Below are 59538 nucleotides of genomic sequence, written 5' to 3' on the forward strand. Positions count from 1 at the left end.
ACTGTTCGACCAAATTCTCAGTGAAGAATATATGTGCAGATCCCTAGGAGACCAGGCTGACTTTCTTTCTTTTTTAGTGTGGCACATAAGGATCTGCAAAATTTTCCGTAGACAAGGAAAAGGTCTTATGTATTTTTGTCCATATCCAATGTTATATGAACTAATTGTATTGTTTTATACTGTGACCACAAATATTATGCAATGCACCATTTGTTTTTTATTTCATTAAAGGAAGTTTAATTTAAATTGTAGTTGAGTGAGGAACTTAATATTGGCCTGTTTTCCTTCCATCTCTCCATTGTGAGGGATTGTGGATGAATCCCAGTTGCAACCTTAGTGCTTTCTGATCTCACTGAACTCTATAAAAGCGTTGTAGACTCTCACTAATGATAAAAGAAGAAATGGATTCCATGGGGTGCATGTTGAGGATCCCACTACACAGAAAGGTAAGGGCTAGGACCCTGTCATTATGGATGGTCTCTGGGCCTTTTGCTGAATTCCCATACTCTCACAGGCCTCCTTTCAGGAAAGACAGGTTAAATATCATTCCTATCTGCAGATGAGGAAACAAACACCAGTGTTTCATGACCATATTGTGATCGGGACAGAATGGTTTTTGTGATTCATGATGCAGCCTGGAGCCAGGCTGGACCAGAAGGTATCAGCCTCTGCACTGTGGAAACAGTCCTGTTCCCCACATTCCTGGCTTCAGCACACCTGGGCAGGAGTGAGGGCTGACAGCCCTCGCCATCGGCCCTTGGCTGGCCTCCCCAACTGACTGTCCCGTTGGCCTCATTTGTATTCTTGTGTCTTTTGTGTCCTGTTGAGGGACCAGCTCACATTATAAGTTATTCATGGCTGGGTGTGTGTCCTAGTCACTCACAGTGCCCAGTGATTGGCATTGTTCTAGGCATATAGGAGACACTTGGACTTCACAGCTAAATTGTCTGCTGTCAAAAATGGCCTGTCGTTACATGCTTCTCAATGACCTGGGAGGATCTGCTCATGTCAAAATACTGATGCAGTCAGAGCTGGTGTTTGGCAATCCCCTACCTATTATTGAACCCATTCCTCCCTCAAAAGCAAAACAAAAACGTACTTGCACACCTACCATGCACATATGAAAAGAGGCTTGGCATCACTAATCATGAAAAATGCAAATCAAAACCACAATGAGATGTTACCTGACACGGATCCCAGGAGAAGGAAGCGTGCCATGCTACAGAGGAGCACGTGGGGAAGAAGCACCAGAGCTAGGAGGAGAATGAGGAGAAACAGGTGAGAGCTTTTGTTGTGGTTTTCACAGGAAGGAACTGGCAAGGCAGAGTAAGCAGGTTTAGGATTGGCTAGCTTGACTAATTTCCACATGTTCTGGGGGACAGGGATTGTCCCTGGCTGTCTGGTGCCTGGCTATGGTACAACCAGCAATAACAATAATATAAAGTACAGCTTAGAAAATAACACTGTGGTAGTTATTAATCTATCACCTTTAACTGTGTGAATTAAATCAAAATCAAGGACCAGCACAAAATATGTTTATAGCGAATAGACTGTTCAGTATAGCAACTTTACCCTTCGGGATGGGGACTTAGAAGGAGTTGGGGAGGGAGGGGTGGATAGGTAGAAGGAAAAGGAAAGGTTAGAAGTGAGGCCACAAGACACAGGAAGATCACGCAAACTCTAGGGGACTGTTGAAGACAAGAGGAAAAGACAATGAAAGAACAAAGACAAGAACTGAACAACTAATCACCAATAGGGAGGCTAGAAACTATGTTCACTTTCCTTTGAAACTAATGACAATCGAGAGAAGGAAAAAACGAGAAGAAAAAAAGAAGAAATCCGAATTAGGGAAGGAACAGTAACAAGGGAGATGAAGAACAATGTGGGAGAGTGAGAGAGAGAGAGAGAAAGAACAGAAAAAAAAGAAAAAGAGGCCCAGGGATTTAGCTCAGTGGTGCCCCGCCTGCCTCGCAAGCACAAGGTCCCAAGTTCGATCCCCGGTACCAAAAAAAAAAAGCCTTTACCAAAAAGAACAAGAAGAGAGAGAAAAAATTTGAAAAGAGTAGAAAAAACAAATAAAAATTAAAAAGGAGAGAAAAAAATAAGTTTGAAAATAACAAGTAACAAATAAAAATGAAGGGCCTCCTTAAGGTGCGTCTCTGCTGTCACAATAGACAACATGGGCCACAGTGTGCAGGTCTAAGTCAATTAGACTGAGCAGGCCAGTAGGAGACCCCTGAGATTCAGGCTGATTTCTGGCTGCAAGGCCCAAGTTGAGCTCCCTGACCTCCTGCAGGGTTGAACTCTGCAAGGTTCTACTGCAGGTTCCAGCTGCCTTTCCCTGAAGATAGTGCAGGTTCCAGGTTCCGATGGGAGGTGCTGATCCCTCCAACTTAGCAAGCATGGTGGTCTGCTGTGCCTTTATTGCAGAGACTCTCCTCACTTTTCCAGTGGGCTTCAGTTTTCATCAGGGAGCCTGAGAGAGGCCCTCTCTCTGTTGTTCACTTCTGCCCTATCTTCTGGAGCTCTGGACAATGGCCTTTATGACTCCCTGTGCCTCTGACAGGTGTAGGTGCAACCAGGAGGCCAGAGGCGGGGGTGCCTGGGGGCTAGGGTGGTGCTACAGGTGCCCGAACTGCTCCACTCCTCACCTGTCCACCCCTGGCTGGGAGGCCCGAGACGGGGTGGTGTAGCTCCTGGTGCCTGGCTATGGGTGATTAAAGTGAAAGAACAGTGGTCCTGAATGTGACAGAGGAGGTAGTGGGGTGTGGGGTCTGGCCTGGTTGCTTTGCACAGGAAAAGCATGCTCCCCGTTGATCTTTTCTGTTTGAGGAATTGGCCAGCCCTGAAAGGCGCAGTGTCAGCAAAACATCAAATACGAAAGCATCAAAAACCAGAAAATAAAATGATACAATTAATAGGTACTCACTGTTTGGGGCATGCAGCCTGCTAGGGTATGGACCTGTGGAAGTGCTGCTCCCTGCATCTCTGTTCTGCGTATTCGCAAACCTGTTTGTGGCAACAGTACTTCTTTACTGTAATTATACAGGGTTCACCAAAAAAAAAAAAAAAAATGTATACACACTTCAGGAAAAGAAAAATAGTATGATATTTTTCAACAAATGATGTTACCCTCATGTGGGGGTCACAAGAAGATGTCATATATCACAGAAAACCCACTACACTGCTGGTCCTTAGAAGAGAAATTTTAAGTGCATGTGCAGCCATCTCAATGAACAAGCTTACCCAACCAGTAGTGCACCATACTAATAAACATCTGGAAGCTAATGGCTATCGCTTTGAGCACGCTTTGTAATTGTAGAGGCCAAAGGTAACTTGTATTAATCTCATGATGTCTCAATAAATTTAGTATTAAAATATTTATACAAGTTTCTGTTTTCCTGAAATGTGTATACATTTTTGGTGGATTCTGTATACATTCATCTAATAGCATGCAAACCAATGAAATGCCATCATCAAAGAAAGAGGTATCAAGAAATGCTATTGGGAGAGCTGGGACCATAGCTCAGTGGTAGAGCACTTGCCTAGCATATGTAAAGCCTTGAGTTCAATCCCTGATACTAGAGGAGAAAAAGAAAAAGCAAAGTAATGCTGTTGGTAAACTAGATGTTCATATATGAGTTAAGTAGGACCCACATACCACATACTAAAAATAAAACCTAAATTGGGTTAAAAACATAAATGTAAGAATAGAGCTATAAAAATCCTAGATGAAAACAGGGACTGCTTCAAAATACTGAATTTGGTGATGAGTTCTTCGCATATGACACCAAAAGCATGAGCAGCAAAACCAAAAATAAACAAATACAAAAACTTCTACTTGTCTGTCTTAGTCATTTTCTTCTTGCTAGAACAAAATACCCAACTCCCACAACTTAAAGCAAGAGAGGTTTATTTCGGATCATGGTTTTCAGTCTGCAGTTGGCTGGCTTCAAGGCAGGAAGGGCCTGGCAGAGGGAGGCTGCTCACATCAGGTAGCCAGGAAGCAGAGAGGGTAGAGAGGATCCAGGAGGGAGACAGTGACCCACATCCAAGCAGCTTCCTAACAGCAGGTTAGTTGTCGTGCTTATTTCCGGAAGCCCCACCTCTGAACATGTGAGGCTTTGGAGGACATTCTAGATCTAAACCATAACAATGTCAAAGGAAACAACATAGTGAAAAGGCAACTGATAGAATGGAAAACAATATTTACAAACCATATATCTGATAAGGGGTTATTTCCAGATTGTAGAAGAAACCCAATTAAAAACTGACCAAAGAACTTGAATAGGCAACTCTCCAAAGAATGTTTACAAATGATCAACAAGCATTTGAAGAGATGCTTTGCAACACTGCTCATAAGAGAAATGCAAATCAAAACCACAATGAAATATTACCCGATATCCGTTAGGATGGTCATTGACGAAAGAACAGAAAATAGCAAATGTTATTCTTGTGCAAGAATGCAGAGAAACTGCAATGTGTGCTGATGGTGAGAGTATAAAATGATGCAGCCATTATAGAACACAGTATTGAGGTTCTTCAAGAAATTAAAAATAGAACTAACTGGTGATTCCACAATCCCACCTCTGGGTCTTTACCATATCAAAAAAATTAGGGCCGGGGATTTAGCTCAGTGGTTCTGGCGCCTGCCTCGCAAGCCCAAGGTCCTAAGTTCAATCCCTGGTACCAAAAAATAAAATAAAATAAAATAAAGCAATATATAGATATCATGGAATATTACACAATCCTCAAAAATCTTGACATATGCTACAACATGGATGAATTTTGATGACATTATTCTAAGTGAAATAAACCAGTCACAAGAATAAATATATATGATTCCTCTCCTATGAAATCTTTAAAAGTAGTCCAAAAGTACGGCAACGGAAGGTGTGGAAGATAATTAGCAAGAACGAGGGAAGAGGAAATTACTATCTAGTGGGTATCAGGTTTTGGTGTTGTGAGATGAAAAAGCTCTAGAGATCTGTTGCACAACAGTGTGAATAGAGTGACTACTAAACTGTACAATTTTAAAATGGTTAAGATTTAATGTTGTGTTTTTCACTACAATAATTTAAAAAATGAATTTTCTGGAAAGATCCAGTAGAAACAGATTTCTTTTTAAACATCCTACCAACTTAGGTGTGGGTAAAACCCTAAAGAGATTGAAGGTGAGGGGAGGAGCAGAGGATCCGCAGCACATGGAAAGATTCTGTTCTCTATTGGATCCACTGATGTCTGTTTAGGTCCTTACTCCATTTTAAAGAAACCAAACACAAAATTTATAGAGAAGACGGCAGAGGTCTGGTTTGTGCAATAAAGTTGTAGGAGACTCCACATGGCAAGACTTGGGCCTTTGTCAGGAGAGGAGGAGTGAGTGTGAGTATGCATGGTTTAAATGGCAATAAATGTTTAACACACAGGTTGCTTTTTAAAAAATGGTTCCTGACTTTACCTGATACGTCTTCTTAATTGTCAAGCTAACAGCCCTGTGCTCCGGAGAGCAGGCAGCTAACTTTTAGAGAGCTTGCCTAGCATGCATACCACCCTGGGTTTGAAGCCAGAGCCACAAAACAAAAACCAACATCTTTAATAATGTCAGATAGTGAATTTCTACTATTCTGTCCACGTGTTTATAGAGAGGAAATTGATACTTTATCCAAACCCAAGTCTTTCTCTTTTTTTGACCTTGAGCTTTTTTTCTTTATTTTTTTTTATTAGTACATGTTTGCAGTACATGATGATTACACTTATTGTGGGGAGTTGGTACATGCACATAATACATCTTTATTCTCTTTTTGTCCCCTACCCCTCCCATCCCTTCCTGCTCCTTCCAACTCTTGGTCCCTTTCCGTTTGCAAAGCTTGTTTCTCTTGTACAAGAAACCAAAAGTGTAAATAAGGACTAGACAGTATAATAGACATTGGGAAATAGGAAGAAAATGCTCAAATGGGAAGGGGAACAAGTGAGGGGGGAGGGGGAAAGAAAGGAAGGGAAAAGAAAAAAGAATAGAAAGAAAGAAATGGAAACAATGCTTTTGTAGATAAAGAGGGGAAGAGAGGTTGAAGAGAAGGGAGGGCATTGGGGAAAAAAGCAGCAGCAAGATGTATCATGTACAGGTACAAATCCCCTATGATGAATGAGATTATTATGTACACCTAAAGTGTACCAATAAAATTTTTTAAACAGTACAAAACCTGCAAGTTGCAAAAAAAGTTCTATTTCCATTTTCCCTTCAGGTCTGTTTTCCCATCTCCTTTCCCTCCTCATCCTTCCATGTCTTGTTCTGCTTCCCATTTAAAAAAGATCTCTCCACTTCTTATTATCTCTTTTAATTCACTCTTTATTTATATTTTGGTATTCTCATAAAAGAGAAACCATGCAATATTCTAAATCACTACACTAGCCTCAGTACTTGAATATTCCAGGCATTCAGGAAGTATTTGTTGAAAAGCTAGAAAGATGAATAATAACTAGACTCTGCCCTTAGGAAATTCATAGTCTTATAGGAGAAAGAAGCATGTAAATAATGTATTACCATATAACAAGTAAAATTATAGAAGCTCACTGACAACTCAGAGGAAGGAGTGGTGAGCTCTATCCAAGGAGTCAGGAAAAGTTTCACATAGGAGATGCAAAGCCTGTAATTTAAAAAAAACTTTGTCAGGTGTGTTCCAGCACTCTGGAAGTCTGAGGCAGGAAGGTCATAAGTTCAAGCCCAACCTAGAGATGTAGCAAGATGGGCAATTTAGAGATGTAGCAAGACCCCATCTCAAAATAATTAAAAGAGGGCTGGGGTATCAGCAAAGTTCCTGGGTTCACTCCCCAGCAGTGGAAAAACAAACAAACAACGAATAGACATTTCCCAGATAGGGATGAGGCAACATCCTGAGCAGAAGGGATCACGCTTGCAGAGTTAAAGAGGGAAACAATGGGAGGACAGGCCCAGAGAAATACAAGTGGCTCTGTGCTGCTGAAGGACAAAAGTGAAGGGTAAGGTGCTGAGAGAGTTTCCAGGGGCCAGATTGTAAAGGAGTTTGAACGTGACAGTCTAGAAATACTCTGGAAGCCACCAGAAACTTTCATCTGGAAAATGCATAGCTGTGTTTGTGTTTTAGATCACTCACAGCGGAGTAAAGGGAAAGGGCAAAGCCAGAGACCAATTGAGTTGCATTAGTCCAGGTGAAAAGTGGAGGCTTTCAATTGTGACAGCAAGAGGTAGAATTAATTCATAAAAGATTTTACAGCCTGGCCTGGTGGTGTGTGCCTGTAATGCCAGCTACTCAGGAGGCTGAAGGAGGAGGAGCCTAGGAGTTGAAGAAAAAAGATTTTAGGGCAAACTAATAGGGCTTTATAATTGGATGTGAAGCCTGGTGGCATCTAGATGCATACTGCATACTGGTGCTTTGACCACTAGAGACAATATCAGCAAAAGGGCAATCGTGGATAAGTCAGCAGATGTGTTAAAGTGAATGAGCAGTCTTAGAATCCAGCCATTTTCTACCCACTTAATTTTGGATTAGTTAGTCTAAGACTCCAAGTCTCATTTTACCTGTCTATGAAATGGGATTAATAATGCCTACCACACAGTGATACGAATTATTGTATAAAATTGCATGTGAAGTGCTTTGCAATAAGCCTAATATGTAAACTGGACATGGTGGAACATGCCTGCACTTGGAAAGCTGAGGCAAGAGGGCTCACTGAGTTCAAGGCCAGCCTGGGTTACTTAGTGTGTTCAAGGCCTACATGAACTACATAGCAAGACCCTGTCTCAAAAACAAAACAAAACAAAACCTTATATGTGAAAGATCTTTGTTCCTGGGACCTGAATGCTTAAGATAGGAGACCACAATACCTGTAATTTCCATGAATTTGGGGACTAATATTGGAGTATGTGAACCTGTAAGAAAGATCTTCTCATTGGTATTGCAGGAGCTGGAACAGAATTTCCCTTTGATGTATTCCTAGTTGCTTTGTCCAGCAGTGGCCCTCTTCCTCTCCCCCTCTGGATCAGGAGCTACATTTTCACATTCCTTTCAACTGGTACAATTGCAATGCAGTGATTCCCAAGGCAATAGAATAACTGTCTCATTTGCCAACTCTATTTTTTTCCTTTCTTTCTTCTTTTTTTTTTCCTTAACAACAGAAAGCTTCTTTTTTCCTCTCCAGCAAAGAAGTGACATCACCCTGTCAATGTTAAATTCTGGCAGAAATGGAGCCACTAAAATAGAAAGAGAAGAAATATTTTGGCAACAGCCAGGAATAAGAAGTTGCATAGCATTAACTGGATTGTTTATATTTCAGGAATACAGGATACTCTGTATTATTGGCAACAATTGTCTCTGAGGTTAATGCTTATTTCTAAAATAATTCTCTTTGTGATGCACTTGGCAGATTGATTGCATTGATAACTCCATTTTTTTAAATCTCCCGTTGTGCAGTTCCACTCCTTAAAGAGGCAGAATCTATTAATCCATCTCTTGCCTTTGGACTTGGCTATGTGACTAGCTTTGGCCTGAGGTTGTTCCTGATGTAAATAGAAATTTTAAAAAGTGCTCATGGGTCCACTGGTGCTTTCGGACCCCTGACATTATGCTGCAAATGTGTAAGTCCAGCCTGCTAGGGAGACGGGAGACACATGGAGGACAGCGGAGCTATCCAAGCCAAAGCCATCTGGACCACGCCACTCCCACAAGCCAGCTACAGATACATAAGCAGAGCCACCCAGCTGACCCATAGCTGGTCAATAAAAATACTGCTAGAGGGCACCAAGGTCTTTTGGTTGTTTGTCACACAGTAGAAACTAATTGATACAGTACATTTGCCTAAAACGTTGGTGCCCATGACTTCTCTAGCGGAAATGGTGAACAAATTCCCATACTTCAAGCTCTGTTCATAGTAAGCAACAGCTTGGAGAGTTAGTTTGAAATCTCCATTCCAGGCAAGCTTCCCTTTAATATTTCCCTAAATACAACCTACACACCCCTGCCTCTTTCTTTGTGCAGTTAATTTCTTCTTACTGGAATGTCTTTTCTTCTCCTCCCTGCTTATTTAAATTGTATCTGATCTCCAAATACCTTCTTAAAATCAGCTTTCTCTGGATGCTCTTGTGTGGTTGCCCCCTGCTTCTCCAATCTATTAACTCTTGGGAGATTTCCTGTCTGAACCATGAATTGGATACTGACACATTCTCTCTTATATGACTACTCTTTCTTATCGACAGCAGTTTACTAAACTAAGATCCAAGTTCCTGGAGGGCAGGGCTCATCGGCTCATCGTACGATTCTTTTATCCTCCTCACTGCTTGCATAGAACCTTGAAAAGAAAAGTGCAGGGTCTTCACTAAAGACTAATATTCACTAATTTGTAGGTTAACTGGCATTCGGGGGCTAATTGTTAGGTGTCCTTACTAATGAAGGAAAACAAAACCAGAGGGAGGGATGACTTGGTGGATGGGTGCACAGACAGACAGATGAAGGAAGGAGTGCATGAGTGAAGTTGCAGGCGTCCAGACTCGAGTTTGTAGAATGTTGCACTTTTCTCCTCTAATTCCCCCTAGAAAAATAAATTTTACCTTTACATTCTGCTTTTACCCTGAGGTTTTCCTCGCCTCTCCCACTCTCTGCACATTAGACAGGCTCTCTCCCTTCTCCAAATGTCAGTATGTCTTTCCTTGCCCGCCTCCTAGGGGACCTCACCTTATTTCCTGTATGACAGTCAGGCCCGCTCTCCCTTCCTTCCTGTTCACCCCCACCAGGCCTCACCTTCACTCGTTGAGCTCAGAGGCTGTACTTTAACTACGGATGAATCTGTAGCACTCGTATAGGTGATAAGCATTTAATTATTTCATATCTCGGGGTTTTCTGGCTTTGTTTTTGTTTGTTTGCAGTTCTGGGCATTGAACCCAAGGCCTTCATACTGAGCTCCATCCCCAGCCCTTTTTTTATTTTTATTTTTTTTAAGACAGAATCTTGTTAAGTTCCCCAGGCTGGGCTCAAACTTTTGATCCTCCTGCCTCAGCCTCTCAGAGTTCTAGGATAACAGGCACGCACCACCACGCCTAGGTTGCTCTTCTACATTTTAGATGCCCTAATTCAGGCCCTCACAGTGCTTATACAAACTTCTGCAAAATCCCATCACTGGCCTTCTTGCTTATTGCCTCTTCACCCTTCCTCGTTTTTCAACCAGTTAGTGATACACAAGTATGGAATTCAAGTTTAAAATAAAGGCTATACTCTTGAAAAACAAAATAAAAAAGAAACAAATAAGTAAACAAGCAAACAAACCCTCTGTAATATCTTCCCTGTTCTTCAAGATAAAAGTCAGGCTCTTAGGCGGGGCACGAGTAGCCCATTATGATCCGCCCCAGCAAACCTACAGACCTTTCTCCTTTTACGCCAGCCTTAACCTTCACCTCCAGTAGGAGGGAACAACCTGTGCATCACTTATCCATGCTAAACTGTTTCTCCCCAATCATCCCTTGCCCCTTTTGCTCCCTTGTTGCCTCCTTCGGCCCAGTCCCATCCATCCTGATTATCTCTCCTGCCTACCACCTTCCCTCACCCCAGTTAGGTGCCCTATTGCATGGTGATTATCTGATTCAAGTGAGAGCTTCCTGAGCATAAAGGCAAGGTTGTGAACATCTTTGTATGTGCAAATCTAACCATAGCTCTCAGAACATTCAAGGACTAAATAGTTGCTGGCTGGCTGGCTGGATGGATGGATGGATGGATGCATGGATGGATGGATGGATGGATGCATGGATGGCTGGATGGCTGGATGGAGCAGTGATCTGCCTGTCACTGTGATCTAAAACAGATGCATTTATTATTGACTGATCTAGATCCAGGCTTAGAGACTAAAGCTAATGTCCTCTTCAAGTCCATCCCTCATATGATCTTGCCTTCAAGGACTAGAGAAGGATCAAATTGTCCTGAGTTCAGTACCACTGGTTATACATAGGTGCTCCTCTGCCGTCCTTGGTGCCCAGGCCAATACTGGGCAGACAGAGACTTAAATGTCCTACGATAGTGATGACGGTAGCTAATATTCATTGAGACTCACTATGTACTGGATATTGTTCTAAATGCTTAAAATTAATTAGCTTATTCAGCTTTCATGGCAATCTTATAGGGTACATAGTATGAGTATCCTCATTTTAGAGAAGAGATTAGAAAACGTTAATTAACTTTTCCAAGATCACACAGCTACCAAGTTTTATACTTTGCCTATGAGTAATGGGGGCATTAACTACTGCGTGCAAACCAGACAGGCTGATTCCACAGCCTGTCATCTTCACACATCATGTGACCCCAAGTTCATATTTTCTAGGGGCCCTTTGCTTGTTTCCTCTCTCAAGATGGGAAGAAAAGGAAGGGCCAAAAAGAGAACATTTCTCCTTGCTTTTTTACTTATTCAGTTTACTTAAATTCTCCCATTATTGCCAAGTGATATATATTTAGCCAGGATGAGTCCCATCTTATTTTTATCTGTGTATGCTTACTTAACCATAAAGGTAACTAATTTTTTTACAGCTCAATTTGAGAGATTAGCAGAGCACAATATAAAGTAACCAGCCTTGCTTTTTGCATGTCATCTGTGTTTCTCAGTGGGCTGAAAACCACACAATTGCTTCCTCTTTACCCTTGCAGTGAGAGCACATTTGTCACTCAGCTTCTGAACGGCTTCAGTGATGCTTCCTGGAAAGGTCTATACTGGTCCAAATGGCACACGCCCTGTATATGGCATCTTTCTCTCTCCTTCTGAGTAAGTTTCACAGTTCTGTGTTTCTATCATCACAAGAGCTAATCAATGGGAGGCTGCTGGGTGATTGAGCTGCACAATTTGGTCTTTCCAGAAACAACCATGCCACCTGCTTCTGTGGTTGTCAATAATTTTTGATTTATTGATGACAATTCTTGGCTTTCTTGGACAACCTTGAGTTCCTGGGAAGTGCAATGCTTGGTTGAGTCCCAAGCACCTGATTCCACTGTGTTTTACATTTGTCTGCATTGCCAAATCTTTCACTTTTGCAAACCTTTTACTTCTTCTTAGGCCACCTGTCTGGAGAGTATGTGAGATGCTCTGCTTCCCAGAGTGAGAGGAGACCTTAAGGTTTGCCTGAGAATAGGGTTTGACTGGGCACATATGCCTGGGGATCTGGCTGGGTAGAAGAAAAGGTTAAGAGAGCACTAAGCTAAAAGAAGTTTCTGTACTTTGCCTGTGAGTAATATGGGCATTAACTACTGAGAGCCCAAGAAAGAGCAGGATGATTATTTACTTGTCTTACCTGACTGAGGGACATTTATATATGTTAGAACAAGGTGCTGGAAGTGGAAATTTGGAGGTAGAGGGAAGAACCAGAGGAATTAGGCAGGAAATGAAATAGTTCCAGACTGGACAAAGCAGCTACCATGTTCTTTTTTATGTTATAGTTTCCTTTAGCATCTGGTGAGGCTTTATGGACCTATCTCAAATTTTTGTTTTGTTTTGTTTTGGAAGTGCTGGGGATGAAACTCAAGTTCTCATGCTGTGCATACTTAGGCAAGTATTCTACCACATCCCCAGCCCTCAGAATCTTTTTTTTTTTGCACCGGGGATCGAACTTGCGTCCTTAACGCTTGCGCAGCAGGCGGCAAAAACCACTGAGCTAAATCCCCGGCCCTCTCAAAATCATTTTTAAATGCATAAAATAAAATGCAGAGGATTGTAGAGGAGATTGGTCACACTGAAATAGTTATAAAAAATTTTAATAAATTATGATGTAGTGATTTATTTGATTATGTATTATATAGCAAGATCTAGTGGTGGATCTATTAGCCACCAAACATCAATGAAATGATGAGTATGAATAATATTTTAATACAGCTGCAACCATGGCAATATGATGTGAAAATATGTGATTCACTGTCTACATTCTCAACTGAAGAAAATACTAAATTTTCATTAGAGATTAATGAAAATAAAGCTGCATGGGTTTTTGTTCGCCACAGTTGATGGGCCCTTTAATTCTGTTTGTGGATCCAGATGATGAAAGTTGGCTTTCAAGAGATGAGTAGAGTTAATGCAGGAACCTGGATGGCTGGGATGATGGGGGAAGTGAATGAAGCTGTAATCAGTGTATCCAGGGCCATAGCTGAAAAATTGGAAGTATAGCACTCAGTACAAAGAAGCTGCTGAATAAGCACTGGTTAAGTTTACCTGGGCTCCTTTATCTCAAGGGATATGTTGGTAAGGATCAGATCTGGGCCTGATGGGGAGAAAAGTAGCCTGCAGGGAAATTCACCAGGATCCCTTGCTGGATAACGGGGACCTGCCAGACTGGCATGGCAAGTGTTAATGGGCAGGTGTCCTGGTGGGGTCCTCCAGGGGCTGATGGATTTTGCTTTTTTCTGTTCAGTTGTCCAACTAAGATTCTCAAGTGTATGTGCTTTGTGTATTTGAAAAATATGTTTGCCTTATGCGTAAGGGGGAACTGGGTAACTGCAAATTCTCTCTGTGGCTTCTGTTGTGGTTTTCATTTTCGTTTGTTTGTTTGCTTGTTGTTTTGGTAAGCAAGGCAGAAGGTCTGGGGGAAGAAAGGAGTAATCAAGACTTCATAGGAAAAACTGGAAGCTTTTCCTTAACACTCTTCAACAATTACCTAAATTATATAGTTATTTCTTCTAGCTTCTGACTCATTTCAAGCACTAATTTTGTATAGAGCCACAGTTTTTATGTGAAGAATAAATAAATCAGGAAGTAACTTGAAAAAGTTTTGGAAGCCTGCTACTTGTCATTACAAATATAGGAGAAAGGAAGGAAATTAATTAAATGATGGTAAATTTATCTGTTACATTGTTTAGCAAATATATATGTTGTCTGTTGTTATTGCTGGAGTTTACACTCTCAGGACCTAGCTCACACACTCTACCACTCCCAGCCCCCAATTTATTTATTTTTTTCCAGTAGGTATCAAGACTGAATAAGAGGTTAGAATATGGTGCTAGGTGAAGTTAATGGGTAAATGAGCACTAGGACTTAGCTGTTGTCTACTGGAAACCCCTAAAATGTTCCTGGAAACCTCTGCAGTAGCCTCCAGTCTCCTGCTCAGTGTACCACACAAGCCTGAGGAAAAAAACTAAAAGACAGAACTAAGAGAGACAGAAAGTGGGGTGACAGGAGAGCCAATGCTACATTAGCAAAAGGTGCTGGCCCGTCCAAGCCACTCATTTTTATTGGTAATCAATTGGGGTAAAGGCAATCTACGTGCAAAGGCAGGACTACATGAGAAAATGTTCAATCGTGTGGTTTCTGTGGAAATTAATATAAACAAGGCTCATAAACAATAAGACAAAGCATTCCTGAATTAGGAACAGAATAGACAAAATATATGGTTGTAATTAGAACATTGTCCCTCTAGTAAGAAGGTTTTAGTGTGGGAATAGAATTTGGGTGTGAGTTACTCTGACCTCAACACATAGGCTTCGGCTGGACTTGCTTCTATAAACAAGCCACTTGTGGGGTTAACTCTTCACAGCCTGCACTGCTTACAGCCTGCTTTGAGTATAATCAATATTGCAGTCTCCCACAGTTGTCGTTGCCTGCTTGATTTGCCACCCTTACCTTGAGTAACTGCTCTATGAATAAAGGCCAGTTAACATAGAGGGCCTTGGGCAGAGGGTGTTTTTCTTACTGAGATTGTGTTCATGTAAAAAACAAAGACCAAAAAAGAGTTCACTTAATTATAGATGGAAGCTATCTCAGCTCCAAGCTTATAGGGGTTTTTATATGTATAAAGAAAGAGATGTTGCTTGGTATATTGGCTATTCTCTAGGTAAGCTTTGTATGAAATACAATTATTTGAGATTACTATTTTTTTATATCAAAATGGTTGAATGTCAGCCATTTTGGTCCAACCTAATAATTTTCAGTCAGACAATACTGAAACTGTAATTTTGACAAGTCCAGTAATTTCTTTTTCAGTATTGAGGACTGAATCCAGGGTCTTTGCACTGAGCTACATCCCCAGCACCTTTTTATATATATTTTTTGAGACAGAGTCTCACTAAGTCGAGTCATTAAGTTGCCCGGGTTGGGCTCCAACTTTTGGTCCCAACCACATCCAGCTCCTTTAGTTTTGTTTTGTTTTGTTAAGAATGCTAATACCCTCCAGGAATTCTAATTGTTTCAAGAGCAAGGCTCCTATGCTAGTGTGGCAGTGCCAAGTTGTGTACTCATCAGACAAGAATTTGAACTTCTGTGCCAAAGGTCCTATTCCTTTATCCATTAAAAATGAAACAATGAGTCAGTCTTCTGAGGCATTTTGCTGTTTAGGAGGAAAGGAGACATCCCTGAAACAACCCACAGAGAGAATATTTATAAGATGCTTCACTGTATGACTCCAATGTGGAGCCACTTGAATTGATCACTGTTATTTATGTTCACCTCAAAAATACCTATGGTACCTTCACACTAGTTCTTTCACTTTCCTGAGAAGGTAGCATGTCTCAATGTGTCCTGATTGCAATAACAAAAATATCATAAACCAAGTGGGTCAGAATCAACAGGAATATATTCCTTACCGCTCTGGAGCCTTGGAAGTACAAGACTGAAACATTTGCAGACTTGGTGTCTGGTGAGGGCCCCTTCCTCGTAGATGGAACTTTCTAGCGGAGTCCTCACATGGTGGAAGGGACTAGCTAGCTCTCGAAGTCCCCTATAAGAATGCTAATCCCATTTTCAAGGTCAGAGGTCTCCTGACCTAATTACCTCTTAAAGGCCCACTTCCTAATACCATCAACCTGGAGTTTAAGTTCCAACATATGGATTTTGGGAGAACACAAGCACTCAGACCACAGTGAGGCCATGTTCTTGACCATATGCCTCTACCAGGCCCTCTCTGGCTTCTCATCTTCTCTGGCTTCACCCACCTCTACCTCTCTACCCACTGCTGCCTCTGCCTATAAACATGCAAGGGAGCTGACATGCATCCCCTCCCTCACTACTTCTCATCACCCAGATACCCTTGAAAACTTCTGCTTCTGTTCTATCAAAAATCTCTCTTACAGAGCTCTCCGGGGCCTGATCAGCATCCAACTAAAGTGCCCTCCTTGGCCTGAGAAGTCCCCTGCCCTCAAGCAGCCTTTGGCAGCGCTGACAAACCCTTTCCTCTGAAATATTCTGCTGCCCTTGATCCCTGTGCCTTCGTGCTCTGGCGACCCTCCACCTCCCTAACTCTTCCTTCTGTAGGTTTTAGTCCTCATCCCATTTCTAAATAGAGATACTCTCTCTAGTAATCTCCCTCTTATCCTCTTCCCTATATTCTTTAACATGTCCCAATGCTTATCTGTAACTGACCGAATCAGGAAGCAGTGAGAAACAATGGACACAGCCATGGGTTTGGAATGTGGAAGTCTAGGTTCAAATCTGACTCAGCCACTTATAAGATTTGACACTACTAAATATGGTAATATCACAGTTTTTGAAAGGGTTAGATTACAAATATTTTCAAAGGATTGAGCCAACTTTAAAGTAAAATATGCACACTTGAATATAATTTCCAAATGTTTGCTGGCTATCCTTCTTGTTTATGCCATGGCACTCAAATTTTGTATTTTCAGAATTAAATGCATCATCTTCTTCCTCACCCTTGAACATACAACAGCAACTTTTGCTGTTATTCTGATTTCTAGAGAGTACAATTATCTCTCAATCTTATAAAACCTTGGTATCTTTGATTTCTTCTTACCTGCAATTCCTCTATTCACCCCTATGACTCCCAAGCATCCAAAACACAAAACCGGATAGATTTCAGCTCCTACTCATAGTTCTTTTCATCCCTATGCCTTCCTTACCTTTGTCCCAGGCTACTATAATTACTGATGTCTGCTTCTGACTTCATCCTCCACAAAACCATCAGGCTAAATTCCTAACACCTTTCAGATACTTTCAGTGGATTGCTATTGCCTAATGAGTCAAGTCCAAACTTTTAAACATCATACTCAAGTCCTTCATGAACAAAATTTCCTAGCCAGTCTTATCCCTTCCTTTTAATCATGATGCAACTTTTCCCCCATCCAGTTTACTCCCCATTTTCTGAACAAGTCTTTTGATTCCTACTCGTAGTCTTGTCATTATGTCTCCCTCACCTAAAAAGCCTTGTCTCCCCATTTGTCAGTCTTTCCAGTTTTCCCAGGTCCACTGCAAATACCATCTCTCAAACAGTAATTTTTGCTTTTATCAAATCCCTTAAAGCATTTTATATTCTTTCTCATAGAGAGATGACTACCCCCCTACTTGACTAGATTATAAAATCTGGAAGGAGAGCCTATTCCAAACTCCTCTTCTTATCTTAGGCTCTGCAACATCTGAAATACAATTAAGTGGTTGAATAAATATTTGAGTTGGCAAATAAACAGTAGAAAATGAAGTGCTAATTTCCACAATAAAATGTTTTCAAATGTGGTACTTGTCTCACTGAAATGTGATAGAAAATGTTGGAGAAGTGTTGCCTAGCCACCAAAAATAACATTTATAGAAATGTGCCCTGATATAAACAGGTTAGTGGTGCCTCAAAAACCCTATTTAAAAAAAATTACAGTGAAATGTAACATACAAGAAAAGGCTAATAAAACATAAACATGCAGTTTAACAAATAAGAAAAAACTAAAACCTGTGCAATCACTACCCAGGTCAAAAAACAGAACATTGCCAGGATCCTAGAAGTATACACTCATTCTGATCACAGTCAGATGTGAGGCCCCATCAGAGTACAACGCAATCACTTTCCTGACTGATGACAACAACTTCCTAGCTTTTTAATGCATCACTAAACAGCACAATGTGTTTTTGCCTGTGTTTAAACTTTGTAAACCATAGAATCATTTCTGCATATCATCAAAAGGATTCAAAAGTGTCTCAAGCCAGGTGTGGTGGCTCACACTTGTAATCCCAGCACACAGGAGGCCGAGGCAGGGAGATTGCCATGAGTTTGAGGCTGGCCTGGGCCACATAGTGAGTTTGAGGCTAGCCTGGAATACATAGCAAAACCCTGTCTCAAAAAAACCTCCATAAATAAATAATAAATAAATATCTTGCATCTTTGGAAGGCAGCTATGCTCACCACTATACCACCAATGCTGACCTTGCATCTTTGATTGAACACAGTCATCCATGTTATAAATAGTTGTAATTCATTAATTTCCAATTTTGTGTAATATTCCATTCTATGACTATACCATTCTCCGGTATCCATTGTGCTTTTGACGGACATACGGGTTGCCTCTTGTTTGGGGTTATAATAAACAGCATGGTTATAAATGTAGCATAGCATTTCTCTAAGAGGGCATTGCTGAAAATGTTTTAAACTGCCTCTATAGCATAACTTTTTGGTAAGTAATAATTTACATTTTTCTAAGGTGATTTAACTCCCATATTTATTACAAAATATTAAGATATAAATATATTAATTGAGATTTGTTAATAAATCTGTATTTAATTTATTACTGGAAATGTATGTGGTTGGTTGACTGCCTGGGTATTGGTTAGTTCATTTACCAGTTTGAAATTGAACATACACAGATCCAGGTTCTAGTTGACTGCATCAGGAGAGCGCTTATTTTTCCTGTCCTTGCCTTTTGTTTTCTAAGCCCCCTTATATACTTTAGGATTGTTTTCATTTCATCTAAAATTCCCACACTCAGCCTTTTTGGGGTTTCTATAATGTCATTTTTTTCCCCTGACTTCTTTCCTTGTGTAGTTTCCTTTTCTCTTTGTCCCTGTGAAGCCACATAATTCAGCAGATACCCTGTTTCTTGCAACTTCTATTCTTCCTAAAAACTCTATTCTGTTAACTCCACAATAGCAGCCACCACTCCCCTTTGGGCCTTCTGATGTCTTTTAACCCTGTCTTCCCTGTCTACTGTGCCCCGGATGCTAGTGGAAGATCAGGCCTTTCTGAGACAAAAATGAACTTGCCCTTAATATCAATCAAAATAAATAAACATAAACCTTTTGATTTCTGAGAAATGCTGGGTTTAAATTTTTTCTAGTGAAATGTTATCATTTAATTATGTTTTTTTCTTTACACTTAGTAATTAAGATTTGTTTCAACAGAAAACATTCCATAGTGGTCCCAGCTGAAAACGTTTTAAAAAGAGAACTAAAATAAATTTTGATCCCAAAACTTGCTGGTCTTTATAGTCATCCAATATGAAGCTTTTCAGTAAAGCTACAGTTGCTCTCTAGAAATTAGAAAAAACAAAACAAAATTCTCCTCAGTATAGAAAGGAAGTGCTGCTGCCCCTTCAGATGCTAATTTTGGCTAATCTTGCATCAGATGGCTAAGAGCTATGAATATTTCCAACCAGCCTGAAAAATCAGGGCACTGGGGGCAGAGCTATAGACTTTGCCTCTCCAGCAACCACTTCTATAAGAATAGCTCTGGAAAGTGAGACTGGAGGAAGTATGTGCCGGATTTCCTCACAAAATAGTGTAAAAAATAAATTATCACACATTGCTTTAAAATAAGTGCACTTAGATAAGACCGTGTTTTATGGATGTAGCCATGTTACATGGATGAAGCTAAGCTTTTTTTTTAAAGAGACTAGAGATTACTATGGAAGTTAAAGTTATAAAAGGACAACTATGCATCAAGCCATTCTACTGCTGCTTAACCTAAAGAAAGTGGTGAACATTGGAGTTGATTATTGCTAATAACCTGTGATCTCATTTACCAGAACTGTAATATTGGGAACTACATAATGTGGTACATTGGGAACCAGAGCACTAATCTATTTTTATTCCCCTCTCTTTCTCCTATTTGCAAGCTAAGCTCAGCACTGGGCAGAGAGAAGTAACCGTTCAAAAAGGACCGTTGTATAGAGCTGAAGGTTACCCTGTCAGCATTGGCTGTAATGTAACTGGCCATCAGGGACCTTCTGAGCAGCATTTCCAGTGGTCTGTTTACCTGCCGACAGCCCCAGCCAGGGAAATACAGATCATTAGCACCAAGGATGCTGCCTTCTCTTATGCAGTGTATGCACAGCGGGTGCGAAGCAGGGACATCTACATAGACAGAGTGCAGGGCAACTCGGTTTTTTTGCACATCTCAAAGCTCCAGATGAAGGATGCTGGCGAGTATGAGTGTCACACCTTGAACACGGATGAGAAATACTATGGAAGTTACAGTGCGAAGACCAATCTAACTGGTAAGATGTTTGTCCCCCTCTGCTGTCCAGCCCTGGAGAAGCCAGTCTCCACCATCTTGGTGCATTTGCAGTGAGACAGGCTTTGTTCTATTTTCTTTGGGAAGAGTCCTCCTAGCCCGCTGGATGGTTTGGGAATTTGTTACAAGTTGGTATCTTACATTCTCTAAAATGACCAGTTCAGTTTTCCCAATCATGTACTGTAAAAATTTAAACAGTGATATTCATAGGTTGGTAATAGTACAGCTTTAGACCAATTTTAAAGGATTCCCACCATCGTTGAGTCCTTGCTTCGAGGCAGAACAGTAACTTGATGAGAAAACTGGTATTAGTATCATAGGTGACAAGTAACTAGCTTGGAAATTATTTTCAAACTACCGCTCTCTAGCACTTTTTCCTGTGAGCAGGGGCTCATTGTCCTGCACAATTGTCATTGTGTCCCTTGGCCTGGAATATTAGCACCCCCTCTTTAGCTTGGTGAATTCCTACATATCTTTCAAGAGCCAGTTTTGATATAACCTCTTCTGTGGAACCCATATCACCTTCCTTTTTCTTGATGCTCTATTGACAGCACTCACCCCGTTACGTGGTAATTTGCTATTGGTGCACACTGCTCCCATCACTCTCTGAGCTTCTTGAGAGAGAATGTTTATCTCAGCTCCTAGCACAGTGGCTACCACAGAGTAGATGCCCAATAATAGTCATTGATTCAAGCTACATGTTGCTTTCACTTAATCTTGAGCTGTGTTATTTCATTTGAAGGTGAGCAGAGGTAGCATAGTAGGATGGTTATAAAACTTTGACACAGATTGCATCTTAGCTCTGAATGATAAATTGTAACCAGTTATTTCAGAACTTTTTTCATAAGAAGCAGGTGGAGGCCCAGGAAAATGAAGCGATATGCCCAAGTTCACTGAGTCAGATTTAGGGACAGAGGGTCAGAATCTAGCTCTGGAAGCTCCCAGTGATTTTCCCCTATCAATACTCTGTCTGAGTAGCTAAATTAGTTACATCCTATGCTGATAAGGCAAAGTCAGAGACCATATTTCATTGAGCCATTTGCTTTGCCAGGTTCCATAGACAGTACACAAAGGCCAGTGGTTCCATTGCCAGTAGGGAAGCTTATGGTTGGTGAAAAACCAACTCAAAGGATGTGTTTTGCAGATGAGGGTTCAGGGCACCATCTTCCTTAATTGGATAAGAGTGGGCTGGGCATATTATCATCATTCCTTTGTTTTCAGTTATTCCAGATACTCTCTCTGCCACCAAGCATCCCCAGACTCTCAGTAAGGAGGAAGGTGAAGCATTAGAACTTACCTGCAAGGCATCCAAAGCCACAGCTCAGCATACCCACCTCTCTGTCACCTGGTACCTGATGCAGCAAGAAGAAAGTGGCCAGCCCACCAAGATTATTTCTCTCTCCAGAGATTTTATGCTGATTCCTGGGCCTTCATACACAGAGAGGTTTGCAGCTGGTGATGTGAGGCTCGACAAGCTTGGGGTCACTACCTTCAGGCTGTCCATAGGCAGGCTCCAGCCCTCAGACCAAGGTCAGCTGTTCTGTGAGGCAGCTGAATGGATTCAGGATCCAGATGAAACCTGGATTTCCATCACAAAAAAGCAGACAGATCAAACAACTCTGAGAGTCCAGCCAGCAGGTAACTACCTTCTCAGGAAATGTGTAGCTTCACTAGTAATGAGTATTTCAGGGATATCTTTTTAATTTTTTAAATCTTTTGCTGACCCCCCCAAAAAAAACTTAGCTAGAAATTTTGACTCAATTTTGTTTTTGTCGTCTGGGAAGCATAACAAAGAAGAAGTATGCTCCATTTTGGCTTTGTTCACAGGAGGATGTATATGGGATGAGAATGTCAAATAGTTAGATGGATTACACCGACAGCCATGGAAATAGTTTTGTAACCATTTTTTCCAGGCACTTTGTAAGCACATTATCTACATTATTTAATTTAGTCCTAACCATCTGTGAGGCAACTAGTCAACTCCTGACTTTGAAAATGAGGACCCTGAGCTCCAGGTGTGGTAAATGCTTCCCAAAGTTCATCCAGTGGAAGAAAGGTGGGACTAGCACTGAAAGGCAGGCCTGTCTCTCTCCAAAGCCCACTTACCACAGACAGTAGAGCCTCAGAGTAGCTCCAGTCTGCAACATGAGGATTACAAGTTTGAGTTCAGCCTGGGCAGCTTAGCAAGGCCCTGTCCCAAAAGTTAAAGGGGTGGGACTGGGAATGTCTCAGTGAGAAAGCTCTGGGTTCAATCTTGTCCTTGTCAGTAGTGGGATTTCCTTCTGCCTGACTTCTTTTTCCATTTTGGAAGAGTATCACTCGTCATGATTTATTGGCATTCTTGGCAAATTTCTGGTCTTTCCCATAGGCTTTGACCCAATAGGAGGGAATTCCCAATACCATATATATTCATTAGTGAAACTATGTTCCAGTGGTGGATCACTGAAGTTTTCTTTCTTTTTTTTTTAAGATACATGTTATTCTGTTCCTTTAAAAATTGTCCTGTTAGGGGCCTGGGATTTAGTTCAGTGGTTCCACTGCCTGCCTCGAGAGCAGAAGGACCCAAGTTTGATCCCTGGTACCAAAAAAAAAAAATTTGTCCTGTTAGCCTCAAGTATCCAAGTTACACTCAGTGAGTCCTACAAAGCCACATCACATGTAGTTTTAACTTAGGATAACTCCCCTGGCTATTAGCAGACAAAACAAGAGAGTAAGAAATAAGGACTGGGCATGTTTCTCTGGTAGAGCACATGCTTAACATGCATGAGGCCCTGGGTTCAATCGCCAACACAGAGGCAGGGGGGGAGAGGTCATAATTTATAGCAATTCAATGTTTTGTCTTAATATACAAAGCATATCTAATTATATACCTTATACATTTGTGCATAGTTTTTGTATTGTGCTGGGGATTTAACCCAGAGCTTTCTCGCTGAGACATTCCCAGCCTCCATCCTCCTTTTTTAAATTTTGGGACAGATCTCACTAAGTTGCCCAGGCTGGACACAAACTTCTAATCCTCCAGCCTCAGCTTACAAGAGTGTATTTGAAGCATACACAACCATGCCTGTCTTTATGGGCATTATTTATTCTAGAATTTTTTGAGGGGTGAAGCGGTGTCTGCCACTACAGAACTGAACTGTCACATCCAAAGCAATCTTCATGGTATGCTTTACTAGAATCTCAACTCTAGTACTGAAAGGATAGATGCAGTGGTCTTTCTTAATACTTGCCTGGTTTTTGTTACCAGTGAGAGATTTTCAAGTCAGCATTACTGCTGAGAGCACTTTCACCGAAGGGAAACCCTTGGAGCTGGTTTGCCTGGTGGTGGGCAGCGGCCGGGACCCACAGCTTCAGGTCGTTTGGTTACTCGGTGGGATTGAAATAGCCCACATTGATGCTGGTGGAGTCCTGGATCTGCAGAAGCATTACAAAGACAGAGTGAGCCAAGGACAGCTCCAGCTTTCAAAGTTAAGCCCCAAGGCTTTCTCCCTCAAGATCTTCTCAGCGGGCCCAGAGGATGAAGGTGCCTACAGTTGTGCAGTAACCGAGGTGGTGAAAACTCCAATGGGCTCCTGGCAGGTGCTGCAGAGAAAGCAGTCACCCGTCAGCCAAGTGCACCTGAAGGAGCCAGCAGGTAAGTGAAGTCAGGACCAGGCATGAATCAGCCCCTCCTTTGGCGGTACAGAGGCTTCATGCTTCATGGACGCTGGGAGGCACACCTTCCTGTGCCTGCTGGAGGAAAAGTGGAGTAAAGGAAGATACCTAGGCTAGCTGGGCCTCTTTGGAGTCCTCCACCTGACCCATTAAGTAGGCCGTTACTATGCACATACACCTCCAAATCTCAGCTTCTTCATTTGTAAAGTGATGGTACACAATTAGATGATCCGTAAGTTCCTTTGTGTTGTCTTCGATTCTTTGATTCTATTAATTTTTTGTTAGTTCTAATTTTTATACATTGGCTCTTTTTATGTAAGCAGAGAACAGCTATATTAATGAAGTCCTTAGAGAGAGAGAGAGAGAGAGAGAGAGAGAGAGACAGAGAGAGAGAGAGACAGAGACAGAGAGAGACAGAGAGAGGCAGTTAAGAATAAAGAGCTACACTTCTTCTTGTGGAATCAGCAGCCACATTAGCAAACCCTGAGACCAGTCATCTTCCAGTTACCTTCTGTTAATCCATTGTGAGATTAACCTGCTGTGAAGTGATACTTAAGTCACAATTCTGCCACACAGTGAGCAGGAGAGAGGTGAATGAAGCTGCCACCTCCATGCCCTGCACTTGGCTGTGCTGTGGTCAGATGCCTACTCTGAGTGTATGCACGAAACTAGGGATGCTGCTGCCATGGTTCGGATGTAGTCTGTCCTGGAAAGGTTCAGGTGGCAGAAGTTTGATGGCCCGGCGTGGTGTGGTGATATTCAGGTAATTTGATCCTGGAGCTCCACCCATATGCATACATGAATACCATGGGGAGAGCAGGTTATTCTAAAGTGAGGCCACTTTTGCTTCCCTTTCTGCTTCCTCATGTTCTGATGTAGCCAGGGATCCCTCGCCAGGATGCTGGTACCGGTGCTGTTTGGACGCTTCAGCTGCCAGAATTGTGAGCCCAATAAACCCCATTACTAAGTTACCCAGCCTCACAACTTTTGTTACTGCAACTCAAAACAGAACCTGATAGCTACTCAGCTCTCCTTTTCTTTGGGAAGGTTGTGACTTTAAATATGTTTGAGTAATCAGTGCCTTATGTGTAAAGTGAAGACAGACAAATCCACAGCTAATATTAGGATTCTTTGGGCTGAATGTTAAAGTCAAAATCCAGAAAGAATAATTGCCCAAAAGCAAAAAGAAAAAATGTTTAAATGTTAATTAAAAACTGAACTAAAATAAAGATATGCTTGTTGCACTGGCTCATTAGAGGCATCTCCAAAGACAGATGAATTTCCCTTTCATGTTCATCCCGTCTCCCTGTTGGCTAGGAAGGAAGATGAGCATGCTTCAGCCTCGAGGGGCGGGCCAGGAAGTGTGATGGTGACAGTTTTTGCACTAAACATTTGATCTGATTCTCTAGGATTCAGGAAAAACAGTGTAGGTAGGTTTATGCATTTGCACGGAGCTAAATTTCTGCTTTGTGTTTTTCAATCTCCCTGAAACATATCTGCAAACTTAAACCCAGGATGTGGGAATTTGTGCCAAAGAGACCTGAAGGTGTGCTTCATGGTATGCAGCTCATAATGCTATCAGCATGGTTATCTTCCAAAGCTAAAACTAATTCTTTGCATAGGCTGGTGTCCAAATGGGGACCATATGTAGAACTAGGAAAACTTATTAGCATATTTATTAAGTATCGTGTTTAACATTCTGTTTTGAAAGTCAAGCTATTATTTGAATGATAAGCAGACTTTTGTCATTCTATCAATATTTCAAACAGGAGGAGGCACCCACTATCACTCTGATGTGTAATTTAACCACACCTTGTTATTTAGTACTCCTTATCATGGGGCAGTAATGATCTCAATGAATTAAAGAAACATCATTTTTAAAAAAGTTAGTTGAAATTAATTATGATGGTTAAAGCAGTGAGACTTGAGTAATAGTTTCCCCCTCAAATTTCTAAACTTCATAGATAAGCCATTTTACCTTGAAAAAACTTAAGGCATAATTATGCTTCTAACACTCCAAATTTGCAAGTGGGTTTTTATTTTTAATACTATTTATGGACATTAACTTTCATTCTGCCTTTGTAACTTGTGTACATGTATACATAAAACATCCCAAGACTGAACTTCCTAGCCAGGAAGAGCAATTTGCAAATTCATTTAGATCCTCTTTAGATTTCTAATGTCAATTCTATTTTGTTTTTCTCTTTTGCTTTGAGCGACCTCTGCTTTTGCCTGTGGCATTTATTAAACACTAATGCTAATAACCAACGTTTTTGAGTATTTTTTCTAGCCAGCCAACCTCAGCTATTTGTGTATGCCCTTTGTTCAGTTCTCTCAACAATGCAATAGGAAGGTGGTGTTATTATCCTAGTTTTTACAGGAAAGAAAATAAGGCTCAGAGAGGTCAAGTGTGTTGCCCAGGGCAATTCTGACTCCAGGAATCGTGGCCTTAAATTTATTGCTGGCTTCATAAGATGCCCAAGCTCCTGATGTATCTCTTCATTGCCCACAAAGCAATCAGAACAAGACCCTACACAGTAAGCATTTGTTGAATGAATGTCTGCATTTTTACACATTTTGAATTTCCCATCTAGGAACTAGCTTAACATTTATAGTCTTGTACTGTAGTTTTGCCATTAAGAAGGCTCTCCCTTTACCAATAGCAGACAGATAGATGAAAGTAGATAGGTAGATTGATAGATATTATATGTACATAGTATATATATATATATATATATATATATATATATATTCCCCAAAGTAATTATTTTTATTGTGGTACGGTGAACAAAAATCTAATTAACACTGTTCTTTCCCTGCTCAAAACACATACTGAACTAATTAGGACTGATTAGGGGAGATCAGTAGGAACAGTTAGATTGTGTTGAACTCTGAAGCCCTGAATTCTAAAAGGCTAAAACTTTAAATTAGCATGGCTTCATCACCTTCAGGTTCATACACCCACCCTAATTAATCTAACAAAATACTACTGAATATTTATCCAACTAGAAATTCCTCACCATGAGCTAATTTCACAAACTGATAAATAAACAAGTGTAACTGATAAGCCGCTAAGTGTAAGTAGGTTCTCCTAGCCTACCTGCTGCTGCCTTCTTCCCACTATTTAAGTGTTTAGCAGATCTTTTTTCTGGGGGTGGTACAGGAGGAAACAGCCTGATATGACTTGTCGTGAACTTGTCAGATCCTCCTTAATGAGATTTCACTGCATTTTAGAAAAAATTTCATTTACTTGAAACACTTTTTTCTCCTAAAATCTGTAATCCATAGCAAGAAGTGTGGTTGTGTCCACCCAGCAGCAAGCTGTATGGGAAGGAGAGCCACTCACCCTTCTCTGCAAGGCAGGGGGAACGGAGAGCCCTCTGTCCGTGAGCTGGTGGTGGATCCCGCGGGACCAGACCACGCCCATGCTCATAGCTGACATGGAGCAGGATGGCACTGTGCAGCTGGGTGCCTCCCCGGGAGGCCACAGAAGCCACGGCAACACAAGGCTGGACAAAGTGGACCGGGTCACCTTCCAGCTGGAGATCACCTCCACCACCGTCACAGAGAGCGGTGTGTATGAGTGCAGAGTGTCTGAGAGAATCCGGAACCAGGCTAAAGAGCTGCACTGGACTCACAATATTTCAGTCACTGTGAAATCTCTAAGTAAGTGCCAAAGAAATCCTTTTGTGTACTTGCAATTCATTCTGCTGTGTAGCCTGTAAGTCATCCTGAGTCTCTCAGTAATGATACATGTATCCCAGGTCACAGAGCACGGTCTCTGGTACCGGGTCTGTCCATTCACCTCTAAAGTTTATTCCTTTTTATAAACACTGTCTTTAGAATGCAATGTGTAAATTGATATTCAGAGTTCAAAACAAAATCCTATGAATTGGGAATGGACGTTTTTCTCTTCCTTCCTCCCTTCCTTCCTTCCTTCCTTCCTTTTTGATACTGAGAATTGAAACCAGAGCTGTTACTCTAAGCTACATCCCCAGTTCTTTCTATTTATTTCATTTTAGGCAAGATCTCCCTAAGTCACTAAGTAGTCCAGGCTGATCTTGAACTTGCAATCCTCCTGCCTCGGTCTGCCTAGAGCTGCAATTACAAGCCTACAACAGCATGCCTGGGTTCAGAGTGGACTCACAGATGACTTAGCTGAGCCTTATACATTTTTCCTTTTGAGAGATCAGCCCCGGCATTGCAGAGTCCCTTCTAGCTTGGGCAAGAGAGCCCAATACTGAACCCAGAAGTGGTGGAAGCAAGGAGGCAGGACCACAGGGCCAAGAGCGCTCTACCCATTTGGCAGAGCTGTCCAAGCAGCAGACTGGAGAAAAACTTTTTGTTGTTGCTGCTGAGAACAGTTATAGAAAGGGTCAACTTTGGTCAGAAACTGAGGTCAGAATTCAGAACAGACTGTACTGTGAATCCACATCTACCAAAAAAAAATTTGATAGTCTAAATGTACAAATTCACATCCCAACCTGAAGAGTGGCACTAGGAAAACTTGAAGTTACTTTGTGTTGATTTGGTAGACATATCAGAAATTGGGTTTTACTTTTCTCTGCAGAGTCAAGCTTACAAGTTAGCCTGATGAGCCGTCAGCCAAAAGTAAAGTTAACGGACACCTTCGACCTGTCCTGTATGGTGGGGGCCACCTGCGCTGGCCTCGTGCTGCCTTTCACCGTGACCTGGCAGTTCCAGCCGGCCAAGTCTCCAGTCTTTCATCAGCTAATTCAAATCACTCATAATGGCACTGTTCAATGGGGGGATTTCCTCCCCCAGTTCCACAAGAAGACGAAGGTTTCCCAGTCTTCATATCGTTCTCAACTCCTAATCCATGATTCCAGTATGGAAGAGACAGGAATGTATCAGTGTAAAGTGGAAGTTTATGACAGAAATTCCCTACACACAAACAATCCAGCCAGGGCTTCTGCCACCTCTTACCCACTGAAAATATCTGTCACTTTGCCAGGTAAGCACTCCTCGAAATTAATTCCTGCTTTTAAAAACTCATTTTCATTTTGGGTAGGTTATGGAAATAAAGTCCCCTCTCCTCATGCTTGTACTGTATAAATAAAACGCCAGCCTATGTTAAGTTAGCATGTCTGGCATGGCCACAGTGGTTGTTAAAACACTGAAGTACTCCTACACTGGCTAGTAACCATGCTCAGCTGTCTGTAAGTTCTCAGCTGCTAAAGGGTCTATCCCAGAACAGCAGGAACCCCAACAGCTGTGGTCCAGTAGAGAGGCACCTTTTAGGTAGGTCACTGCCCATACCCTGGCAGTTATCAAATGTTGGGAATGTCCTCCCTAGTGGTAGGGATAATATAAATTCTACTAGAATATACTTGTCTACTTCTTTGTAATGTGCTAATGTGTAAGAGTCAGAGAATTTATGATTGTAGTCAAATATAATCTACCTTGTCAATCGGTAACAGAGCATGGAGGTTAAGAGTAAGACACAACCCCAGCAACATTTGGCTGTGTTGTGCATCTTCTCTCTCTTAACTTGCATTCTCTTAGAATAGAAAGCTTGAGAGACATTGAAGTCATTTAGATCTGAGGAGCGCTCGATAGCAGTATGACATTGGACAAGTCACCTCATCTGTCAAAACCATTGTTATCTCTTCTTTAAATTATTGATGTGCAACTTAAATGTGGTAACATGTATAATGTGCCTGGCAGTGTCTGATACAGCAAGCATTTGCTCAAACATGGTAGCTGTCATATTATCTCTGCTGGTGAGCAATATTTTTGGTAGTAGTAATTATCTCCTTGTTTATCGTATCATGCCTTAATTTACTTGTGTGTTTTGTGACATTTGAAATTGCTGCCCTACACCTTTCTTCTTGACATTTTTCCCTCCTTGACCCCACAACACAAGATTTTCTCCCTTTCTTTCCTAACACTGACTGCTTCTTCTAATTCTTTTATACACAGTTCCCTTCCACCAATTCATTCTTTGAAGACAATGGTTCCTTTGGATGCACCTCAGTTTGTTCTCTTCTCATTTTACATTTTCCTGAGGTAGACTCATCCCTACCCTATACGTTGACATGGATACAACCTGTATGTTGCCAACTCCCAAGTTCATTGTCCTAAAAAACTTCCTTTCTGATCTCCAGACTCACATCCAACCACTTCTCAGAGATGTCTACACTCACTGTGTCATAAAGGAAACTCACCATTACTATCTAGAGCTATTCGTCACCCATTGGTTCCTATGTTGCCACCACCTACCGGTGACCCAAGTTGGAAACCTGAGTCATCCGAAACTCCTCTATGTCCACCTCCAAAGCTTCACAGCATGGCATGCAAGGTCCCTTATAATCTAGCATATTTATGTCTTTTCAGCCATTTCCTTTTACTTTCCATCTTCATTTCGAACTCCAACCACACTGAATTACTTATAGTTTCTCAATAATCCAGGTTCTCTCAAAGTTTTTTCAAGTTGCCTTTTTTTTTTTTTTATTTTGGTACTGGAAAGTGAACTCAGGGCCTTTGCATTAAGCTACATCCCTAGCCCTTTTTTATTTTGAGACAGATTCTTGCTAAGTCACTAAGTTGCCTGGGCTGGACTTGAACCTGTGCTTCTCCTATCTCAGCCTCCTAGAGAGCTGGAATTACAGGGCTGCACTACTACACCTGGATAAATTGCTTCTTTGTGTGGAATTCCTTAGGCCTTTCTTCATCAAAATAATTCCTATAACCCTTAAGACTTAGTTTAATGTTCCCTCCTCCAGGAAATCTCCCCTCACTACTGTATTTGGGTTAGGTATTCCTTCTGGGTGCTCTGATACTTTTTGCCTCTCTCTCTCTTTCTCTCTCTCTTCTTCCTGACCCACTGAGAGCAGGTATCCACAGAGCCTAGAATAGTTTGGCATGTAATATGACATGTTATTAATCAATGTTTTTTGGAGGAAGAATAAAGGCACCTATTGGCAACATAAACAAACACTTATAAAATTAGATTTGGTGATGTCAGCAAGAAGTTAGAATAAGATTTGGAAGCACATCTTTCTGACAAAGCAGAAAAGTTGGGGTTAAAAGATCATTGGTTCCATATCCATATGATGTCCCCACAGTGGAGTGGCTACAAAGAGATGTATAATGTTAATAGTTCATGATTTCCTTTTGTTTACTCATGTTTGAAGGCAGCTATAACTAGACTTTGGCAAATGGTGAATCCAGAAGTATACTATGGATAGTGAACATACAGGGAATTAACAGTGCCACTTTTTTCTCAATTTGATGCGTGAAATGCTACAGAGTTTGTGTTTAAATACTGAGTGAAAAATAATTGTGTGAAAAAGAGATTGGGCTCTTCTTTGTGACACTTCCCCTCTTCACCTGACAAGTGATAACTAGGAACAGTGAATGGAAGTTATGGCGGGAGAAAACTTAATAGGACATCAGACAGAATTCACTAGGGCCAGAGCCATCCAAAGAGCGAATGGGCTGCTTCATCAGCCAGTGAGTAGTTTAAAGGCCGAGCAGTGAGGAAGGCTGCTACAGAGGGGATTCACACATGTGATGCATGTAGGAAGTCTTGTCCTAGTTGACCTCTAACATCCCTTCTGCCTTAAAATTTGATGTTAGCAAAGTAACTGTTTTCATTTTTTTCATGCAGAAAGCAAGCTAAGAGTGAATGCCAGCAGCCAAGTCCAAGAGATCTCCATCAACTCCAATACAGTTATAGAATGTAGCATCTTGTCCCAGCACACTAGAAACCTCCAGTTAGCCATTACTTGGTACTTTTCTCCCATTTCCACTCATACATCTTGGCTGAAGATCTTGGAAATGGACCAGACCAATGTTATAAAATATGGGGATGAATTTCACACCCCACGGAGAAAACAAAAATTTCACACTGCGAAAGTTTCCCAAAACTTGTTTCAGCTCCATATTCTGAGTGTGGATGACAGTGATCAGGGCGAATATTACTGTGCTGTGGAGGAATGGCTCCTGACTCCAAATGGCACTTGGCAAAAACTTGGAGGAGAGAAGTCTGGACTAACAAAATTGAAACTCAAGCCCACAGGTAAAATTTGTGAGTGCATGAGCTCACATCTTTCTGTAGAATATCACCTTCTCTTGGGTAGCTTCTATAGAGTGTTATGTGGAAACAAGTAAAAATATGACCTGGAGTTACAGGAATACTGCTCACCTACAGTGCAGTTACGAGAATGACTGCAAGAGCTGGTGGCACACCAGAGGATGGAGGTCATCTGAGGTGAATCAATCTGGGGTTTTGAGAAACTCAAGTAGGAGCAAGATCCTGTGCATAGGTTTGCTTATCAGTCTAGCCGCCTGGCCTGTGCAGCTACCCAGGGTATTGTATCTCCAGATCTCTATAATAACAAGCTGTGTCACTCCAGTGGGACTCTACTGTAATTTGGCAGAGAAAGGGTAATACGAAGCATATTTCTCCCACTGTGAACAGAAACTGTACAACTCTATGGGGATGTGTGGAGAAATTGCTTTTCAACATTTGGCTGCCTAAACATAAGGCAAATAAGAGTAGTTAACTGTTGGAATGGCTTACTGAGGGAATCTCCTCTTCCTCAGGAGATCTTTAAAAATGTAATGGAAGTTCCATCCATCCTCAGGGCTCTGAGTGCTGCGGCCTAAATGTCGGCAGGCTTGGTCAGGTCTCTCAGCACTGGTTAGGTCACCTCTACTGTTGATTAAAATTAAATGGATGTCACAGCTAAGACTAGGGGACTGGATCAGATCCAATAGCACAATGCAAATAAGTTGATCTAATTTGGCACTTACTTTATTATTTTCAAGGCAATGTCAAAAAATATGTTTATAATTGAACACTACTATTCATGAGGTAACAGGAAAGCAAAGATAAATCGGGCAGAGCTCTTGCCTGTAAGGGGCTCACAGTCTGTGGAAGCAGCAGGGGCATAATAGGATCTCTTCCTGCTGTTCTGGTTCCCCTTTTCTTCTTCAGGGCCCTCTTCCTGTCCCTGCTAAACATGAGTGTTCCTCAGGGATGCATCCTGGGCCCTTCTGCTTCTTATTCTCTGCTTTTCTCAGAAGATTTTAAACATTTCCCCAGCTTCAAGTACTACCTTTGAGATGACAACTCTGGGTCTTTATGCTCTGCCCTGATCTCCTGGGTCCTAGGCCTTTAAACCTAACTGCCAGCTGTTTATTTGTACACAGAAGCCCCAGAGACCCTCATCCTGAGCCTGCCCCAATTGCCTTTATCATCCCTGCCAACCCACTAGACTCATTTATAATATTTCTGCCCTCTGCATCTGTGTGACTACTGCTGAATTCTACAAGAAAGTTGGCCGAGGAGAGGCCAAAACAGCAGTTCAGAGGACCCAGCTAAAGCTGGGTGATTTTTAGTGGCAGGGTCCATTGGGCAAGAGGAGAAAGACAAGTGACTGGTTTGATTCATAACAGAGAACATTCAGGCAAATGTGAAAAAAAAAGGACAAGGATCAAAGAAAACTGTTAAAAATGAAGGTCTGATGTTTAAAGAATATCAGATGGGGTTTCCAGTCTGAACGTCAAACCCCTGTCTTTTTGTCTTCTAGGAAGTAAGGTGAGTGTCTCCAGAGTGTACCAGATAGAAAATGCTACTGAGCATGGAAATGTGGACATCCACTGCAGCCTTGAGGGCTCAGGGGGCTCGACGTCCTTGTACTCTGTGACATGGTTCTGGAGCAGAGAAGATGGCAGGCTTCACATGCTGGTGCACCTGCAGCACAATGGCTTGCTGGAGTATGGGGATGAGGGACACAGGAGACATCTGCACTGCTACCGTTCATCTCCTACAGACTTTGTCCTGCAGCTGCATCAGGTGGAGAAGGAGGATGCTGGGGTATACTGGTGCCGCGTGGCAGAGTGGCAGCTGCATGGCCACCAGAGCAAGTGGGTCAACCAAGCATCAGATGAGTCACAGTTGATGGTGCTCACAGTGCTGTCTGCAGGTAACTAGGGGTTACTCTGCCACAGGCTCATGGTCATGAAAATATTTGGCTCTCCTTGTATTCTTTCCCCTCAGCTCTGATTTGCTTTTCTTCAAGGTAAAGATGATTTCCAGATTTCCTAAAGAAGATGGCTTTACTACCTCTCTCAGAAGCAATTCATTTGAACAAACAAGGTCTACCTGAGGCTTAGGAAACAGATACTTAAATTACAGGTGCATCTGTCTGACCTCTTGTGCCCTTCCCTTCCCAAACAAAAAAGCCATCAACATCATGTCCTTTTAAATAAACAAATAATTTGTGAAGCAGACATCCTTACCTTGGTAGATCTTACAATTTCAGAAAGATGTTCAGCTCAGCAGTGGAATGAAAATGAGAGATAGTGAAATGATGATTTTACATTTTGACCTGACTGAATCAGAATCAATTCCATCTAAATATTTCCCTAGTCAAAAACAAAAACAGAACAACCTTTCTCAATCAATGACTAAGTACTACCCTCCTTGTCTTTCTCTATACTCAAAAAAACTACCAGGACTTTGATAGTAGTGTAGGTGTTAAATTTTTCCATTATTTTAAGAAATACCTGACATAAGCAACTTATTAAAGATGAAAGGTTTATTTGGCTCACAGCTTTAGAGATCGCAAACATAGTTAGTTGGCCCTGTTCTTTTGAGTCCATAGCAGCACATCATGGTGGGAGCCCTTAGCAGAGCAAAACCATTAACTTCATGACTAGGAAGCAAAAGAGAGAAAGAGAAAAGGCCTAGAGTCCCACTAACCCTTTTACGGACATGCCCCCAGTAACCTAAAGACCTTCCACTAGGCCGCGTCTCCTAAAATCTCCATTACCTCCCAATAGAACCAAGCTGGAGAGGAAGCTTAACCTTGTAAAACAGAAGTAAGGTTTTAAAAAGATGAACTCTGGAAAGGGAACATTAAAAATTGAGTGGTCTTTGTATTCTTCACAACTGAAAAAGCTCAAAAGCCTGTGCAATGACCCACCAAGGATTTTCTGTGAGACTAATATCAAGGAAATCCTTGTAACGTAGCATCTGGATTCTACAACTTCAGGGTGCTGCAAGGTCCCCAGAGGTTGGAGTCAGATAAGCCTAGGCTCTGATCACAGCTTTACCACCCACTGCCATGAACGCACATCGTGGTTACTTGACTTCTAAGAGCCTGAGCTTTCTCAGAAAATGAGGATCATAATACAAATGTTTTTAATATATCTAGGGCCATTTCTGAGATGTTATAAGGACTAAAAAAATGTGAACCCCACTTCCCCTTTACCTCCAAGCATGGTATAGGCATGTACACACCATGTATGTGTACACACATATCCATCTATGAGACAAAATATTTTAATTTGTTTGATAAATATATGAAGTTCTGAGAACATAAAAATGTGTGTGACAGAGCATGTTCCCACAGAGTTTGTTGTCTAGTGGGGGAGTCAAATCCAACATGATAGGTGCCATCAAATAAGTGTTCCCAGGATGCTGAGAAAGCTCAGGTGAAGGCTCAGGTTGGGAGGAGATCTGGGAAGGTGCCCTAGGGTATGGAACCTGCAAAAAGGGCAAAAGATAGTGCAGAGAAAGGAAAGGGTAGGCAATATGATAAAAAGACATGAAACTTTATGTTATGTTTAGGGAACTTCATAGTTGAGAATAGCAAAAACTGCAGCCATGTGGTACAATGGCCAGAGGTGAGACTAGTAAGGGGCAAAGGACACAGATCTCAAATGTGACTAATGTACAAGTCCAAGGAAGTGCACTTTAACATGACAGCTACGGGGCATTACTGAACAAGTCCAAGGAGAGCAGTGACATCATCTGACTTGGGTTTTAAAAGTTCCCACTGGGAGAAGTATAAAAGGACCTTCCTTGCCTTTTCTTCACTACCTTGCGTCCTCACCAGTGACTAACCCAGCACAGAACCATAGCTGTCTGAGTCTTTTTGCCTCATTCTCTGACCCTAAATATTAATGTCTTAATCTGAAGAATTATCTCTGATTAATTGATAGGCCAGGCTATAAGGCTTTTCTGGGAACTGGATTATTTGTAGTTATGCAGGTCTTGTTGCTATTTCCCAGCTTTTATTTGGATAAGGATTTATTTAGAAAGTCAATTCTTAAGGAAGGCACACATCCCCACCACACTGAAATTTCTGGAGAGGCCATGGCATTTATGTTTTTCCAGTTTCCTTGAATAAGTCTTGGCACGTAGCCATCAACAAATACTTGATGAAAGAGTGAGGGAGTCCTCAGTTAGACTGATCCAGGATGGGCTCGCTTATTAGGGGATGCACTTGCTATTAGGGAACCTTTATTTCTTGGAAGGAGCCAACTCTCACATGACTGCATATGGCCTAGTCAATTTTCCAAGTTTTGAGTTGGTGGGCGGGGAGAAGTTGGTAGCCCTTGTCATCCTATGCTCCTCATAAGTCAGCATTTCTGAGGTAGTGTCAGGAAGAAGGGCTCCTTATCCTGTGTCTGGCTGTGTGTGGAAACAAGTTATAAACTAACCTCATGATGAAGTGTTCTCATTACATTTTGGCTCTATTTTGCAGGCCTTATATTTGAGCATCGGGCACTTACTCAAATTGATTCTGAATGCCAAACCTTAATGGTTTTGAGTGTCACCAATTCTAATCCAAATATGGGTGAGAGGCAGATGGTGGGAAATGGTGACTGTGGGATCCAGAGCAAACCCTGCCCTCCCGGGAGAGGTAATTTAGAACCACCAGAGCTGACAGTTGTTAGCTGTCAGCCAATTTAGCACTGTGAAGAGTGCACTTTGCTGTCCTTTGATGGCAGATTGCTCTAAGCGGATCAACCTCCCCCCCATTAAGATAGTCAAGCCCTCTGGCAGTCCCTTCATGGCAAAGGTTAGAGTCTCACAGCAGAAATCCCATTACCAGATTTCTTCCTGCCTCTTCCATGCCAGCTCCATCTTACTCCTGCATCCTAGCAACTGTGACACTTGGTGCCACACTCTCATAAGTCTCTGCCTCCCATGACTAGAACAGGAAGCCAGGACTGCCTAAGTAACCATATGACTCTCAGATGGATGTCACCCAGGTCTGGGAACAGAACAATCAGCAATTCAAGAAAGTTAGCTTCCATCGCTGTGTCAAAATACCCGAGATAATCAACTAATAATGAAAAGTTTTATTTTGGCTCACAGTTTTGGAGGTTTCAGTCTATGGTGGTTGCTTGGCTTGTTGCTTTGGGCCTATGATGAGGCAGCACCTCATGGCTGCAGTGTGTGGCAGAGGAAGCTGCTCATTTCATAGCAGCCAGGAAATAGAAAAGACAAGGTGGGGGGTCCTCACAATCCCCTTCCCTTTCAAGGCCACCTCAGTGACCTAAGACCTCCCATGAGATCTCACCTCTTAAGGGTTCTAGGACCAAGCCTTTGACATATAGGCCTTTGACATATGGGCCTTTGGAGGACATTTTAGATCCAAACTATAGCACTTGTTGATCCTGTGAGAAGTCAGTAGGCTCTGACCCTGCTCTCTGCCTGGTCTCTTAAAAGAAAGTTACCTGTGATTTGCTCAGCTTTCCCAGTAGCATTCTAACTGATATTTATTGCTTACTGACTGAACACATGTTCTAGGCACTATGTTAAGTGCTGTATTATGCATGATCTCAACATAACCCTAGAAATTGTTGTTTCTGTTTGATTGATGAGGAAACTAATGATTAGAGAAGATAAGTAACTTATCCAATGTCAATAACAGTAAATTGAAGAGTGAGGATTTAAACCTAGCTCTCTCTGAAATACAGCAGGTGCTCATTTACTACTCTGGACAAATGTCCATGGCCAGTGCTCTTAACACCCAGACTCTGCTCTTATTCTCTTTCAGCGTTGCAGCTTGTGCCTTCTTTTAACCATACCTTCAAGTGTACTCTGATGAGAAGTGGCAGAATACTTGTAGTCAAGCCAGATCATTTTGGAGATGAGTCCAGTAGAATGTGGAAAGGGGACTTAAAGAACTAAAATCTAGCTCTGCCATTGCTTCACCTTTCAAAAAGAAAAACCAAACATAGAATGGAGAATACAAAGGAGACTAGACAAACTGTAAGCCGTAAGCCTCGGCAGCTCTTTTCCAGCCCCACTTAGAGCTGCAGGGAGGATATTTACTTTGCATCACATGAGGCAGCCATCTCCAGGTTCCTGTGTGGTCAGCACTCCTGCAATTGACTCATTCGCCAGGCTCCACTGAGGTCCTATGGGCAAAGTGCTGCACAAGATCACAGAAGCCGCAAGCCCTACGCTCCAAGAGCATACAATGCAGGACTTGAGCAAATGTTTGGACTCTATCTTGATTCCCAATAAAGAGGTGCTCTTCAACATGTAAAATGCATCAGCAATACAACAAAGGAATCCTTGCAGCAGGAGTTTGGTCAAAATGACCTCTAAACCTCTTTTCATCTCTGAGATCTACAATCCCATGAATCCTATACCTTAACCTTTGAGGAAGAGATTGCTTATGTCATTACAATTTTCCAAAAAAAGCACAGCTATTGTTGGCATCATATTTTTTTCAGAACAGTCCTGATTTCAAATATGATGTCATACATAAGTGACTAGGAAACTACAACTGATGGTTGGCATCTCTTTAAGCATATGACTTTCTGCTTCAAGAGTCTGTAAACCTGGTTATTTGGCCAGTGGCTTAGGGCACTGTTTCCTGGAACCTGTGGTAGTTGCAGTCTTCCGGCACTGCATGTCTGTCTGCCAATGGTGCTTCCCAGGGGGCTGCAGCTGCCAGGGGATCATAGGCTTCAGCAGGCCTTTATATAGTATCTTTGGCCCCTGTGGTTGCAGCCAATCTGATTAGCACAAGTTATTGAACACATGTGCTAGGCACTGTAGGGGAAGCAGAAACAAATGACACTATCAGATATACTCTAGTAACTCTAAAGAACCAAAGGAGGTAGCAAAAGGGAATGGAAGAGTCCTAAACAAAGGGCTGTGTGAGAGGGAACAAGAAAGGGTACTGTGCCCAAGGCAAGGTAGGACACACTGGCAGAGAAGGTGTGATCCCACTAAACCCAGAGGACCTGGAAGATTACATGCAGGGAGTGATCTTTGAGGAGCACAAGGAAGGAGCCAAGGGGGGGGTCCCTGGACTGAGGTGCTTGGGGTCCACACAGGGGTCAGGAGAAAAGGGCTTGCTGGGCAGATGCAGCTGTGTGAACGGACGGTGCAGTGGTGTGTTTATTTTCACAAGTAGCTGTGGGAATTCTTCAGTTAAAAATTCAGGACAAGCAACGCAGTTGAGATCGAGGGCTGAATTATAGATAACTTTTCTGAGGAAAGAAGATTAAAGGAGTGGTTTTTTTTTCCCTGTTTTCCTTTTTTTTGGTTTTGTTTTGTTTTTCATTTTGGCTGGTAGTTTTAAGTAGGTCATTGGAAATTGCTGGGCAAGCGGGAATTGCACAGCATGTGCCTGGGGGCCTCTCCTCGCCCCATCCTGTGCTCACACATGCAACTTAAGGGGTCTCTGCCACTTGGCCTGTTATTTTTATATATATTTGCTTATAACAATAAATGGAGAAATGCACACGATTGATTAGACCGTATAAGTTGGATACTGATTATTCTGTATTTTTTGCCTTTTTGTTTCAGAGCCCACATTTCAAGCAAGGATATGTTCCTCAGCACCTTTACTCTATTTTCTAGTTGTCTGCCCCATTGTCCTGTTCGGTCTTCTGCTGATTCTCCTCCTCTGCTTATATCAGAAGGCCAGGAAGTTGTCGAGGCAGAGTCTCCGCGCACAGAAAGAGAGGTCCCTCTGGGTGGGCATGAAACGGGCTGGAGGTGGGACCACAGACAGACGAGAAGATGCTGAGGAAGATGAATGCAGCTGAATCCTGAGAGGCACCTGGAGTTGGAGTGTGGTGGGACTTTCGAACTGGATTGGCTGGAGTATGAAAGAATTCTGATTCTGACCTTTACTATATCTGTGGCTTTGGGCGCATCACTTGAGGCTCATAGGAACATTTAGTGAGCACTTATGTGCTCCCTGGAACTGTTACGTGTTTCTTTGTGTTTTACCTTGCCTACCCAGTGTAGCCTTCAGAAGTGAACTTCGTCCTTGTTCTAGTGCCTTCCTCCCACAGCCTGGGTCCTCACACAGCATAGAGGAGCAAATGACCTCCTAAGGCAGAGCCCTGGATGGGCACTCTCCTCACTCCTCTCTTACATCATTGATCCTCCTGGAAACACTGATGGCCCAGTCACACTGGCTCCAGGTAATCTTTGTGCTCTAGATAAGAGACATAGGAAGGAGTCTGATGTCAGCAAGGCAAAAGGAATTGGGAACATGCTCTTGTTTACTTCAAATCTGCCTCCCCAACTGGAATGTGACTTCTTTCCAGGCACAAATCCAACTATCTTCCCCTAGCTCATCTACAAATGCCCACTCGACAGCTGAAGAGTAGGAGAATCAGTATTGATTCTTTGACAAAATGATAAAACATTTTATATATTGATGGGGGGGTGTTTGGTTTTGTGCTAAAAGACTTATTAAGTCATGATGAAGGAAAAATCTTTCTTCTGTCCTTTGGAATAGGGTGGTTGTGCAGCCATGATCAGTCAGTGCCAGGGCTTCATGTCTCCCTACCACCAAGAGGCCCATGGCCCCTGGTACTTACTTTCTGTGACCTGACAGTCTGGGCAGTAGGAAAGGACTGTGATAGTATCTGGAGGAGGAGGGGTCACAAGGCCACCACCCCTCCTATTCTTGCAGGGCTGGGGCTCAAGACAAGCAGCAAGTGAAATCTGATTCTTAAGGGCTCCCCACCTCACAGCCTGGAAGACTCCAAGGTGGGGCCATCATGCCATAAGACTTCAACAGGTGTCCCTGCTGACCCTGGGGCTCCCTCACCTTTATTGCAAAAGCTACTCAGACCCAGCTGTACCTAGAATTGCAAATCAATCAATGCCACCTAACAGACTTGAGAAAACACATCTATTTATCGTGTAGGTGACCAAATGGGGTTGCTTTCACATGCAGTAATTTGCATTTCCAAGGAGAGCAATTTATTTTTAATTATTTTTTCAGGCACACAGTCCTCTCCAAATGTAATTAGTTCCTTTGCAAGCAGATTATTGGTGGCTGTGAGAACTCCCTCCGTAGACCTGCCGATTTCTTAAATTCATCTCCCTTTACAGCCTTATTTGAAGGACTCCAAATGTTTTCCTAAATATGTCAACACATTTACTTCTCTCTCAGGTAGGGGAGCATATTTTTTCTCAACACAAAGCTGAAATTAAGACTTCTTAGAGAGCATGATGACCCCTTCTCCCCATTCTTTAGAAGCCTGCATTTTAATTGGGATTTTGAAGAGAAAGAAAACGGAGCCCCAACCAGAGAATCAATCGTAGACTGGATGGTGGTGCTGCCCATTTTCCTGGAGCTCTCCACCCCACCAGGTCACCTCTCTTGGACCTGGTTATGTCTTTCAGGTCTTGGCTCAAACACCACTTCTCACCTTTGAACCCAGCACTGCACAGGGGGACACACACAGATATCAAGGCCCCACCAGAGTGAAGCAGGGGGACCATTTCCCAGCAAGTGCTTCTTGCCTATCAAGCACCATGTTGGGTGCAAGGACCCAGCAGTGACACGGACATAGCTTCCTCCTGTTTGTTCTGGATGGGGAGACCTACAGCTCATTAGATTTTCCTAGAAGCGACATTGCACTGTTGGTCCCATTGTGAGTTTTCAGACAACTAAAACCCCGAAGTCTTCATTTTTCAACTTTTGAACTTTTAGAAAAAATTTTACTGTGATCCAATTCAACAGACCCTTTACGTGAACCTTCTCTCCAGTTATGCACTTGTTCATTTTAGTGTTTGAAACCAAATGCAGGGCTTCACTTTCACTCATTGATTTCAACTTTTCCATTCTGTATCACCACCTGGTTTTGCTTTCAGCTTTTTGATATAAATCCTTTTTGGCAACAGGACAAGCCTCTATCTCAGGGATTAACAAACCATGGCTCAAAAGGCCAAATCCAGCCATGAGTTTTTGAAATATGTAATGTATTAGAATAGAGTTGTTCCTATCCACTTTCTATCTATGGCTGCTTTCGTGGTAAAACGGCAGAGTTGAGTAATTGCCAAAGAAACCAGATGAGCTGCAAAGCCTAAAATGCTTACTCTTTGACCCTTCACAGGAAGTTTGCCAGCTCCTGCTTTTTTGATGGTTAATATTCTGTCTGTCCTGGCTATATATTATGTTTCTGGGAAACTTGATTTGACCTATTATATCTCAATCTATTATAAATCTGATTTGACTTAATAAATAATCTCAGGATTGCTGTCTAGTCAAAGCCATTCTGCAGTTTGAATCCTTCCTTTCAGGCTCATATTAGAGCTCATCACTCCTGTACAATTCCATGCCATTGTACTGAGAACTTATTCTGTGCAAGCCAAGTTGATACAGAGACAAATAAGGCATAGTTGTTCCCTTAATTTTTCTACCCTACTGAAACATGAATAGCAATAAGTAATTTATGTGGAAGGTGAATGCAATGACGGAAAATTATATGCCATGATAATTTATCACAATTATACATGATCTGTTCATCATCTCAGTCTTATGGCATCCTTAAGTCTTACAGTATCGCTGTCCTGTGAGTGAGGAATTAAAGCCTGGAGAGGTTGAAATTTATTCAGGATCACACAGGCATAAGCAGAAGAGCCCAAGTTGAGGTCTTCTGATCAGTCCTAGACTCTGCACAATAATAAACACTATGCTCAAATTCAATGCTATGAGAAAACCTGCTGGTAGTAATATGTACCTCACATGGTTATTATGGTAACTAAATCAGATACTTATACGGAGATAAGTTTAAGGCATTTCAAGTAGTAAATGAATGTTAGTGTAACCCAAGTTATCCTAATCCCTATCAGTCTTGGCACATAAATAAATGATATCAGTAGTAATAATTCAGATTCTACAGGCCTTCATCACAGGGTCTTGACCATCTACAGTGTCTTTTAAACACTTCTGCAAATTCCCCAGGATCCTGAGAATTCATATGAGCTCTGTCTGTAAATATTTTCTTTTACAAACAATTGCATTTGCTTTTGCCAAAGTTCTTTCTTTATACAGTCCAGACACCATCTAACCTGGGACCAGGCTGAGAGACAGAATATGCTATATCCTCTTCATTTCCCACTTTTCTTCTCAGGAATGTATGCAGTAACCTGTTCCCATCGACCCCTTTTCTTCCTGCAGGTAGCTGATGCAGTTTTGCTGATGGAGAGGTTCCCCCAGTGGCAGACAGGGTCAGAGATGTCTACATTCTCTGTAGGCTCAAAAGAGACTTCTGTTACACTGGCTATTGGTGTATAACTGTAATGGAGTAAAGTGCTAGTGGCATTTAGCAAAAAAGGAGCTAGCATTGATTTGGGCTTATAAGCACTGATATATATTAATAGGAGAAGTTGGGGTCTAGGCAGAGGGAGCCCCATAAAAAGTATAGGATAGCTGTGGTTTCAGTGTCAGTTCTCTGGAGGAACAATGAGAGATAAATCTGGAAAGAAAAACCAAAATTGAGTGGATGGAGAGGGGCAGGAGAACAGATCTCTTGCACATGCATAAGAACTTGGACTTATGTGGTAGACAATGGGGAGCAGCTGTGCCTTAGGAGAACAAAAAACAGCAGCACAGATGTTGGCTGGGTTTAGGGCAAGGCAAGTGGTGTTACCAAGGAGAGGCACAGCAGCCAGCTGCAAAACAATCTTCATTTTCCTAATTTTTATAAATGGAGATATATCCAATTTTGTGAGTGTTGTGAGTATAGAGCAAAATTATCAGGAAGTTTTGAGTATCATATCAGGGTCATAGAAGTAGCTAAAATATATGTCAAATACAATGAGACACATTATAAGATTCTTCTTGTGTTTAATAAGTATTGGTTAACCTAATTTTCTACTAATGAGTATAAAAGTTACATTCATTAACTATCTCGATTGGCTTGCAATTTATCTTTTTGATGCTTCCTTTTACATTTAATGTACTTGTTAGAAATCTGAAGTTCTACCATGTCACCTCGGAATACAAGGCTTCTTCTGGATCAGCTCTGGCAGCCCAACAGAGATGTTTTGACTAGAAGCATAATTATCACATTAAACCATTTGCAGAGACAAAATACCACATCGGATAAGGACAGTGATTAAGAAGTTTATTTGTTATAATTAACTACTATAGAAAAATCCAAATTTCCTGCTCCTTTAAAGTTACAATGGCAGGGGTGAAAAGGGTGTGTGCTTCCAATTTAAATTTCCTCTCAGTAGTAGAAGCCTTAGCCAATTTATCCTAGTTCCTTTAGGGTACTTTGTCCTCTAGCCATGCCAAATTACTTGCTGGCTCCCAAATGTGTTCCTGATTTTGCATCTTTCACTCTGGAAAACTTTTCCTTTTCTATGCCCCACTGAATTGACCTCAGACTTGCTGAGGGTGTTCACATGAGAATCTAAGGGAAAAGAATACTGTTTGTTCTCTCATTTGCATGTTCTGGACTGGATCATGTTCAAATAGAGAGAGGCACAATGCAAGCCCCAATCTTGGAGAATCCACTATCCCCCACTCATGTCTTCAGCAGCTGTAAGATTACCATCATCTTCCCCAATGCCACCATCTCTTGGGCTGTTTCTCTGTGGTAATATGGCATGGACATGGAGAAACCCAGCAATATGGAATCTGCCCTACATCACTGGAGCAATTTTATAGCCTAGTACTTTATTTTTGTTATGTACAAGACAAATCGTTCTTCAGTGTGAAGGATTTTCAACATTTTTTAATTGTAACAAACCATTGAGAGTCCTGGGTCAATAGAATACACTATGACAATAGTAATTCATGTTCTTTGAGAACACATGTGTATATATAGTGAGGTCATAATTAAAACATGTATCAGTAACAGTTCTTTGGCTACATTAATACTATAGACCAAGGATCATCAATTTAGATGTTTTGGGATCTAAGCAGGTAAATGGAAAGGAAAACAATTGGTGTGGGGATAGTCTTTAGGGAGTGATGAAGGCTAGAGCAATTGGAGCATGTATTTCTATTTAAAAGCACTCAAATCCATATTGCACAGGTAATTAAAACACTCTAGAAGATGGAATTCTCTCCCTTGTAGTTCTGCATCACATCCTAAAGATACCAAATCTCTGCAATCAAAACAGCATCTGAAGATTAAGCCTACAGCTAAAGATCATGGAGCTATTTGCCCAAATTTTCTTCTAAAAGCTTTGTTGTTTTACCACTCAAAACTAGGTCTATAATACATCTCAGATCAATTTTTGTAAAAATTATTTTTTGTGTAAAATGTTCAGTAGAAGCCTTGAATACTACTGATGGGAATGTAAAATGGTACAGCTGCTGTGAAAAAAACACTGAGATATTTCCTTTCATTTCTTTGTCTTGTCTTACTAAAAAAAATAGAAACAGAATTAACATATGATCCAGCAATTCCACTTCTGGGTATACACTCAAAATAATCATAAGCAGGAACATGCGGAGATTTTGTACACCCATGTTTTGGCAACATTATTCCCAATAGCCAAAAGGCAGAAGCAACCCAGTGCCCATTGATGGATGCATGAGTAAACAAAATATATGTGTGTTAGCTTTGCATCACTATGAAAATAATACCTGAGATAAACAATTTAAAGAAGGAAACACTTATTTTGGCTCATGATTTTAGGGATTTCAATCCACAGTAAGAAGGGTCCACTGGTTTTAGGCCTACAGTAAGACAGAAACATCATGGCAGAAGCTCATGGCAGAGAAAAGCTGCTCACCTTAAAGCAGCCAGGAAACAGAGAGTTGAAAGAGCCAGAGAGGAAGGGGCTGGGTACCAGAAATAGTTCCAAGGTCATACCTGCAGAATCTACTCCTTCAACTAGGCCCCATCTCCTGTTTCCATCATCTAATAATCCCATCCAACTATAAGTTTATCAATGGATTAATCCACTTGTTGAAATCACAACCCCCAGAATCTAATTATTTTCTAAAACTCCATCTTCTGAGCACATGAGCTTTTGGGGATACATTTTAGATCTAAACCATAACAGTATGTATATAATAGAGTATTAGTCATCTTTAAAAAGAAAATTCTGACAGATGTCACAAAATGGATGAACCTCAGTGACATTATGCTAAGTCAAGTAAACCACTCACCAAAGGAAAAATATGGTATGATTGTACTTATACTAAGAGTCAAATTATAGAGACAGAAAGTAGAATAGAGGTTACCAGAGCTAGGCAAGGGGATAATAGTGTATTATTATTTATTGGATTATAGAGTTTTTGAGAAGACAAAAAAAGTTCTAGAGATAGATAGTGGTGACAGCAATAATGTGATTGAACTTCATGCCCCTGAAGTGTATACTTAAAGTGTTTAAAATAATAAATTTAATTTTATGTATATTTATACATAGATATTATATTTACATATATTTTAGCACATTTAAAAGTAAAGTAAGAATGGGCATCATTATAAACACCTGTAATCCCAGAACTTGGGGGGCTGAGTCAGGAAGATTGTGTGTTCAAGTGCAGCGTGGGTTGCTGAGCAAAATCCTGTCTCAAAAAGAAAAAAAAAGTGAAATAAAGGTCAAGATTCATTTCTGTCCCATTGTTCCAATATTATATTTTTAAAGGAATGTCTTTTTCATAGCGCAGAAGCATCTATATAACAAAAATTAGATGAATATTATATTTTTATGTACTGTTTAAGAAATCTTTCCATAACCTCAATGAAATTCAACAATATATGAAATCATAACCAATCATGATTTAGTCACAATTACTATTGTTCATGATTAATTACAGGAATGCAAAGATAACTTAACATAAAAATTCAATTTATATAAATTATTAGCAGGATAAAAAAGAAAAACACTCGATCATTTTAATAGATGCTTAAAGAGAATTTAATAATATTCAATACTCTTGATAATATTTCTCAATAAACTAGTAATAGAAGAGAACTTTCTAAAGTTGACAAAGAGTGTCATATTCAGTGGCAGAATACTGAATTCTTCTCACCTATAGTTAGGAACAAGATGGGAATGCCAGCTGGCACTGTGTTTCTGGAACATAATACTGAAGGTCCTAGCCAATGTAATCGACAAGACAAAGGAATAAAAGGCAAATAGATTTCAACAGAAGTTAACCTGTGTTTAATCTCAAGTGACTTGATTATGTTTGTAGAAAAATTTAAAATGCCTACAAACAAGGGTACTGGATACCAGATCAACATAAAAATGAACTATGTTTTATATCTTAAAAATAAACAATTTGAAAATTATAATAGCATAAAATGTCAAATTCCTTGGAATAAATTTAACAAAAGATGTGCAAGAACTCTACATTCAATACTATAAGACATTGCTGAGATATTTAAAAGAACTAACTCAAGAGAGACCCCATTTTCATGAATTGAAAGGTCAGTACTATTAAAATGTCAATTTTCTCTAAGTTGAATAGATTTGATACAGTTGTTAGCAATGAGGGGGTGAAAATTTTGTTCCCAGGAGCAGGGGTCCTCAACCCCTGGGCCATGAACTGATATGCTTTGTGGCCTGTTAGGAACTGAGCTCCATAGCAGGAAGTGAGCAGTGGGTGATCAAGTGAAGCTTTATCTGTATTTACAGCTGTTCCCATTGCTGCCATTACTGTCTAAGCTCCACCTCTTGTCAGAGGAGCGGTGGCATTTGATTCTCACAGAAGCACCAATCCTACTGTGCACTACAAGAGATCTAGGTTGTGTGTTCCTTATGAAAATTCAATGCCTGATGATCTGAGATAGAGCTGAGGCAGTGATGCTAACACTGAGGAGCAGCTGCAAATGAAAATTAACATTAGAAGAGAGGTTTGACTGCACAGAAGCCATCAAAAATTAATTGCTTACAGATTTGTATCAAAATGCTATCAATGGGTGGAGAATAACAAGCTGCAACTGCTGGCAAGTTTCATAGTGAGTTTATGTGCTTCAATTGTATAGCTACATCAGTGGCGGGCCTAAAGTCAGAATCCAACATTTATTTTAGCCTGCATATGGCCTGCCCACTATTTTATTTATTTCTTCCATCTACATCTATTTTCCACAATGCACACTTGTCTCAGTCAGTTTTAATAGCTCACAAGCTAACCCCATCTGAAACTAGTAAAACACAAATGTTATTGGAGAGCTTCTTTGAAAAGGAGGAAAGACCCAACAATGAGACAGCAGAAGACTCTAAGACTGCCAACAAAAAAAAGCTAAAAGAAAATACCAAGACTCCTACTTAAATTATGGGTTCATTGCAACAAGTGATTCACATTCTTCAAACCTGATTTGTATGATACATGTCCAACTGAACCATGAAACTTTCACAAATGGTTTATCACATGGAGACCAAGCACCTTACATAAAAAGACAAGCCTTTGGAATTTTTCAAAAGAAAAACATGAACATAAATAGCAGAAGCAATTATTGAATGGAAGCATTTTATCAAATGTATCTGCACTGAGAACATCATTCTTAGTGGTTAACCACATTGTTTTTTTTTTTTGTTTGTTGTTTTGGCACCTGGGATCGAACTCGGGACCTTCTGCTTGTGAGGCAGGCAGCAGAACCACTGAGCTAAATTCCTGGCCCAGTTAACCACATTGTTAAAGCTAAGAAGCCCCTTTACTATTGGTGAAGAGTTGATCCTGCCTGCTGCTAAGGATATTTGTCATGAACTTATAGGAGAGGCTGAAGTTCAAAAAATGGCACATGTTCTTCTTTCAGCTAGCACCATGTTAGATGAATTGATGAAATATGAGGCACAATTGTTAGAGAGGATTAATGGGTCACCATAGTAAGTAATCAAGGTCAACAAATCTACTGATGACAAGGCAACAATTTTTGTTTTTATACAATATTTTTAGAACGATGTACATGAGGATATGTTATGTGTACTTCTGTTGCCAACTCATACCACAGCTACAGAATTTTTCAAGTCTTTGAATGATTACATATCACAAAAATTGAATTAGTCATTTGTGTCAGAATATGCACAGAGGAAGCAGCTGCCATGACTAGATGGCTTTCTGGTTTCACTACTTGGGTCAAAGAGGTCTCTTCTGAACATCAGTCTATGCACTATGCCATCCATAGAGAAATTCTGGCTAGTCAAGAAATGTCACCTGAACTTAACAGCATTTTTAAAGATGCGATTACAGTTATCGGCCACATTATAAGCTCTTAATTCATGTGTGTTCACCAAGCTCTGTGAGAATATGGACACAGAGCACACATATTTTCTCTTCTACCCAGAAGTGAGGTGGCTTTCTAAAGGCAGATCACTGGCCAGTTTTTGAATTATGAAAGTTACTTCAGAGATTTCTTTTAGAAAAACAGGCATCACTGACAGCACATTTCAGTGACTCGGAATGGGTCAAAAAACTTGTTTCCTCATGTAACATATTCAACTTGCTCAACAAACTCAATTTGTCACTTCAGGGGAGAACAATAATTGTGTTCAAGCCAGAAAATAAAGTGGATACATTTATAGTTAAACTGAAATTATGGAGGTGGGATTTTTTTACATGTCTCAAACAACAGAGATTTTGAAAGAGATTGAGTCAGAGCCTTCTTTCTTCCAGCTGGTGCATGATTACCTATCTCAGCTTTCAGAAGAGTTTGAGTATTTCTTCCCAACCACAAAAGATCCCCAAACTAGGAAGGAATGGGTTTCTGACAAATTTGTAAATAAGCCAGTTGAATTGATTTTGACCTTGCTAGAAGAGGCTCACTACTTGAGATAGCAAGTAACAGTGACCTAAAAGTATGTTTGAGACCACTTCAAATCTCCATATGTTCTGGATTAAAGTCAAGGCAGAATATCCTGAGACTGTCACAAAAAGCACTTAAGCTTCGATTTCTAACATCTTATCTTTGTGAACCAGGGTTTTCTGCCATGACAGCAACCCAATAGAGATTATGGAGTAGACTGGAAAAAGCAACACATTTCAGGTGTTGCTGTCTGCCACCATCCCCAGATGCATTCTATCTAGTTTAAGAAAACAAGCTCAGGGCTTGTTTGGGATTTTTATTTGTTTAGGAAAACAAACTCAGGACCTGTTTGGATCCCTTGATTCTGCATTATGGTGAGTTGCATTATTATTCCATTATATATTGCAATTTAGTAATAGTAGAAATAAAGTGCACAGTAAATATAATGTGTTTAAATCATGCCAATACTAGTCTTCCCCTGGGTCTATAGAAAAATCATCTTCCACAAAACAGGTCTCTGGTGCCAAAAAGGTTGAGGACTGCTGCCCTAGAAGATATTTGGCAATTTATGGAAAAATTTATTTTTGGTGGTACTGGGAATTGAATGCAGAGCCTTTGCACTGAGCTACATCTCCAGCATGTTTTATGTTTTTATTTTTGAGACAGGGTCTCACTAAGTCACTAAATTGCTCAGGCTGGGCTTGAACTTGTGATTCTCCTGTCTCATCCTCGAACAGTGCTAGGATTACAGGTAGGCACCAACACACCTGGCTTGGAGACATTTTTTGTTTATATCATTTTGACAACATGAGGAAGTGCTACTGGTATCTAGTGAGTAGAAATTTGGAAGGCCTCTAACATCCTGCAGTGCATAGCATGGTCTCCTTCCCCTGCAACAAAGAATTATCTGGTCCAAAATTTCAAGAGTCGACTCGAGAAACCCTGATTTAATGTCATCCTAATTCTAATTCCAGGTAATTTTAGGAACAAACTCATCTAACAATAAATTAAAATACAATCTAAGATCAACAAGACCACATTTAAGAATAAAAAGTTGATGTTATTACATGTTTAAATCCCAGAGCATTCTATAAAACTACAATAATTAAGGCTGTGGGAAATAAGCCCATGCATAAACAAAGAAACTAACCAAGAATTGAGTCCAAAAATTGAGTCCATCCTTATATGTACATTTACCTAATTTTCATTATAGGTTTGACTGTATTGGAGAAATAATTTTCTTTCTAATTAATGGTGCTGAGTAGTTGGATGATAACATAAAAAAATGAACCTTGGCTCCTTTACATTTTACATAATATAAGAAAAATGATATATTAGACATTAAAATTAAAAATTTCTTTTCATCAATAAACATTATGAAAGTGATGAGTACACAAGCTACAGACTGGAGGAATGAGTCACAATGCATAACTAACAAAAATCTAATTCTCAACTGTTTACTGAACTTCTATAAATCAACTTTAAAAGGACAGTGCACACAACTCAATTTAAAAATGGGTGAAAGACATGATTATCAGTTGAAGAAGAAAAAGGTACATAGATTTTGCAAAAGATGTCAGAATAGTCAATAAGCATTTCAAGTCTATTGAGTGGTTTAAGCATGAATTGGGGGCAATGCCTGTGAAGGAAAAAGAGGGATAGAGCTGGAGAAGATGAGAAGAGCCCCTGATACTGATGCAGGTCTGAGTCCTGTGAAAGGAAACTGGGAAGAAAATGGACTATGTAGGAAGAACATCAGTCTGTAGAGCAGTTTTCAGTACTCTGAGTGACGCTAACAGAGAGTCTCTGAACAGTGGTTGCCTATTGTAGGAGTACCTTAGGGGCAGAAATAAGTATCTCTGCCATGCTTAGGCTTTGGCTGGAAGGCCTAGGGGAAGTGTAGCATCAACATGAACATCATGATACATCTGAAGATGTAAATGCTGGAGGTTGTCAATCAGCTGTGCTTTCTGCAGTACCAGTAGGTTCCCTTGAATGAGTGGTGTAGTATGCAGCCACTGCATATGGAAAAAAAAATTCAACATTACTACTAATAAGAAAAAAATGCAAATTTAAATAGTAAGATACTTTTATATGTGCCCCAAGATGGCTAAAATGTAAAATACTGACAATATCAAATGCTGGTAAAAAATTTGGAGCCATCAGAACTCTAATACATTATCGGTAGAAGTGTGAATTTATTCCAAGTATTTTGTAAAATAGTTTGGTAGTTTTAATAAAACTAAACATATACCTATCCTACGACTCTTGATAAACAAAGAAATTAATGCTAATGTTCATCAAATGACATATATGAGTATATTCATAGCTTTACTCATCATTGCTAAAGACTGGAGACAATTCATTGTCTATCAATAATAAATGGATAAATTATAAATGTTTTTACATACTGTAAAATACTACACAGTAATAAAATAAACTATTGACATGCATGGCAATATGGATGGCTCTTACGGTGTTTTTGGGTAAAAAAAAGACACAAAAGGATATTGTTATTGTACCTCATATGCTCATAGTCAGGACTTTTTGGAGCTGGCTGGCTCTAAGGTGTGTGATACTGGGATTAAGGTATTAATGTATGGTATTAAATTAGTCCACTGATTGGAATTAGCATAGTTCTGAGTATGGATAATGGAAGCACCACCCTGGATGTGGGTGGCAGCAATCAATAGACTTATAGCCTGGATGGAATTTAAAAGGAAAGCGGGAAGGCAGGTTTACTGCTGCTGCTGCTTGCTGCTTGCTGTTTCCTGCTGGCCCTGCTGTGGACTTTTTCTCCTCCTCTGCCAAATCCCTCTGCCATGCCGCCCTGGTTTGGAGCCAGCCAACTATGAACTGAAACCTCTACAAACTGTGATCTGAAATAAACCTTTCCTCCTTTAACTTGTGACTGTTGAGTATTTTATCTCAGCGATAAGAAAAGTAACTAACACAGATATGAAGTTCAAGATAGACACAAAAGGACATTAGCAAAACTAATCTATGGTGAAAGAAGTCATAATAATGATTTCTTCTGGCATGGCATATTGACTAGAAGTTGCACAAAGGAACTTTCTGAGACAACTGAAATGTTCTGCATCTTGACCTAGGTAGTAGTTCCATGAGTATACATATGTGGAAAAACTTCACCAAGCTATTTTTTTTTTTTTTTGGTACAGGGGATCGAACTCGGGTCCTTGTGCTTGCGCAGCGGACGGCAAAACCACTGAGCTAAATCCCTGGCCCCCACCAAGCCATATTTTTGAAATTTATTTTATATAAATAGCTTAATTAAATGCAAACTTCCACCTGAGGGTTTTTTTTATTAAGTTTTTTGGTACATTTTATGTATACAATACAGCTACATTCATCATTGGGAACTTGTACCTTTACATGGTATATCTTGGTTCTTATTTTTTTCCCCATTCCCCTGCCCTCCCTTCAAACTTTCCACCCCTCTGTATTTACAAAGTATTTGTTTCCATTTTTTCCTTTTCTCATATTTTTTCCTTTCCCTTCTTTCCTTTCCCCTACCCCATTTCAACCTTTTCTTCCTATTTCACTTTATCAATTATACATTTTGATCCTTATTTACACTTTTAGTTTCTCACTCCCGGAAACTATTTGGTATTTACATATGTGTGTCCTATTTATTTCACTTAAGAGTATTGCCTCAATGTGCATCCATTTGAGGATTTTTTAAAAAGCACCTTTCTTTCCAAAAGTATTTGAGAACAAAATGGAGACCAACACAGAGTAAGGAATTAAAACACAGAAGAGAGAGTGTAAGATTTATGTATTCAACAAGCATCCTCCAGTATTGACTAGAAGCCAAGGGTTATGCTAGGAGCTAGTTAGGCAGAAGTCACTGACAAAGTCTCTTCTTTCAATGAAGAAAGGAAAATGGAGTTAACATTTACTTTGTGGGGCAGTCATCATGTGTTATGAGGATTATAACATGTTGGGAAAAAGCTGAGATTACTTAGGGTTCTCCAGAGAAACAGAAAGAATATGATTTGTATACATACATAAAAGGAATTTATTCTTGGAATTGCCTCACACAATTATAGAGGATGAGGAGTCTCACAGTACGCTGGCTGTAAACTGGAGACCAGGAAATCTAGTGGTGTTATTCAGTCTGAGTCCAGTGACCTGAAAACCAAGGAATCTGGTGATGTAACTCAGTCTGAGGGCAAAGTCTGAAAACTGGAGAGTGGGTAAAACAGTCTACAGGTCCAAGAACCAGAGCTCTAATGCACATGGGCAGCAGAAGATGGATGTCCCAGCTGAAGACAAGAAAGAGGATTTGTCCTTCCTCTGTCTTCTGTTCTGTTTGGATCCTCAGCACATTGGATGATGCCCACCCACATCAGTGGGGGAAGAACTTTTTGCCCTGTTCATTGATTCAAATCAATCTCCTCTTGAAACATGTTCACAGACACATCTAGAAATAATACTTTACTAGTCATCTGAGCATTTCCTAACCTAGTTGAGTTGACACATCAAATTAAGCATCACAACTATAAATCAGGAAAAAACCAGTTAAGTATTATGACCATTAAGGATCATGACTCCAAAAGCAGTGTTCTTACAGTATGCTTTCTCTAGTTGTAAAGATCTGACCATCTTATTCTAAGCAAAGACACATAAGGTGGTAAGAGGACCATTGGGACAGGCAACAATGAAAAGTGCTTGTTTGGTCACAGAGTCTCTAAGCACCAGTTGGTTCTGAAAGGGCAAGATGAAGTTGGACTAGGGATCAGAGGTCCCCTTTGTATTCTCTGCTCTGGTTCTATAGATTGCTATTCAAACCAAACCATGTTGATTGAATGGCTACTCAGTGCTGCCTTATGAGCCTGTTTAAAAGACACATGAGAGCCTGTTTAGTTACGATCTCCCATAACCAGAGGCAGATGCTACAAGTTCTTATGTCTGTCTTTAGGGAATCTTTGTATTGTTTAATGGTCCGTCTGACAGAAGCTCTTTGTACCACCCTGCTGGCAGCAGGAAATTGAGGGTTCTTTTGTTTTTAATGCCCAAGATACAACCAGCCCAATAAAAGAGTGATGATGTCAGAATGGCCTATATTCCCTAAGCATGGCCCAAATACCTTCTAGCCCTAAAATTGACAAATGGTGATGCTGTGTGTAAAAAGCAACACTATTGAAGCAAAACATCAAACCGTGTTAGAGGAATTTGATGTAGCTGGGTAATGCTTCAATATCAAGTAAGGGTTACTGACTAACTGCCTGACACCAACTCCTAGCACACGTATATGTCCAAATACCCCCACTGACACTTTTATGGATTGAGGAAATATAGTCAGTGTAGTATTAAGTACGTGTCACTCAGTCAGTAAACCAAGCAATTTCTCCACTGGTAACAGAAGGTTGAATGGTAGCTATCATATGTAGTAGTCCTTCCACACAAAAGAAGTAGAAAATATTTGAGCCCTCACTAAGAAGTAAGCTTCAGTGAGATAAAATTGAGGCTTACAGCCTTGCACTGTATTTACTCTTTTTAGATGATGTGTCCAATGACTACCTCTGGTAAGTTCATAAATAGGTGTGTGAGCTCTGGATTTAGCCTTTCAAACCCTGGCTACCTCACCCACTGGTTGTTATCTTTGGCAATTAGTCTCTTTGCCTTGCACTCATCATCAATGAAATGGAGACAACAATCCTTACTTTATAGGGTTCATTGTAAGGATTAAATGAGATACACATGTGAAGAAGTTAGAACTCATAAATGTTAGGTATCATCATTGTCATCACAGCTAGCCATTTTAATCCTTTCTACTCCCAAAAAGGAAGCTAGACACTTGCATTTTACTTCCTAATTCTTAGCACGCTAGTGGAAAGCACAAGATGTGGAAATTGATCATAAGCATGGGCTTTGCTGCAAAATGGGATATCTGCTTGATTCTCAGCCCAAGAGCTTGATTTAGGGATAGTTAAGTGTAAGTTTTCAGGAAAAAGTCAGGATGGCAAGGCAATGTGGACAGCAGAACATTTGGATAAAATAGTGTGAGTGCTTTACAGTGAGAGGCCAGAGGAGTTTAATCCAAAAGTTCAAAGTGAGGATATATAAATATATGGGAATTAATGAGAAATGGAGTCACCAGAGACTCCTATCCTGAGGTACTTTATACCTGTATTAATTAGCTAATTCAATTTACATGTAGATTTGAATGCAAATGGCACATTTGGAAAACAAATGTTATGGGGGATAGCAAATAATTAGCTTGGGAATTTATATTGGTCTGCTTGGGCTGCCATAGCAAAATACCTAGGCTGGATGGTCGAGACAATAGAAATACATTTTCTCACAGTTCCGGAGGTTAGAAGTCCTAGATCAAGGTGCCAGCTGATTAGGTGTCTGGTGACGGCTTGTAGACAAGCCACCTTCTCCATGTATTCTGTATGGCAGAGAAGGCCATGTCTCTACTGCCTCTTCTTGTAAGAGCACAATACCATCATGAAAGTCTCACCTTCATGACCTCCTCAAAATCCAATTATCTCTTCAAAAACTCCACCTCTAAATACCAACACACAGAATTAGAGCTTTAACATATGCACTGTAGGGAACACAACAAATGTCAAAGCATAATTGACAGCATAATTAAGCAACTGAACTATGGCCTTGCCTGTATTCACCTCAGGCCTTACATGTTCTTCACATCTGCTAACAAGCTTGAGGTGGGGTAAGTTCTCTGAGTGCTACATGTCTGTATTTTTTATTGTATATGTACACACTTGGGTAGCATGCACAACCTAAAAGCAAAAGTAGTCAAATGAACTGAGCAAAATTTCCCCACCTACCACTTAGCCATGCTTCAGCTCCTCCATCAGAAACAGGCAATCACTGAAGTGGCAGGAATGGTGTCATCATGAAAAGTCTAAGGATGAAAAGGGACTGCTTAAACATGCATACAGAGCTCTGAGTGGAAACATAAAGAAGCTGGGCAATTCCTCCTCCACAGCTGACAGTTCTGGTTTGTTTGTGTTTTTTTGTCATAAACTGAAGAAAAAGTATTGAGGGTTAAGATGGGGATTGGGGTAAACAGGAGAAAAAGAGGAACAGGACAGAAGGAACAAGGGCACTTAGCAGGTAAGGTGAAAAAGCAGAAATAAAAGCCAACAAACCATAGAAAGAACCACACATTCCCTGCCTCACTCTAACTCTGCTCTTGGGGTCCAGTTAGTCCCTCTGATCTTTGGCCCCACCAGGGTCAGTGGCTCCTGAAAACACCACAGGCTGTGAGAAGAAGAAGGCTGTAAGCTTGAAGGAAGAAATGGAGTGCCCTTCAGACACCCCGGAGAGGCAGCAAGCTCCATGGCACTGAGGCCAGATCTCGCTCTCTCTCTTGTACAGCAGAGAGTATCTACTGCGTATGGAAAGAGGTCTGTTGGCTTCCGCTGGTTATAAGGCAGAAGTTCAGTTCAGGAAATGGAGGGTGAGAAAGTTCTAAAGAGGAACTGAAGAATGAGGAAAGCTGGACCACTTATAAGGGATGTCCGGGGCTCTGCTACCTGCAGAGGCTGACTAAGATGCCAAACAAAGAGCTAACTCATCTGCGTCTCCCTGGGACACCATAACAAATCCCTTGCTTATAATTCAGAGGCCTCCTAGTCTCCATTAAATGCATGTAGACCTTGACAGGAGACCAAGCAAGTGGGTGATGGAGGCAGCAGACTGGATCAGAAGTGAGAAGTGACGGTTGTTATGATGCAAATCCTCAAGATAGGAGATTATGTGGCTGAATGAGTCACCAGCCTACTAGGAGACAAGTCTTTGTCCTGAAGAGCCACATCCCTCTGTGGTCTCCAAGCTGCTTCCTGTGCTCCCCATAAGAAAAAGTTATACCAGATCAACCTCATTTCTTTTCTGCTATGCTTTGCAGGCTGGTAAACCGAAGAACAGCGATAGAGCTAGTATGCATGAACTGCAGGAAGGCACTGGAACAAGTGATGACATGGATATTATGTGACTCCATGCCTGACAGGTGACCGCACCCAAAGTGCAATAACCAAGGCACCATGTTTGCCTGGAGGAGGTCTCTCCAGGTAGTGTTAAAGCACTTGGCCTGGTTCAGCCTTTTTAACAATGGATTAGAGGAAGGCAAAGAGAGCAGGCTTGTCAAGTGTTTAGTTGACAAGGAGTCAGGAGGTAGCACTAATAAGTCAGCTGGCAGAAACACGATCCAAAGAGATCTACACAGGCTACAATGGTGGATCAAAACTAACAAGATGAATGTAGAATCCATAGTCAAGTTCTAGCAATTCAATGCATCGGGTAGGAGAGGCTTGAACGTCCATGTGTGAAAAATGAAAGCAGTAGTTTTGGTTGACTACACATTCAATATAAATTACTAGCATGATATATTTGTTAACAAAAAAGAGAAAGCAGCTTCATAATGCATAATAAAGTGGTCATGTCCAAAATAAAGGCAATAATTATTGTATAGTATTCTTCCTATTGAATTCTATTTGCAATGCCTCAAATTAAGCAAATATTCATTGGAAAAACATTGGCAAAGAGGTCTGGAAGGGAGAGAAGTAATTGAAACAGTTGGAACTGTTTCTCTGGGGAAGGAGAATGCATGTGAAGTGTGGAGAGGATGAAATAGACAAATTCAAATATTTTACAGGGTTAGATGTATCGTGTGTAATTCCAGATGGAAAGAAAGTGGATGTTTGAGACAGAAAGGTTTCTACTTCATATGCATTAGAATTAATGGACATTAGAGAACTTGCTCTGATCAGAAGTTTCGTTACTCTTTTCCTTTCATTTCTTTTTCTTTTCTTTCTTCCCTCCCTCCCTCCCTCCTTTTCTCCCTCCTTCCCTTTCTTCTTTGCAGTACTGAGGATTTAATTTGTTGTTAGGCAAGTGCTCTGAACCACTGAGCTACATCCCTAGCTCTGTGCGTGCATGCGTGTGTGTGTGTGCGTGCACACACGTGTGTGTCTGTCTTGTCTTTTGACAGGGTCTTGCTAAGTTGCCCAGGCTAGGGTCAAATTTGCAATCCTCCTGCCTCAGCCTCTGGAGTACCTAGGATTATAGGTGTTCACCACTACATCCAGCTTGTGACCACGTTTCTAAACTGAACCCATTAGGGATGCTGTGGAAGGGATTAGGAAGACACATTAGGTAGTGTTAGAGTCCCTTCCACTTTGGTTTTATTCATTTCACTTACCAGATAACGTCTTGAGTTTCTCTGTGCTGTGTACATAGACAACAGTGAGTCAAAAGGAACTAAATCCCTGACCTCTTGGCACTTACAGGAAGAGTGGATGGGGGAGATGGTAAGCAAAAAAGTACATCCAAACGTTATCTAGAAAGCAAGCAGGATGCTCTCAAAGGGAATGACAAGGAAGGAGCTCTGCAGACAAAGCAGACAGGGCAAGGCTCACAGAGGTGATACCAAGGCTGAGGCCTCAAGGATCAGAGTCTGTGCTTGTAAAGAACTGGGTAAAACACCCCAGGTAGAAAGCACTGTATGAACAGACAAGGGCCTTTGGGTAAAATGAAGCTTGGCATGTTGAGGAACAGAAAGGAGGTCAGGGTAGCAGGAACATAGCAAGTGAGGGTTGGGGTAGCAGCAAGCGACAGGGAGAAGTGGCAGGGCCACATCACACATGGTCCATTTGAACCAAGATGAGAACTTAAAAATTTTCTCGAAGTCTAATAGTGAGCCTCTGCACAGTTTTACATGGAAGAGTAACAGAATCTGATTTATGCTTTTAAAAGGGTAATGAGTTTCTTAAGACCATTTTAGTATTGAAGAACAGCAGATAAAACAGAGCAGCTCTGTTCTAGCTCCCAAGTTAACCGAGAAAGGAAATGTAGGGGGAACTAGCCTAAACTCTGCCAGGGTTTCCCCAGCCCCTTCAATTGGGCAGTGCAACCCTTTTCAA

The 59538-nt window shown here is 41.0% G+C and overlaps 1 protein-coding gene across 2 annotated transcripts; it reads left to right on the plus strand.

Annotated features, from left to right (window-relative positions):
• The first annotated feature begins 379 nt into the window (after positions 1-379).
• Positions 380-52541, plus strand: Cd101 (CD101 molecule). 2 transcript variants are annotated; one of them, XM_004854125.3, is made up of 9 exons: positions 380-11772; positions 19815-20195; positions 21434-21850; positions 23460-23846; positions 27155-27532; positions 28437-28841; positions 31500-31910; positions 33427-33822; positions 39462-52541. In XM_004854125.3, exons 1-9 carry the CDS (start codon positions 11730-11732, stop codon positions 39701-39703), a joined length of 3060 nt encoding a protein of 1019 aa, XP_004854182.2. In that variant the 5' UTR covers positions 380-11729; the 3' UTR covers positions 39704-52541. The 2 variants fall into 2 exon arrangements, with proteins under 2 accessions (XP_004854182.2, XP_087069440.1); XM_087213314.1 differs by having other exon boundaries at positions 37693-39619.
• Positions 52542-59538: the final 6997 nt, after the last annotated feature.

This window comes from Heterocephalus glaber, unplaced genomic scaffold, assembly GCF_053883595.1.
Source record: "Heterocephalus glaber isolate CG9 unplaced genomic scaffold, H.glaber_assembly_v1.0 deba00001442, whole genome shotgun sequence".
Taxonomy (NCBI): Eukaryota; Metazoa; Chordata; class Mammalia; order Rodentia; family Bathyergidae; genus Heterocephalus; species Heterocephalus glaber.

What these genes read in the sequence shown, in the direction of transcription:
- Cd101 (XM_004854125.3), top strand. Translation starts at nt 11,730, where the DNA reads ATGGCACACGCCCTGTATATGGCATCTTTCTCTCTCCTTCTGA. An exon ending in TCTGAGAGTCCAGCCAGCAG is followed by an intron (nt 21,851 to 23,459) that starts GTAACTACCTTC and finishes TTTTGTTACCAG; the next exon opens with TGAGAGATTTTCAAGTCAGC. An exon ending in GCACCTGAAGGAGCCAGCAG is followed by an intron (nt 23,847 to 27,154) that starts GTAAGTGAAGTC and finishes TGTAATCCATAG; the next exon opens with CAAGAAGTGTGGTTGTGTCC.